The sequence below is a fragment of the Microchirus variegatus genome (genome assembly GCF_963457635.1).
Source record: "Microchirus variegatus genome assembly, chromosome: 14".
Lineage (NCBI taxonomy): Eukaryota > Metazoa > Chordata > Actinopteri > Pleuronectiformes > Soleidae > Microchirus > Microchirus variegatus.
The window spans coordinates 22,078,828-22,150,916 of NC_139815.1; the positions used below are offsets into that span (position 1 = coordinate 22,078,828).

General features: G+C 41.4%; 2 protein-coding genes across 2 annotated transcripts; one reads left to right on the forward strand and one right to left on the reverse strand.

Moving 5' to 3' along the window:
- Nucleotides 1-10,599: 10,599 nt before the first annotated feature.
- LOC310936531 (carbohydrate sulfotransferase 12-like) lies at nucleotides 10,600-15,567 on the forward strand (the record flags this gene model as incomplete). Its single annotated transcript, XM_083900604.1, has 5 exons — nucleotides 10,600-10,618; nucleotides 11,849-12,003; nucleotides 12,732-12,872; nucleotides 14,501-14,805; nucleotides 15,327-15,567. 5 exons carry the CDS (start codon nucleotides 10,600-10,602, stop codon nucleotides 15,565-15,567), a joined length of 861 nt encoding a protein of 286 aa, XP_083756730.1.
- A 4,767-nt stretch (nucleotides 15,568-20,334) lies between these two features.
- On the reverse strand, nucleotides 20,335-47,639 carry ccdc102a (coiled-coil domain containing 102A; the record flags this gene model as incomplete). Its single annotated transcript, XM_083900802.1, has 9 exons — nucleotides 20,335-20,470; nucleotides 22,354-22,457; nucleotides 23,208-23,378; nucleotides 31,341-31,550; nucleotides 32,717-32,833; nucleotides 36,603-36,711; nucleotides 38,925-39,169; nucleotides 45,080-45,469; nucleotides 47,277-47,639. The coding sequence occupies 9 exons, from the start codon at nucleotides 47,637-47,639 to the stop codon at nucleotides 20,335-20,337; spliced, it is 1,845 nt and encodes a 614-aa protein (XP_083756928.1).
- Nucleotides 47,640-72,089: the final 24,450 nt, after the last annotated feature.

Genomic DNA, 72,089 nt, shown 5'->3' on the forward strand with positions numbered 1-72,089 from the left:
AAAAGTGATCATTTGCAGGCTCTAGCAGGCACATTGCCGTCATATATAACGTGTATCCATTGGACAGATAAATCCTCTGAGGCTGGAAGTTTGTGTAGAACTCTGTGCTGCACTGTGGAGCCAAGAATATACATTTTTGCTGATTTCTCGGACAAAGTGGAGCTCCACGAGACAACAATTAGCACATTGTGACATCCCAATGAGCGTGGAAGTCAACATTGCGTGTATTATCTCCTGTACTTAGACTGAGCAGGACCACAAAAACATGTGTGAGTCGTTTTTTTCACACTTTGCCGACTGATAGGGCCTCCAGAGTCCCAAATATAAGGATTAAAAAGTTGATTTTGCATCATATGTCTCCTTTAAACAAGCTACTGTTTTACTTGAACTTGAGTATATTTTTACATGAGTACTTTTACTTGTACTTAAGTTAAAGTTTATCAAAATAGTGGTACTTGAGTAGAATATTTCAGTACTCTTTCCACCTCTGGTTTCCACAGCATTGACTTCTTGAAGTCTGAGCCATATTTGAGTGGAAATGCATCAGTTTGCATGGTTTTAATTTGGTCATAATCAGGTTTATTGTACAAAAGATTTCTAATAACTTAAGGGCAGCTAACGCTGTAACGTTAGCTATCAGGTGTTACACAGCTTTAAGATAGTGCACTTTGCAACATGATCATCTTGTTCCATGCTTCAAAACTGCGAGGGCAGTTGGTCGCCAAGCGGAAATAAGATGGTGTGGTTGCCGTTACCATAGCAACAGAGTTGCAGCTGGCACCGTTTCGATGATTTACAGCATCTAAAGGAAACGTGAAAATATTCAAATGAGAAAAAAAACCTGTTAATTACCTGTTAAGGTCATTTGTTTCGAGTCAAAATCTGGTAATTAAAAGTGTGTTTAATGGATATCTTGTCGTTGTTGGCAGCCGTTATCCCGTCATAATCCAGGATCCATCCAGGATGGAAGGACATATTTGTTGGTTGCATTTTAAATATAACTAACTTTAACTATCTAAGGATGTAATACAATATCTTACTTAAGTAAAAGTTGGATTATATGTTTACCAGTGTTGAATGTAACAAAGTATGAATATTTTGTTATTGTAATTAAAGAACAAAATTCACATATCTGTACTTTACTTTGTTATTCATATTTCTCGCAACTTTTACTTTTACTCCACAACATTTCCTCTATCTTTGTTACTCGTTACTACCAAATAAAATCAGAAGAAGAAGAGCTGGTAACGGTCTGTATTTATAGAGCTTTTCTAGTCTTGATGAGCTGCTTTACACTACATTTTTCACCCATTCACACACTTCAACATGGGGTTAAGTGACTTGTTCTAAGACACATAGACCAGCAAGGCCTGGAATTAAACCCACAACCTTCCAGTCGAAAGACAACTCACCCTACCACTGAGTACCATGGCTCAACCCTAACACTTTATCATTTAATACATTAAGGACATTTTATGTCAGAAAAGGACTTTTGATACTAAAGTACAGTAAATGTCATATAGTTTAAGACATTTACTCAAGTAATATGAAAAGTGACTTCTACCAAAGTAATTTCCTTGTAAGATACTTGTTCTTTTACTCAAGTATCCCTTTAAGGTACTTTATACAAGACTGATTTTTACTTAGGCAGAAGTAAAGGGTTATACATTATATATATATAATATATATATATATATACTTGTATACTCCACAACTCCAAACATAAAACAATGGCAGCAGAAGGTGACTCAGTGTTCATAATGGAAATAATTGCAGCTATAGAACAGACTCTTTTATCGATATATCTGCTATGTGTTTAATTTCATCATATGCGTCATTTTCATCTCATGTTGCTTTCTTCCTCGTGTTGCTCTTTTATGCCGAAGACTCTTTACAGTCTTTTGTGAGAGTGAGAACTATAGCAATAACTATAACAAAGTGCAAGCGCTACAATTTATTGAGTGTCTAACGATCTAGTAAAAGTATTCAAAAATGTACTGAATTAAAGAAAATGTTACTCAGTTACTGTTTTTTGTAACTGTTAGAATGGTAGAATGAATTGATGATTCTGTCGCCGTCTTCATGAAAGTGTTTTCCTTGTGACTTTTTTTTTATTTAAAATGTTTTATTAGTTACTTTGGGAACAAACGTTATTTGAGCTACACTTCACATAAACCCTTCTTAATAGAAGCGGCTCACAGCTGCAGCTAAGATGACATCTCAGACAATGGGACGACCGTGTTGTGGTGCCGTCATCAGCCTTGAGGAGAGAAACCCTTGCCTGTGAACTGTTTCCACTGTAAATAATGACCTTTTAACACTGAGAAACAGAGGAAAAACAGAGGGGAAAAACAGCCAACGACGATGAAAATAAGAGACCGTTCTTTAGCGTCTCTCCGCTATAGCACACAGCCAGCACCAGTGTTAATGACCTGTATGTGCTCGCGCGTGAGTCAGGATCGTTTATTGGCCTTGTTCATGTGCAGCCGAGCTGAAATTGGTTTATTGCAAAAGAGACAGACAGCAATTTAGGGCAATAAAAACGAATGGAGAGGCAGGAGGAGGAGACAGCTCCACTCGAAAGCAGGACACAATTCAATTATTCTTCAGAAAACAACACGTTTTTCCCATGGTTTATAGTTTGTAGTAACACACACGTGCACGCACACACACACACACACACGAGATGTGGTAGCTGTGGAATAATTATTGAAGGATCAATGTAATGTTCTGCCTTCCTGCTGTCAGCCATTAGTGGCCTAATGAAAGACAGTGAGAAAATTAACATAATGAACTTGGCTCCAAGCTTGTAGCGCACACACACGCACGCACACACACACACACACACACACACACACATCTGTGGAACTCAAAAGGGGGAGAAACACGCAGCAACCAGCACAGCAGCATATACATCGAACACCCCACACACACAGCCTCAGCACATTATCGTTTGCTTAGCCAACACTATTCAGAATTATCTTCTCTACTGTACTCGTGGGATCCGGCTGAACACACACACACACACAAACACAAACACAAACACACACGATTGCAGTGTGCCCTGCAGACAAAGCGAGGTGCCGTGCCGTTATCAAAGATGTGCAATCAAATTTGTCTCACTTTATTCCATCAACATAACCGCACTCTCCGAATTCAATCGTGCGAATGTGAACGATGCGACGCCGTCACGACTAAAGCTCGGCACGTTCACGTGCCCTGTGCCAGTCAGCGTTTTTTTATTTGACTGTCACCATGTTGAGGTTTTGACAGTACCAGCTGTCAAACACACTAGAGTCCACTTACGTACATTGGGCCATGCTTTATCATCCAATTGTCTCTAAATGGGAACAAACTAGTGATTGACAGACTATTTACTTCTGTGGCACTTTTCCATGATACTGTTCAGCCATCGATAGATAGACCTAATGCAAAAAAAGTGACACTGGTTTGGAGTAAATAACACAGCTATAATATAGTTAATGCAATTTATTGAGGTACATTACAGATGGTTGGAGGGCCCCCTCCAAATCAAATTCAGCCTAGGGCCCCATAAATGCTTGGGTCGGCCCTGGAACTAGTTAATAACAACAATATCGCCACATTATGTTCTGAAACACACAGTGGATTATTAAAAGACAGTGTCTAGCGTGAAAAAAACCAACTTAGAATGAACACTAACGTAACAGGTTAATGAAAACTCACCCCGTAAGAAGACTTTTATAAGAAGGTTATAAGAGGTTGCGGGAGCTGGCGTCATGTCGTCATCTCAGAAGTAACTACTGTGTCTGTTCGCCTAAAGGTGTCCACTTATTGTCATGTCCTGCTCTCTTTCAGCCACTAAATAATCCATCCGTTTGTTGTACATAAGCTCTGGAGAAAGTTTGCTAACTTTTATGCTAACGTGTTAGCATAAAGTCAGCTAGCCTAAATGCTAATCCTAACGCGTCTGTTCACATAGCAGAAGTGATATCTTCTTCATTAAGAAGTACAGCCAAAATTTTGTTCTTCTGCATTTTTCCTTGTCCATCTTCATTCAACGGTAAACACAAACAGCAGCTTCTCAAAGCACAGAGTATCACTGCACACTGACTATAAATCGATACAGTGATTTGAAGCTTGTAGTGGCTTCTTCAAAACTTCAAAACTTGCATAATTGAAAAAAATTTTTTTAAAAAATCTTTATTTACTCAGTTTGCGCTGGGCCGACTTGTTGCTACTTTTGCTGTGGCGGGTATGTGAAATATTTTATACACTACTTCATCACCAAATATTTATACAATGTTCTCATCACAATTATCCACCTGGCTTTAAACACGACCATGACAATCACCGTCCGTTGAGGAGGTTCTATAGTGACGGAAAACGACGTTTCCAAACCAAGTAGAGAGTCGAGCCAGCACTTAAACAACCGGCAGCGTCACCTCTTAGTAGATATTCAGCATACTTTTTACTTCTGTTTTGGCCAAATCCAGTAGACTGAAAGTCTGCATCCACTTTTTATTATTTTCAGCCCAGTATATTGTTAACGATTAAAGAATATTCCACTTTTACACAGCAATTCTTTACAAGAGGTCAAGTCAGTTTTGATTTGTGACTTCCAACATCACACCCATAAAAAGATGATATTTGCCTTCTGCAAACATTTGATTCTAAAACTAAATTTCTATTGATTGCAAAAAAAAAACAGGCTCAGAGAGTCGAGGCTCCTCTCAACAGTTGAGGTTTATTAGATTTTATTCGCCCCAGATGATTACACCGAAATAAATGGTTATTCTAAATGTAAAGAGAGCCAGTCAAATCATTTATAGATATACAGTTTAAGGATTACTGTCCTCTTGATGATAAAATAGAGAGCAAGCGCTTTCCACATTTCTCTGAATTGGAGCCATGATTCCCAGCACTTCTATGGAGAACTAACTTGCCCCAAGGATCCTCACAGATGTTACAGATCTCTTCTGTTCCTTCAGGGAAGGTTCTAATGTGCAAGAACATATCTGCTTCCACCTGGTGGTTCACAGAGCTTTCATTTACATTTCACGGGAGGATTTCAGACGGATACAGAGACCATGGGGAAGCTTCCGTCCTTTAAATGAGGAATTCGATAACTTCATCTGCTCTAATGAGTTAAATTTTCAGATTTGCCCTTCACTTGTTTTTTTTTAATAGTTAGACAGAGACCTGGAGAATGAGAATCAGAGGATGGATGGTTATCTGCTGGTGCTACAGCTTTGTCAGAATGTCCTCACCGCACTGAAACCCTCTGCAGTGTGATTTAGACGTGATTTGTGGTCTCAAGCCAATAAAATTAGGATGTCGGATAGGAACGTTGGTGCCAGGAGTGACATAATGTCAGTCAGCAGGATTGTGAGAGACTAATGTACACGAGCATGCCAAGAATGCATTAAAGCATGTGCTTAAACATCAGGCTTATTCCATTTTGGTGTTGTTTTAAAACGAACAAAACAAAATACAACTTTTTCTTCAAGGAATTAATTAAGAGAACGGTATCTTGTGGTTTTCACCGGTGTTTTAATTTGAATTTCTAGACCACAAACAGAGCATCCATCTATAAATGCCAGTCGTCCGTCCGTCTGTTCATCGCATCGCTGTCCAGCGAGTCGCTCGACAGGCTTCAAACATCTTTTGCAATAAAATGTTTAATTAAGACAACGGCGTTCCTGACTAAGTGGATCTCACTGGTTCTACCTTTATTTAAAAAAATGTATATTTTGGGTTGAACCCATGTTACATAAGGATTTATCTTCTCCTGCTTTATCCTCTGCGTGAAAGATGGGGTCACACCCTGTACGGGTCACACAGTCCATCAGGGCCAACATATGGCATGTTTATACATAATATATATAAATATATATATTTGCATCCTAAAAACGTGGGTTATTCTCCAAAAATTACCAGGGAAATGCCTAAAATCTCAATATTTAAGATCGGAGTCTGGTGTATTTAGCGACAGCACTGCTGATCACGGGCAGCATCACACCCTATACCGCTGTATTTTGGAGTCTGACATAGAAAAATGGTTTTAATTAACTGATTCCAATGATTCATTTACACTGAACTGCTTTACAAGTCACAAGTCACTTTGTGTGTCGCGATGGGCAGTGATGACCCAAGTTGAGTAGGTACTTTTTTTGGTAGTGGAAAACCAACCTAAACCGCGCCATGCCGTGGCGAGCCGGGACCCAGAGGCGATTCTAGAGTCTGTAGGGGCCCGAGGCAAAAATTCCCAGGGGGCCCTTCCAACCAGTGTTAATCACCATTATGTTACAAATAACTTCAAATCCTTTTTTTTTTCAAAATGAATGAAATAACATGGAAAAACCTTGTAATTAAAAAGAATGGGAAAATATAAATGTAAAGAACAATAAAATATTGTAAATAGCTTTTTAAAAACTATATAAACTTAGTAAAAAAAAAAATACATTACACTGTAAAGAACCCACATTATAAAACAATATAAATATATAGAACAATAAAATACTGTAAATAACTGAAAAAAAGATAAATGCATTACACTATAAATAATCCTCTTCATTTTCCAACTTGCAGAACGATAACTTCACAGAGGTTAACGTGAGGTGGGGCCCCTTTAGGTGGGTTTCCTACTGAGATGTCATTGGTAATTGCCCATTGCCCATGTTTTTTAAGGGGGACAGGGAGACGGCTGGTCACTGCACATTTCAGTAAAAACAGCCCTCAGGCTCCGAGAGTCGGGGGCCCCCTATCGGCTCGGGGGCCCCAAGCAGTTGCCTCCCTTGCCTGTTCACAAGCTGCGCCTCTGACGGGACCATAGTGGAAAAAGGGCCAATAGAGAGTGTCCAATTTGCCTCATCCCCAAATCTGCATGTTTTTGGACCGTGGGAGGAAACCAGAGAACCTGGAGAAATGATGATCTAGAAAGGACATATTTTTCAGTTTGACAACAAGCCCAAACACACTGCTAATAAAACCGTCCCGACCGACACAGTGCGGCAAACTATGTGTGGCTCATATCAAAGAGAGAATCGACAAAGATGGATCAAAGATTCACCACCAGAAAGTCCAGAACCGTGGAAAAGGCATTTGTCAAGATTTTTTAAACTCGTGGGAACAAAGAGCAAAAAAGTACAAATGCTTGGTACACGATGCTTGGGCTGAATAATAAGGCCACAAATGTATATCAATAATGTAGTGATAAATAATGCCGTGGCAGTGGAGTGGAGGAGGAGAGCGCGCAAAACAGAAAAAACCAACAAAACACCTACGGGGGGAACAGGAACACTAGAAGAACAACAGCAGAACAGAACTAAGTGTAAGAATATAATCAACAGAGAGACCGGGGAGTACGGAGATTAAATACACCAGGGAGGGCCGGGATAATTGAACACAAGGACTAAACGAACTAAAATAGGCTACACAATAAAACAAAAGCTGACAGAACACACACACACACACATATATATATATATATATATATATATATATATATATATATATACACATATATATATTAGGGCTGTCAAAAGATTAAAAATTTTAATCAGATTAATCACAGGGTAGCTGTGGATTAATCACGATTAATAACCATTCGTAAATATGCCGAAAAATTCTAATTTTCTCTTTATATTGTTGTAGGAACGGAGAGATAAATAAAGTATGTGAAAATATTAATGTAAAGAACAATAAAATACTGTAAATAACTTGTAAGAACCTATACAAACTTAGTAACAAATTAACCTTACATTGTAAAAAACCCACATTATAAGACAATATAAATAAATAGAAAAAATAAAATGCTGTAAATAACTTTTAAAAAAAACTATACACTGCACTGTAAATAACTCACATTATTAACAAAATATAAAGTATAGAAGTTAAATAGTTTTCTTATTAAACCCACAGCAGGAAATTCCTCATCAGCACTTTGAAGCACTGCTTCTGCTAGTTAGCGTTAGCGTTAGCGTCAGCTAGCATTCTGACGCTAATGTTAGCTGCTGTCTGTGTCCCCATTAGTTAGACAGTGACTGTTAATGTTATGATTATATCATTATCTGCGCCAGCAGTGCCACTTACAACTGTGTGTCTTTCTTTCTCTTTTCTTCATCCTCTTTTTTTCTTCCTCTTCTAACTTCCTGATTGATAAACTCCTCTTCATTTTCCTTCAGCTTCACACAGGTTAACGTGAGGAGACGTGGGGCCCCTTTAAGGGAGGTTTCCTACTGAGATGTCATTGCAAATCAACCCTTGTTGTTTAAGGGAGACGGTGATGCAGCTGCTCACTGATGCATTTAGGCTCCGACTGTCGGGAACCCCCCCCCTATCGGCTCAGGGCCCCAAGCAGTTGCCCGCCGCCTTGCCTGTTCATAAACTGCACGTCTACCCGTAGCGCGATGAAAGTGATCAAGTGCGTTAATGCGTTAAAACAATGAACGCGTTAATTCAACAAATTAACCATCCTGCGTTAACGCGTTAATTTTGACAGCCCTAATATATATATATATATATATATATATATATATACATATACAGTTTAGGGGATGATATTAGGAGAAGGATTTACCCGCTGTGAGTTCACGACGACACAACTGACTTGAGATGAGAGACACAAACTGAGTGTCAGGACTCATCGAGGAAAAAGCCTGGAGGCCAAAGTACAGCAGAGAAATGCACAGTGTGGTGTTGCAGTCGGGCCTGCAGAGATAAAGATGAGCTAAAGTGTTTCTGCGGCAGGATTGTTGGCTCTCAGCCTGCTCCTGTTTCTGCCTACAGCAGGGGTCTGCAACCTTTAGAATGAAACGAGCCCATTTCTGTCCCCTCTCCAGCCAAATAAAAAATGAAGATAATATTACACGTGAAGTTGTTTTTTTTTTTACAGATATAAAAGAATGATAGTTTGTTACATTTCTGAAATGTAAGAACACTAAGGGTTAACCTTTACCCTTCTGTTTTCAAAATGTGCTTCATTTTCAATTAAAAAAACAAGGTCAGAACACCTTTCACCATCATATTTTATTTTTAGCACGTGAACATCGTCCTGGACGCTTGTTTCGTTTTTACTTATGAAGTAAAGAACACATTTTTGTTTTCTTTCTCTTCTGCAACATTCAGCTTTTTGAGTTCCTTCTTCAGATTTTTTTCCACTCCCCTCTCTTAATTCTCTTTTTCACATTTTCACGATTCCTTCCCGTCGGCATGAGGTAAAACAGGTCGCAGTAAAACCTGTCACATACCTGTGTTGACTGCGCTGGAATTCATCGCCGCCGCGTTGTCCAATTCTTCTTCGGAGATCCAGTTATTAGCCAACTAATGAAAATAAACTAATGAAAAGACCAATATGGAACTGATACTGTAAGTCACAGATATCTGGTTAGATCACATGCTTCATTTATTTACATGGAATTGTAAATCGGTTTTGGCTTGAAAATTAAAAAGTAAACGCTGAAGTTGGAAATGTGAGCATAAGTGCGTAAATCTGTGACTGTGACAACGTCTTGTTCAACGGGTTTCACATCGGTGCCTGAGGACATGAGTGATATGGCTGGACCGGCTACACCTCACCTTCCTTTTCAGTTGCCCGTCAAGCTTTTCAAGTTTTTTTTGAAATCGTGGTTCGAGTTGGACTCACTCTTCCCCCGTCACAGCTTCGTTACAGGCAGACCTGGAATGCATCCAGAGACGACCAGGGAGACAAATAAGGGTTAAAAGCAAAAAAAAAAAAGTATGTATTTTATGATCTAAATTTTCTTTTCAGGTAATATAGGGGTGAGTCGCTCATTTATATGTTTATTTAATTGGTTTGTCTCACAAATTATTCTGGTACCAAAAGCTATATTCTGGTAGCTTTTTGGTACCAGACTGTTTGGGTTTGAACGAATGAAACCTTTGTTTCGAAACATGTCTTGTGATTATCGCGATAACCATATTATTATTATTATTATTATGGTGTTGATAAATGTGTCCGTCAATTTGGGTTTATTTGGATTAGAGCTGGAACAATTACTCGATTAATCGATGACTAAATTAATCGTCAACTATTTTGATAACCGATCGATCGGTTCAAAGCTTTTTTCATGATTAAAACAAGATTTCTGGTTGTTTTAGCTTCTTGAATGTGAATATCTCCACATAACAAAGAAATCATTAAAACTAAATCATTTTGGTTCGTGGACAAAACAAGACATTGGAGAACATCGTCATTTCCAGTTTTGACAAACACTGATCAATGTTTTTTAACATTTTATGGACCTAACGATCACTCGATGAATAATTGACAGATTAATCGATTACAAAAATAATCGTTAGTTGCAGCTCTGATTTGGATTGAGGAAGCTGATATTGAAGTGCATGCAAACGTGTCGTATACGTAATTGCCTCTGCTCTTCTTTGTCCTATGCCATTACGTTTGTTTGTGACAAGTGGGTGCTTGTCCAGGATAACCAGGTTCTTACAGTACTTTCACTTTTTTTCTTGTTCAATAGTTACGGCGGACACAGCCTAAATCCAGCCGCCATGAAAGTATCTAAACAACTCCTGGGCCTTTGGATACATGGACTATTTCTGTCCATTTCTCTCATCATGTTGTTCTCTTATGGAACAGACATGTCAGAGATGTTGGAAGGTAAAGTGTGTGTGTGTGTGTGTGTGTGTGTGTGTGTGTGTGTGTGTGTGTGTGTGTGTGTGTGTGTGTGTGTGTGTGTGTGTGTGTGTGTGTGTGTGTGTGTGTGTGTGTGTGTGTGTGTGTGTGTGTGTCCAAAGGAGGAGGAGTCTGATATTTGAGGAACAGGTGGAAAGTAGGAGGATAAAGCGGTAGATATTGGATTGGCAGTAACGAATTACATTTACTTGCATAAGTGTAATTGAGTAGGTTTTTTGTGTACTTGTACTTAAAACTTAGGTGAATGACGAGGACATGTGAATGATGAGGACAGTTGAATGACGAGGACATGTGAACGATGAGGGCGTGAATGACGAGGACAGGTGCATGACGAGGACAGGAGAATGACGAAGACATGCGAATGATGAGGACATGTGAATGACGAGGGCAGGTGAACGATGAGGACGTGAATGACCAGGACAGTTACATGACGAGGACAGGTGAATGGCGAGGACATGCGAACGATGAGGACATGTGAATGATGAGGACAGGTGAATCATGAGGACATGTGAATGATGAGGATAAGTGAATGATGAGGACAGGTGAATGACGAGGACATGCGAACGATGATGACACGTGAATGACGAGGACAGTTGAATGACGAGGACAGGTGAACGATGAGGACATGCAAATGATGAGGACGTGAACAATGAGGACAGGTGAATGACGAGGACAGGTACAAGACGAGGAAAGGTGAATGGCGAGGACATGTGAATGATGAGGACGGGTGGATGCTGAGGACAGGTGAATGATGAGGACTGATAAATGACAAGGACGGGTGAATAACGAGGACGGGTGGATGATGAGGACATGTGAATGACGAGGACAGGTGAACAACGAGGACAGGAGAATGAGGAGGACATGTCAACGATGAGGACAGGTGAATGACAAGGACATGTGAACAATGAGGAAGCGAATGACGAGGACTTTTGAACAATGAGGACAGGTGAATGACGAGGACAGGTGAACGACGAGGACATGTACATGACGAGGACAGGTGAATGATGAGGCAGGTGAATGATGAGGACAGGTGAACGACAAGGACAGGTGAAGTGGTGCTAATGAAGGTCCTTGAGTGAGTGAAAGTTAAAGCATTTGTGACCTGTGTGTGTTCCTGTGAATTCATTTGGATTATTTACTGTGTTCACTTAAAGCATAATTAATCCAACACTCACATTATTCTCTTTATCACAGTAAAGAGGATGCATCAGAGGCAGCAGGAGAGGAGGCAGCAGATTAACAAAACATGCAGCTCTAACAAGAGATTCTTTGATCAACCAAATCCTGACTTGCTGAACCACTTACTTGTGGATGACGCTCACGGTCTCATCTACTGTTACGTCCCCAAGGTGACACACACACACACACACACACACACACACATACAGTGCTTTGAATACAAATTCATTAATGAATCAATTACAATTAAAAATCTAGACTTAGACTTCCAATATCTGGCAGTTATTTACAATTTACTGCATGTTAAAATACTGATTTAACAATTGTTGAAGTGAAGAAACAGTTTCTTACAACTTTAATAAAAGTTGTACACAAACAACAGATTGAATTAGAATTTTGAACAGTATAAAACATATTAACAACAAAAAATGGTGAGCCTTTGTGTCACTATGTAAAAACATATTAAAAATGCAAACTTAACGTACAGGCGTTTTTCCAACGCTGTCCTCTATGGTGACAAAGACACTGATTCTCCAGCTTCTTGCAACAGCGTGAGTGACATTACCGTAATAACCACATGTTGGCTTTACTGTGCAGCTTCTTCTCAGCTTTCAGAAACAGTTGGAATGTTTCCGATAGCACAAACTGTTGTGCAAGTAGTGCAATGCAAATTTTGCACTTGCACAAACGTGTCAAATGTGATATGTTCAGTGATAAAGGACAGGTGAATTCATCAATGAAAGACCCCACACCCCTGTGCCCAACGCCGGAAGTGACATAATTGACATCATTTAAGGTTTTAGCTCCTTCAATAGATAAATGTCAGCATTCCTGTGCTGCACACAGGAAGTGAGTTGTTATGTCAAGACCGATGCAACAGCAAGTGCTTCTTCTACAGGTGGCGTGTTCCAACTTGAAGAAAATCATGGTTACACTGAAAAACGGTCCACCATATGGCGATCCCAGTGTATTAAATCAGAAGGTCCACGACTCCGATGATCTCACTTTCCTAAAGGACCTGCCCGAACATGAGATCAAGGTTAGTCCATTACCTCACGAGTGTCCTTATGCTTACACTACAGTCGGCTGTGTCCCCTTAAGTCAGTCCTTAAGTCAGTCATATTAGCAGTTGATTAAGTTGGAATGGTATTTGAGTATCACATAACACCATGTAGTGGTGTGGAATGCAATGAATTACATTTACTCGCTTTTCTACTTTTACTAAAATATGTTTTTATGGAACATACATTTTAAATCATGTTACCGACTAAAAAAAAATGTTGGCCTAAATTAAAAATTATAATAATAATAATTTTCGCACCGGAAACTATAGCCCTGAAGTGATGAGGACAGGTGAACGATGAGGACAGGGGAACGATAAAGACAAGTGAATGACGAGGACAGATAAATGAGGAGAACAGGCGAATGATGAGAACAGGTGAATGACGAGGACATGTTTATGATGAGGACAGAGAAATGACGAGGACAGGTGAACGACAAGGACAGGTGAATGATGAGGACAGGTGAATGACAAGGTTAATGATGAGGACAGAGAAATGACGAGGACAGGTGAACGACAAGGACAGGTGAATGATGAGGACAGGTGAATGACAAGGACAGGTGAATGATGAGGACATGTGAATAACGAGGACAGGTGAATGATGAGGACAGGTGAATAACGAGGACAGGTGAGGACAGGCGAATGGGGAGGTAAGGTGAACGATGAAGACAAGTTAATAAAGAGGACAGAGAAATGACGAGGACAGGTGAATGACAAGGACAGGGGAATGACGAGGACGGTTAATAACGAGGACAGGTGAGGACAGGCGAATGGGGAGGTAAGGTGAACGATGAAGACAAGTTAATAAAGAGGACAGAGAAATGACGGGGACAGGTGAACGATAAGGACAGGTGAACGACAAGGACAGGTGAATGACGAGGACAGGTGAACGACAAGGACAGGTGAATGACGAGGACAGGTGAGGACAGGCGAATGGGGAGGTAAGGTGAACGATGAAGACAAGTCAATAAAGAGGACAGAGAAATGACGAGGACAGGTGAAGGATAAGGACAGGTGAACGATGAGGACAGGTGAATGACGAGGACAGGTGAGGACAGGCGAATGGGGAGGTAAGGTGAACGATGAAGACAAGTCAATAAAGAGGACAGAGAAATGACGAGGACAGGTGAACGATAAGGACAGGTGAATGATGAGGACAGGTGAACGACAAGGACAGGTGAACGACAAGGACAGGTGAATGACGAGGACAGGTGAGGACAGGCGAATGGGGAGGTAAAGTGAACGATGAAGACAAGTTAATAAAGAGGACAGAGAAATGACGAGGACAGGTGAAGGATAAGGACAGGTGAACGATGAGGACAGGTGAATGATGAAGACAGGTCAACGACAAGGAAAGGTGAATGACGAGGACAGATGAAGAGGTGTCCCGACACATTAGATGTTCCCAGGCTGTTGAGCATTTTAAATCGTCTTTAAAAACCCACGATTACACCACGGCATTTAACACAGGTCGAGCTGGACTCCCACTGTTTATTTGTTTTTGCTTGTATGTTTTCTATTCTGACTGATTTTATTTCACTCTGTACAGCAGTTTGGTCAACGTCTCAAGCTGAGTCGAGTCATGTGTTCTCTTTTGTTGACGACAGGCAAAGCTAAAGCACTACACCAAGTTCCTGTTTGTCCGGGACCCGTTTGTCCGTCTCATCTCTGCCTACCGAAACAAAATTGAAACGCCTATGGGCTACTTTTATGAGAGGTATGGCCGAAATATTCTGCACCTCTATGGCAACCACCTGTATCCACCTGCGGACTTCCAGGTGGCACGTGCGTCACACCTGAAGGTCTCATTTCACAACTTTGTTCAATACATTCTGGACCCAAACATGGTGGGGAGGTCTGACGATGAACACTGGACACAGATGTACAAAGTGTGCTCCCCCTGCCACATACAGTAAGGGTTTTGTCACGTTTCTCAGCCTCTGCATTGACACTGTGGAGATGAAAAAAAAAAATAGAAAATGTAAATAGTTGTTCAGTTCACAATTATTGGTATTATATAATAATGAAAACTAAATTGAAATAAAAATTAAAACTAGAGTTTAAAACTAACTAAAAAATGTAGTGAAAATGTGTTTTGTTCTCTGTAAATATATTTTCATACATAATCCTTTCGGGTTCATATGAGTAAAGTGAAGTGTCTCATGAGGGTTATTCATTATTATTATTTATGTCATGTTGGGATGGTTGGGATTTTTTAAATGGCATCTTCTGTTGCGTTTTTACGACACAGTACTTTTTTTATTATATTGACCTATTTGCATCCTGAATATGCCACATTACAAAACACTAACACCAAAACAAAAAAGTCAAAATTAACTCAAATGAATGAAAAATCCACAACTAGAGCACTTCATTGTAATTTCCACCAATTGGTTGACTGTTTTCCTTTTTTTTTTTTTTTATACTTCTCAGGTATGATTTCATTGGACACCAGGAGGACATGAACGAGGATTCTGAAGATCTGCTGAAGATAGTAAAGCTGAGCAGTGAAATTACGTTGCCCCAGTCTCCTATAATACGGACTAGCTATGAGTCTTTGGCGCAGTGGTACACAACAGTGCCTCTGAATACCAGGAAGGAACTGTACAAGCGCTACCAGATAGACTACGAGCTCTTTGGCTACGATCGGCCAGATGAACTGTTGAAAAGTTGAAACAAGGTCGTCTCAGGAACAACTCGTGTGTGTAAGCAATACACACAGAATATTTCACTCAGCCTGATATAATTAGTATTTACCTCAATGTTTTGGTATTTAACGCTCAATTTTATCCATACAAACCTGATGTCTTTCCACACGGGTTCAACTCTAAAAATGTCTGCAAACCTCCTTGTTTTTTTGAAAAAAAAAAGCTCATTTTTTTCGTCTTATTGTGTTGTTGAATCAAAGTTATGATTCATTTTATATCGCATTTTTAGTTGCAATGTAAAGTAGCAATAACTGTGCAGAAGTCACACAATCAGACCGTTTTTCTTCTCTTTATGTTCATAAAAAACGAGTCAGGTGAACTTTGAACTGTGACGCATTTCCAGATTTCACAAATTAAATCCGATTTTACGTGACACTGTAGTTCTATAAAGATGTCATCATTGAACTGTCCGGTCTAAACCTGTAACTCGATACAACTGTTGTATATCTACTCCTGGTCTCATTCTTCTAAAATAAAACTTAAGGGACAGGAAATGACATCATCCACAGAGGCTACTGGGCGCTAACAGCAGTTAGCATTTGGAAAAGTGATCATTTGCAGGCTCTAGCCGGCACATTGCCGTCATATATAACATGTATCCACTGGACAGATAAATCCTCTGAGGCTGGATTGTTTGTGTAGGACTCTGTGCTGCACTGTGGAGCCAAGAACTAGAACTTTTTCGCGAACTTCCGGTTTTCGGATTACCGTTGCCCTCGTTAGCGCTCTTGCGTGTTTTACGGACAAAGCGGAGCTCCGCGAGGCAACGATTCCAGGAATTTAGCGCATTGCGACGTCCCAGTGAGCGATAAAGTCAACAACGCGTGTTTTATCTCCTGTACTTAGACTGAGGAGGACCACAAAAACATGAGTGGGTCATCTTTTTTTCACACTTTGCAGACTGATAGGACCTCCAGAGTCCCAAATATAAGGATTTAAATTATTTAAAAGTTGATTTTGCTAAGGTTTCTAATAAGTACTGTTTCTCTGCTCTCCATGATGTCGTCTATGTACAGTACCTTGAGATAATGTATGTTGGGATTGAATTGAAATAATAATAAAAAAAATGTTTCATCGGATTGCTTCAGTTGAGCTGAAAAAAGGATATAAGACACTGTATGTTCACGCACATTCTTATAACCTCTGTATATACTGTGCGCTTTAACATCTTCTGAGGGTTAAAAGAAGATGCAACAACACACAGCTCTGCAAATAAGAGCAGGTACATGTGTCACACACACTTGATGTAGTATTCGAGAAAGAAGACACCGAGTCATTTCTCTTTGTATGTACAGTTGACATTTATAGAGCTAATACAAAACCACTGCGGTACTAATCATTTATAAAAACTAAACAACAACAACAACAACAACAACATAAATAGTTCAGAATTCTGATCAGTAAAAATATCTCCTCCGCCGCCAAGGCAGAGAATAACAAATGACGGTGGCAGAGAGGAGGAAAATGAATGAATGAATGAATGAATATTGTGTCCATTGATCCATCAACTGAGGTTCACTCACATTATTTAAGTTTCTTTGAGGTTTGGTCGTCAGTGCCGAGGAAAAAAACTGATTTTAACCATTTACCAGAAGGATAATATGATCAAGTCAATATCTGAAGAATAGTTTGGCTGTAGGAAAATGTATATTATTATGAACAGCTCACTCTCTCATACGGGTTTGTTTCACCCATGATCTGTAGCTGTGAACCCAACCACAGGAGGGTCACATCCAGTGTAGGGATGGGAATCAGGTATCGGGGTCCGATACTGATCATTGGATATCGGACAGATAAAAACGTAAAATCCGATAAATGACGTATTATGTTTGGGCCGTCTATTACACCAATATTTGTTACACACTTGGGAGAATTGCGTCATTTGAAATGACTCGGTAGCTTCATCGTTCATAAACGGTCGAAAAATGACCGCTACGTCGGACCAATCAATATCGAGTGAGTGATATCGGCGTCGGACACACAAAAAAAAGTGGTATCATCCCATCCCTAATCCAGTGTACTCCTCACAAACGAGGAGGAAAAGGAGCTGTGACGGGTTTATACTAAATATAAAACAATGAACATATTCTTAGAGGTATTAAATGACATATCCCTAAATTACAGGATAAGGAAAACAGGAATTTGACCGGCCTGTTCTTTATTAATTAATGGCCGTTTCATTATCTCATTATGGTTTAAACGCTGCCGACTGAATTACGATCCATAGGTGAATAATGAACACAATATTCAGACTTATTTCTTTCTTCCCTCCAAGATAACTACAATATTGTAAAAAAAAAAAAAAAATACTAGATATAAACATAAAACATCATCCCTGCACACATCCAAACACGGAGGAGAACTTTGGATGAAATACTTATGTTTTCTGTCTGGAACACTGGTGTGTGCATGTTGATGCTGTGGACCCTGTGGAGCCATTTCATGGCTGGATCACGACAACGACTGACGGTTACTGACACACACACACACACAAAGACACACTAGTCATGTCAGTGGCTGCTCCGTGAGAAACAGAAAATGACTGAGAAAAGTTTTCATGCGAGTCAGTCTGTGAGCACCATGAGGAAGAGGAAGGCGAACGGGACCAAAAGAAATGGAACCAGCGTTACTGTAGCTCAGTCCGAGTCTGTGTAGTCAGATTTGTCGGCACATTCTACAAACGTCACAACACTTTCCTGTCTGCGTAAACTTAAAGGTGCATTATGTTATAAATCTAAAGTAACTGGCCATAAAATCCACCTAATATGTCACAGAATAATGTTCATATAACAAACTGAACTCACCACCAACAACAGTTTTTAATGCAAAATATTTGCATTAAAAAAAAATATTTTGCAGACTGCAAATCATGTTTATGTTTTGAAATCATGTTTTGACATGTGGCGCCACCTACCGCCGTCTACCTATCATTGCAGTCAGTAGAGTCTCAGCTGCCGAGCAACCACGGGTTGCCAGTTACGTCAGAAAACGAAACCTAAAAGACCTCGGTATTTTGAATTTGAATGTAGTAACCGTTTTTGGCCACATTCTTACATATGGCACCTTTAACTTTTCAGAATTCTTTGTAAATGTGCTGAAGAATCCTACTGAGCAGACGTGGATTAGGATGCAGTTGCACATTAAAAAAAAAAAAAAAAAAAAAAAAATAGTTGTACGACAACAATCACGACACACAAGTACGTCCAAATATGGGTGAGTCTTAAGTTGTGTATTATACTTTCTGTGAACTGTAGGAACATTTGGGTGGTTTTGGAGGTACACAGTGGTGTTGTGGCTAGCATTATTGCCTCACAGCAGGAAGGTCACTGGTTTGCCCCTGGTATGCTCGCGGTCCTTTTGTATCCTGCCGTTTCACCGTCGGGTGGCGGTGCAAGTCTGGACGCAGGGGAACGGGATGCATTTCTACCAAAGAAGATGCTACAGCTCCGTCAGACACGTCTGGTTCACAGATTACGGATTTAAGACCAAGGATCTTCTGTTGGTCAGCTGCAGGCTGTGGGGACTCCATTCACCTCTCATCCATCAAGATTATTAAGTTCTGAGTTTCAGGATTATTGGTTTCACCCAAGAGTCGAGGTGTGAAGGAGGGTCGCTCGGGTCACCTGAGAGTCTGCTATTGTACAGGTGTTATAATACCAGTTAGTCAGAACTGAGGAAGTCCAGTCCCCCTCCCCTACAGCTGACCACAGAAGAAGACCGAGAACATTCGCAGACTTCCTGTGTGTAGCGGTTTTGCCGCCTTTCGCCCCGTGTCAGCTGGGATTTGCTCCAACAACCCCTCATGTGACGGACAAAGTTGGAGAAAATGAGCGTATGAATAATCGATCGCCAGAACACCTTATACGATCTCCTTTCATCATAATTCCAGCAGTTCAGGTGTTTTTAACTGGAACTCAATTCTTTGCTGCAGTTTAAGACGTGAATCTACTTCATGTTTACTGTTCTTGTCATTTTCGTGCGTTTAACTTCATCAAGTGCCGTTTAATTTGTCCCGACACACTTAAATAACAATCATCATTTTCATCACTTTATAATAACATAAGTGGGTCTGTGTCACAGCTGTTCCTTCTCTGTCTTTACTCTCTCACCACCTCTAAAAACATTCTGAAAGGTGTTGTTTTATTTACCTCTACAGACCAACTCACATAAACTCTGTATTTATCACTTTCCCTCTGCACGGAGCTGCAACATTTTGGCCTCACTCGGTGTCAGGTGGGAATACGAGCTGTATAGTTCTTTTTTTTAACAGAACACTCACCCTAACAGCTACAGAATAATCCATAAATGAAGAACATTTCAAGTCAAATTTGTGGTAAACGATAGCGATACGGATAGCGCTTTGCATTACTGCCACCTGGTGGATTGAGGTGCAACAGCTCGCTGTGGCCCAGGGACGTTCACATGCCATCACAGAACTTCAGGTCAGTGTCCCATGATCTCTGACATGTGGTGGAAAAACAAGCAAACAACGTCCTGAAGTCCCTTCAAAGAAGTTCCTGGGACTTAAAAAGATCCTGATTTAGTGGAAATGCAGTTTTATGTATGAAAGGAATGTTGTTGATGTATGTTCTGAGTGCAAGTAAAGTGTGTGTGTGTGCGTTTATGATCCTGCTGCTGTGTGTTTTTATCAACACATTAATATTCGATCATTAACGTGGTCAGAAACGTTGCGTTGCTTCCAGAGCAACAGTGTGTGTGTGTGTGTGTGTGTGTCATGGGATCTGGAGCTGCAGTTCCTCCTCCTCCTCCTCATCCACGTCACTGGTGAGACTGTCTGGGTTTTCAGGACTGAAACGAGTCGATCGTATCTTCCCAAACAACCCTGGACTCTGCTGCTGCCGCCGCAGTCTGATGGAGAGATAGAGGGAGAAATACTCTTAAGGTCAGGGGGGGGGGGTTTCAAACTCAAATGTCCTGGGGGCGCTAATGAGCACCGAGTCTGGTCCAACAGGTTTGGAAAAACAGAACGAAAAATAAAAAAACCTGTTCTGTAGGGGTGAGAAATATGAGCTTAAAATGAACAATATTAAGATATTTCAGGTCATTTCAAAAATAAAAGTGTTCATTTTAATACTGATCAATACGTACGTATTTATGATGCAAAACTTATCCATGAATTACAAAAACAGACTGAATGAATGAATGAAAATTAAGTAAATAATGTTGACAACTGTAATAAACATAAAACAGTGCTAATGTTGAATGTAAATCCATTAAATTATTTATAAATTAAACATGACCTTTATTTTGTGAACAGCAATATGGATTTGGGAAAAACAAGACCATTTCAACAGAATTAATAGATTTTGTTGAACAAATAACTAACACCAGTGAGAGAAATTAATATACTGTACTGTAGGGAGCCTTTTGAAAATCACTTGTGGGGTCCCACAGGGTTCAGTTCTTGGGCCGTTGCTGTTCATTTTGTATATTAATGACACAACTATTTTGTTTTGTAGTGGGTAGTTCTTTTAAAACAAAGTCTGCATACAGTAAAGAGAGAATTTCAGACAATAAAACAGTAGTTTGTTGTAAAATAAATGATCTCTTAGTAAACATAATGCATAACATTTGGATATCATGCATCAAAGGACATTTTGAATTAATGAAACAGACATTTTTAGGAATAAAAGTTGACAAAAAATTTGTTTGTATAGATTAATGTGTGTCTGTGTGTAATTATTCTATGTATGTAATCAATTCACACAAAAGTGGCGAGGAACTGCTGCTCAAAAACCACTTAAAAGTCTCCCAAATGTTCTCACAATCCAAGATTTTCCATCTAGAATTTGTCCTCACAACCATAGAGAGTGTGAGAGCGAAAACACATGGGCCACATCGAGTCAAGCTGTTGCTCAAAGCCCAAAAGCTTTAAACTACATCCATAACAAGAACATCACCATATTTACGTCAGTCTCTGAAGCTGTTGCCATGCCGACGCACCTGTCACTCCTTCCACGGAGCCAAGCAACAACAGGGCTCTCTGTTACTATGGTGACCTGTGAGTCGGAGCTCAGCGATTGGTTGTTTGGGAGCAACGGCGTGTAGAGATTATGTACAGGGAGGGACAGAGACACTGTGGGAGGGACAGAGACACTGTGGGACGGACAGAGACAATGTGGGAGGGGCAGGGACACTGTGGGAGGGGCAGAGACACTGTGGGAGGGACAGAGACACTGTGGGAGGGACAGAGACACTGTGGGAGGGACAGAGACACTGTGGGAGGGGCAGAGACACTTTGGGAGGGACAGAGACACTGTGGGAGGGACAGAGACACTTTGGGAGGGACAGAGACACTGTGGGAGGGGCAGAGACACTTTGGGACGGACAGAGACAATGTGGGAGGGACAGAGACACTGTGGGAGGGACAGAGACACTTTGGGAGGGACAGGGACACTTTGGGAGGGGCTGAGACACTGTGGGAGGGACAGAGACTGTGCGTCTTCATGGTTGTCGAGGAAACTGCCATGTCCGTGAAATCACTGTACTCTTTGGAGGGTGTACATTGGTAACCATTCATTTGTTGCACAATGTTGAAATGTTTTTGTTTTTTTGGAAAATTAAAGAAATAAAAAGGAATCATCCACAGAATATGAGGTGTAATGACATGGGAATGACATACATACTTTAATGCACTTTTATTCCGCATTTATGTACCAAGAAAAAACAATAACGTTTGCAAATTCATATTGAACACAATCCGTGTGTGTGTGTGTGTGTGAGAGACTTACCTCGACTGTAAGTGTTCCAGTTGTACCTGCAGGTTCTCAGTCTGCTCCACCTGCTCATCCAGAGACCTCTGCAGCTTCCTGGTCTGGTTATGAGACTCATCCAACTAAACACACACACACAGAATGAAAGATGCTCATTTTGTAATGTACTCTTACATAAAGGTAGGGTGGAAAATCATTTTCTGGAGCTTTTCTTTAATGTGGCTTAAAATCCTCTTTAAAACCCAATTGCAACTAATGAATTAATGCATGGACACAAAAATGTCAGTCAACTGTGGAACGGCCTGGGCTTGTAAAAACACCATCCGATCGTCATATTGAATGGCGAACAAATGAATTGGATCGTGATGCATCACACAAACTAAGCCATCTACCCACCATCCCCCCCTCTCCGTGCAATAATCCCGCATGTGCAAAAGACAACGGCAGAGTTTACCCTTAGCTCGTTAAATCCAACGAGACGGTTGCAGTAACGTTATGGCAGAAAAAAGGTGCCAACGACAAGTTGCAAAGACGGTTTTTGGGGAAAGCTACTGCCAAAAAAAACCAAGACCAGAGTGAACATTGGTGCTGCGTTTGCGCAACATAACGTAACGTTTGGTACTTTTCAGAGCTAGTGAATCCGTTTTTCACTGAGCGTTCCTGTTTTTTTTTTATTTAAATTCAAAATGTAGCCTGCTCCAACTGTTTACAGGACCTCCAACCCTATCTTTAACTTGTTATTATTCCATCAAGGGTCTGATGATTGTCCACAAAGCTCACACGGTTTTGGAGCCAGGGGTTTTCAGTACCATGAACAACAACAACATGGAGGTTTGCGAGGTTCGTTCTGACGTGTGCGGCCGTGTCCTTACCTCGTCCTCGGCTTGTCCCAACTCCTTCTTAAGCTCCTCCACCCTCAGTCGTAGCTTTTTGACTTCCGCCTCGTGACTCTCCACTCTCCGGTTGGCGTGGGCGAGCTCCACCGTCTTCTCCTGGAACTGCTTCTTCACCTTGGCGTGAATGTGTCGGAGATCGGCCAGCTCCTGAGGACCCCGCAGATGGACAAGTCAGCTTTCCCTGTTCATGTTTCTCATTTAACGTATTGAATTCAGGCGTTTCAGTCATGCTTTGGGCTAGGCCCCTCATCTCCAGTGAAGCACAATCTTAATCAAAACTTTTTGATCAATGCTCTGCTTCTAACTTTGTGGCAACAGTTTGAGAAAGCCCCTTTTCTATTCCAACATGACTGTGTCCCAGTACTCAAAGCAAGGAATATAAAGACATGGTTTGGTGAGTTTGGTGTGGAGGAACTTGACTGGCTTCAACCCCATCGAGCACCTTTGGGATGAACTGGAACAGAGATTGTGAGCCAGGCTTTCTCGTCCATCATCAGTGCCTGACCCCATAAATGCTCTACAGAATTAATGAAGCACAAACTCCCAAAGAAACACTTCAAAATCACGTCTTCCAAGAAGAGTGGAAGCTGTTAAAGCTGCAAAATGACAACCAACTCCATATTAAAGGTCACATAGAGTGGTCCTGTTGCACATATATGTGAGTTATGGAGGTCTACTTACATATATTAAGTTGTTTTTATGGTCAAAATCCTCCTAGTTGATGTAAACGAGCCGATTGAAATCTGTCCTTTTCGAAGCGATTGTCAGTCGCGCTATTTTTAGCCATAAATCTCGCCCGAGAAGACAGAGTGTGTTGTGATTGGCCAGCCAGCGTAGAGCCTTCCCACCTGTGTTGTGATTGGCCAGGTATCTGGAAGTGACGTAATCTATCACGTCAGCTCTCAGAAGCGCAGCTCCCCCTCTGGAGCGGCGGATGCATTGCTACTCATTATCAAAACATTGTTTTAACAACGTTTAAAAATAGCTTCGTCACGACTCTCCGCCGCAGTCCCTTTATGACTTTAAACCGGAGTCAGACCCAGAGTCAGAAGACACTGTTGCTCGTGAAACACCTCCACAACGGACGTTATTCTTCTTCTGCGGTTCAATGTACGCAACCGGATGTGTCCGGACTACCGCCCGGAGCAGGACGATCGGTTGTTCAGGAGAACCGCTGCTTACGTAACGTTAACGGGATTTTCAGTGATCTCGTTGAGCCCCGAGATTACAATAAAACACAACGTTCTCAGCAATGGCTGAACTGTTTGTTTCGAACCGTCAGGCTTCATAAACAAGGTAATGACGCAGATACACACCAAAAAAAACAGCGATAATAGGAACTTCCGGTCTAGTTCCGCTTTAAAGTACTGTATATGTATTTGATTACGTCATTACAGTCCCTGTTGGTGTAATGTTCCCAATACTTTTGTCCATATGAGAACTCAAATCCACCCCAATCACCAAAAACAATGATTGGCTAAATATCTTCTGCTTGTTCGATATTTGTGAGCCTCTTTATTTATGGTGGATGTACAAAGCCTGCAGGTTATTGCGTCATCAATGCACGACACTGCCCTCTGACCGTGTTTTGCAGATGGTGCTGAGCACGTTAGACAGCGCGGATTTCTCTACTGGAGCCTGTCGAGGCCTGACATAACCGGACAGGACAGGTTGGTCCAGGTTAAAGCAACATTTCAAAAATTCTTTTCAGTGTCAGGTAATAAACACAACTTCACAGAGACAGAGACATAAACCGAAGTAAATAAAACATCAGACCGTTTGAGCCAAGCAGATAAATCAGTGACTGGCGACCTGTCCGAGGTATACCACAACATTTCCCACTATGTCCGCTGGGATTGGGCCACCGCAAAGCAGTGCTTTGGGATAAAGATGATCACTCACTCACTCACTCACTGAGAGCAGGTGAAGATTGAAAGTGAAATTTTGTCTACATCACAGCAGCAGCAGAGAACGGCCACATGATAAGAGACAAGGCAACATGAGCTGTAAAAACAAGGGCTGCAACTAACGATTGTTTTCATAATCCCAGTAATTATTTGGTCCATAAAATGTTGATCAGTGTTTCTCAAACCTGGAAAGGACAGTGTCTTGAAAAATGGTTTCATTTTCAAAAGATTTCTTTGTCGTGTGTAACAAAGAAATCATAAAATATTCACATTTAAGAAATTTGCTAAAATTTTCATGGATCCTTGTTCAGGGCGATGCTGACTATTATCATCGGAAATTTCAAGTTCATTTTTTATAATAAAGTCACCTCAAAATCCCTCCCAGTGTCAAAGTGCATCAGTGCAAATGGATAATTTCCTCAATTTCAAAAAGTCATTAAAATAATTCCTTAAGAGGTTTGCAATGGATCCTTGTTCAGGGTGATGCTGACCGTTATTATTGAAATGTTCAAGTCATTTCAAGATACTTATCTTATATATACTTATATATATACTTATATTTCAAGTTACTTACTTTTTTTTCTGAATAAAGTCACCTCACTGTCAAAGTGCATCAGGGCACATCAATCATTTCCTTAATTTCAAAAATGCGTTAAATTTATTCCTTAAGAGCAGGGGTTCTCAAAGTTTTGATACCTGAGGGCCAATTTAGGAACCCAACATTGGACTGAGGGCCGCCAAAGGAAAAAAAACAGAAATAAATCCCATTTGTCATCATTTTAATGACCAGATTACAGTTCTACAGTTTAGCGTTAAGTAATATAAGTGTTAATATAATGTAATTTAAATGTTAATATAATAACGCTTTATAATTTACTGGGTAATTACCCAGTATTTCGGCCATTGTTCTTACCTACTAATTACAGGTTAATACCAAGTAACACATTTCCGTTACCATATATTTACTGGGTAAATAGCTAGTAATTGGGGACTGTAGCTACCTGCTTATTACCAGATTATAACCCAATAATACACTAAAATTCACCATATACTAACCAGGTAAATACCCAGTATTTTTGTTTACACTTATTGGTCTGTATCCAGTAATGTCCAATAAACATTTAACAAGCTTAGTAGCTCCTGGATTAAAACTATCAACTGGAATTCATTGCGGGGCCGCCAGAAATGTTTCTGCGGGCCGCCATTGGCCCCCGGGCTGCACTTTGAGAACCAATGCTTAAGAGGTTTACTAATATTTTCAATGGATCATTGTTCAGGGTGATGCTGACTGCTATTATAGAAAATGTCGAGTCAATTTTTTTTTGTAAAATCACCTCAAAATCCCTCCCAGTGTCAAAGTACATCAGGACAAAAGGATCATTTCCTCAGCTTCAAAAATTAATTAAAATTATTCCTTAAGAAGCTGAGAAAGTCGCATGTTCTGCTTCCATGACCAGGAGAAGATTATCCACACCAGCATGTGTCCTCAACTTTTTCTACTCTCTACTTTAAGGCATCTGCATTTTAACGCAACTCCACTGCAGACCTCCTGTCTTTCTTCTCTGGTTGAGACGATCTTGAGGGACAGTGAGGCTTTTTAGGTTTGCTAATGTCCTCAGCTGGAAACAAGTGTTTCAGTGCTTACAGCTGTGCTATTGCTGTTCAACATTAAAAAACAACACCAAACCAAAACTCTAACAGAGTTTGCAGCATACAAATGGATATTTAAAGTGTGAATAAAGTCGGTCTTTCATTTTAACATGTTACCTTAATCTCTCTGATGGTCACTTTATGACTTCAAATAATACATTACCTACATGTAGCCCCCTCTAAAGGCCGTCAATGGAGAAGGAGGCACTGACACAGTAAAAGTAGTAAAAAGTGAATAATGACCTCTAAATGGAAAAGTCTGAATGCTACCACTTGGCCGTGTTCCAAACTGTTTGAAAAACTTTTTTTCGCCCCCCCCCTCATCGATTTATTGGGCTCTAATTCTAAGTGAATGTGGTCATGGTTGTGTTTGACCCAACAAAAAGCTCCTCTCCACAGGTTCCGCCTTCAAACAATGCACTTGGAGCTAATGGGCGTTATCAATAATGCACCATTGTCACTCACTGCACTTTCATGTACAGCACTTTGATGGCATAGACTCACCTCCCTCTCAACCGTCTCACACTTAGTTGCTCCCCAGACAGAGCAGCTTCCAAGAAGCTTTTGTGAATTTATATGGCAATAGAAAACAGATCTCCAGGAACCATAAAAGCCAAGCCAGGAACAAGGAACGGGCGATGCCCTTTACCTTTCTATTTATATCTGCATTTTCAACTTGAATATCTATTATACGTATCATTCTTTCAGGTCAACAAATTAAGTTGGTCGATATTTCTTACGCTAATGCAGGCTAACGTTTTACGATTTGAAAGGAATATATAATGTGAGGCTGCTTTGAGATATGCGATCCGGATAATGTCCAGAGAATTAGGGTCCAAACATTGACGCCGGAGAATCAATAGTTCAAACCATAATTTAACGCAGGGGGATCTCAAGCTCTTCTTCGGGTTCTACGGTTTCCTCCCACGATTCCAAAAAACATGCAGATTTGTGGATTAGGTAAACTGGACACTCTAAATTGATGTGTCCCTGTGATGGACTGGCAATCTGTCCAGGGTGAAGCCCGCCTATCGCCCTACGTCAGCTGAGATTGGCGGTGTGACCCTCATGTGGAGGACAGAGCTGTAGAAAATGGATGGATGGATTGGTCTGAATCTCAAATGACCTGGGGGCCAATGAGTGTCTGGTTTGGTCAGTGAGGGGCTGGTCAAGTGGAAAAAAAGCTTTTGAGAAAAAAGGGCACTGAAATAATATATCACACATATATATACACGTATAGATATACATATGTATATATGTATATACATATACATATATATACACGTATACATATACATATGTATATATATGTATATACATATATATATATAAAAAAAGGCTGAGATTATCAGTGGGATCCTCATGTGGAATATATATATATATATATATATATATACACATACACACACATATATACATATATATATATATATATGTATATATATATATATACACACACACACACACATATATATATATATATTTATATATATATGTATATATATATATATATATATATATGTATGTATATATATATATATATATTTATATATATATATATATACACACATACATATATACACATGTATACATCCATCTACTTTGCTGACAGGAGATCACTAAATATCCACTATTTATTTTATATAGTTGCTATATATACATATATATACATATATATATATATATATATATATATATATATATATAATTAATATAACGAGCTTCACATACACACACATTCATACACCAAAAGCAATGGAGTTTCAAGGCACTGGCCTGGAAACTAAGGCAATCGATGCATTCAGCGGACAACTCACCGTACCAACAGATCCACAGGGGACTCATGTCCAGAGTTAGTTCAATCAAAAACCATTTCCCTAACAATTTGACCGTGCACCATGGTTTTTTTTCTACCACAAGATTTTATTTTAATGCAAATGTAAATACCGACTGGTAAAGCGTAATAGGTAATATGTCATTTTGACGTGCTTTGGCGAGGAGATCATTTTGTTCACGCCAAATGCAGCCGCTTGAATTTGACACGTATGTATTTCTGGCTGCCGTCTCTTGTGTGTAATCTCTTAGACAAAAGGTGTGATAAATGAAGCAGCTCTCGCTCTCTACGCGCGCCATTCAGGCCAGCAGACCTCAGTTTCCCCCTGCACTTCCATAATCAGAAGACAACTTTGACTCCAGGTAATGAATGAAGAGGGAAGAGACGGGAGAGAAAGAGAGAGAGAGAGAAATGGGGGGGAAGAGGAGAAGAAAAATGGTAGCAGTGGGAGAGCGTACCCATGTGTGTGTGTGTGTGTGTGTGTCTCCTACTGTCAGTTCAATGTTTCTCCTTGACTAGAGAGACCCTGACGTCTGCCACTACATCTGTTCCACTAAAACAAAGACACACTCTCTCTCTCTCTCTCTCTCACACACACACACACACACACATTATTATTCTGCTAATATTTGTTTAATAAATGTTCTCCATGACTCAGTCACACAGTGTTCTCAAACACAAACACTACCAACCACAACTTCCTGAAGCCTGACTTTAATTCTTATCAGTCAGTAGTAATAAAAAAAAAATTAATATATATATATATATATATGTATATATATATATATACATATATATATATATACATATATATATACACACAGTATATATATACACACAGTATATATATACACACAGTATATACACACAGTATGTATATATATATACATATATATATATATGTATATATATATACCAAAACAATTACATGAGATATACTGTATCTCAAAGTATGTTTGCACATTTACATTTGTGTTAATTGTTGTCATTGCTATTGTGGTGGATATTTTTCATTAAATAATACAAGGCATATATATGTAATGATGTTTTCGTCTAATACGGTACAAAAACTAAGTTCCTTGGCGCTGAAATGAACATTAGAACAACAACAGCTGTTGTTAAAACTGAAAAACAGAACACTCAAAAAGGTGCAGTTCATGCCCCCTGTGTGCTGAGAAGATTCTGAGAGACTCATTCTCAGTTCAAATACGTTTGCCAGCAAAGACACAAGAAAGAAAAAAACAGACAGCATTTAGTGACTGTGTCACTCCTCCATCACCAAAGTCCAGACAGAAAACCAGTGCTTCTAGTCCACAGGGACACGGGAGCTGGTGATATTTGGGATATAAATTTAAGATTTAAATCATTTGAATTTACCGATGGAAGCAACATTGGATCGACTCCTGTGAGCGCTCATATAAAACTGCTGATTTTCTCTGTGGACTTTTGTGCAAAAGTGTAAGCAGCTGTCTCACGGCGAGATAAATGTGGACTTTTCTCCCCGAACGTGGTGAACATGACACCGTGTTCATCTCCCCCTCATCTTCAGCTCCTTTACCCTAATCATCCTCTTACCTCTGAGCTAACTCACCCTGAGAGTTTCCTGTATGTGTGTGTTGCTAATTGCAACATTAAATAAACCCTGAAAGCCTCATAAATAAGCCCATGGGGCAAATGGTAATGGAGCCATTTACATTAACAAACAATAACACACACGTGTTGTACTCGCTAGTACGTGGCCATCCTACTGGCAGAAGAGAGACCACCACACCCACACAAACACGTTTTTATATCTTAGTGAGGACACATCCTTCCCTAGCCCCTTACCCTAACCTTAACCATCACAACCCAAAACCAATTTCTAACCCTAAAAAAAGGTTTTAGTCTCAAGTACACACACAAATATGTCCAAAATCCGTCATTTCTGTCATTAGTAATTGAAGAAAATGTTGCACGATGGTTGGCGGGTAAAAGAAAGCAGAATTGTATACTTTGTGTGTGTGTGTGTGTTTGTGTGTGTGTTTGAGCCAAGACGTAGGGAAAGATTGATTGTACTCTGTGTGTAGGGTTAAAGCCGTGGTATTGATCCGGACAGAGAATGAGAAACAGGACAAGCGATTAAGACACTGGATGCACACTCGGTTGATTGATAGCAGACTCATCTTCAACTGCAGCCAGGGTTTTGGGCATCACTATGCCACTGCACAGATTGATGCTCACTGTCACGCACACACACAAACATACACAAACACAAACACACACAGCTGTTGTACTACAGTGGGGAAAAAAACAAAACAAAATCTGTCCATTTCTATTTCACTGTTTCAGGCTCCATTCACACATCTACGTCAACTGTGTCAAGACGAAGGTTTTTAATCAAACTGACACGTTCTTTCAAAATTAAAAGGTTGGACTAAAGCTTATTCTCTTTCCTCTCTTTGTAAATGTGATGTTTTGATTGTAATGTGCTGAACTTTCGAACCTTTCGGGACACCTACTGCACGGCTGAGAGGGATCCCTCCTCTGTGGAAACTCCTATTTTTCCTGTGTAAAAGGTGTTTTTGTGTGTTTTGTGGAGTTTTTTCCTCACTCGATGTGAGAGTCTAAGGACAGAGGGCGATGTTGTGGTAGAATAATAAAATTGACTTGGCTGCAACCTTTGCTAGAAACATAAAACATGGTGAAATTACTGGGATGTCTGAGAGTAGACCCGCCCACCTTGTTTCTTTCAAACAGCTCGCTCTGAATGGCCTTCAGGTCGGTGTCGAGCGCAGACGCAGCCTGCCGACGTTTCTTCGCCAGCTGCTCCTCCAGGTCTTCGACTTGAGCGCGCAGCTTCTTGTTGTCCCTCTCCAAGGCCAGTTTCTCCGTTTCCAAACGCTCTCTGCGCCCCCACTCTGCAGCATTCTCCACCTGCAACCTCTCCATCTGAAGGAGAGACAGACAGGACACTGGAGAACCAATCCATCCTTCTGGTAGTGTGGTCCCTCAGACACCCTTCAGTGTCACAACTACACAGTTAACCTCTTAAAGCAGGGGTGTCAAACTCATTTTCACTGAGGGTAACCAATACCCTCAAAGAGCCAGATGTAACTGTCATACAGAATAAATGTAACCAAATATAATGTTAAATAAAGGTAACTACTCTGTAATATATTGATAAATAACTTTCTGTATGTATTACTTATTTCACTCGTAGCATGATGCATACAATGATACACTAGTGGCGGTGCCATCACTTTGCGGGTAACGCAATCGCCAATGCATTGTGGGAAATGTAATTTGGTCAACGCACGTCTTAATGCAACATAGACCTATTTTAACAAAGATTTTTAAGCCCAATTAATCACTCGCGGGCCACATAAAATGACGTGGCGGGCCATATCAGGCCCCCGGGCCTTGAGTTTGACACGCGTCTTAAAGGCTTGGTTCAGGTTTGTTGTAGTTGTCTGAGGTATAGACACATAGTTAGTGCTAACCAAGCCTAAGACAGGGCGGCTCACTCTCCGCTGTCAGTGTGGGGACACGTGGAAAAACTGATTTTTAGCAATTTAACAAAAACTACCTCACATCAAACTGTACACCTGCTATAGTCTGCGATATTTTCATTTCACTTTGTAAACTTTGCTCACTCCTTGCAACAAAGTCCATCAAAAATGTCGCGAAATATAGAAGTTGTTGATCCACTTCTGCCTCTGCCACTGAAATTGAATGTGTGACTTGTATAATATGTAAAATATTTCATCAGCATTTACATAAAGGACACAAATTTGCCAAATGAGGCAGGAGTAAAAGCAACAACTCATTAGTCCCAGGGTGCTAAAAATGTTGATTTAACTCTTGTGGACTTTGGTACAGGAGAGCATGTGGTTTACAAATTTCAGGTTCCATTCAGAAAAAGCAATCCAATAAAGACCATGCCATGTTTTCAGTGAGAGCAAGCATATGTTTCTCAGGCAGGGTTCTTGGCAAAGGCAGCACGCTGGAATCATACTTGGCAAAATTAGTGGTGTCAATGAGTCAGAGCCTCAAAAACCTGAACCACCCCCTAAACTACTACTACACTGCTTTCTCTGCTCTTCTCGTCTCCTCACCTCAGCTCGAAGTTCAGCTAGTTTTTTGTCCATGCTGGTCCGCGCTCCCAGCTCGTCCTCCAGGTCTTCAGATATGCGGCCCAGTTCGTCCTGGTGCATTTCCTTCAGCAGATTGACCTGGACAGTGAGGAAAAGACAAAACCAGAGTTTGTTAACATGATCTTCACGGGTGCTTAGTCGAGCTGAAGTGACCCAACCCAAGAACACTCAGTAGTCAAGTAACAGTGTACTACTGCGTTAAGTGTTCATTCATTTCACATATAAAGAAGGAAAATAAAAGAGACATTATTAGTTTGATTAGAATATGAAGTAAACAAGTACTCATGGTATAACGTAGTGACGAGTCTGTGCAATTATGTAGAGATTATCTCTGGCCATGTTGGCTCCTAAGCTAGATGAGTATAAAACCTAGCTTTAAGCTAGGCGAGTATAAACCTAGCTTTAAGCTAGGCGAGTATAAAACCTAGATTTAAGCTAGGCGAGTATAAACCTAGCTTTAAACTAGGCGAGTATAAAAACCTAGCTTTAAGCTAGACGAGTATAAAACCTAGCTTTAAGCTAGGCGAGTATAAAACCTAGCTTTAAGCTAGGCGAGTATAAAACCTAGCTTTAAGCTAGATGAGAATAAAACCTTGCTCTAAGCTTGGCGAGTATAAACCTAGCTTTAAGCTAGGCGAGTATAAACCTAGCTTTAAACTAGGCGAGTATAAAACCTAGCTTTAAGCTAGGCGAGTATAAACCTAGCTTTAAGCTAGGCGAGTATAAAACCTAGCTTTAAGCTAGGCGAGTATAAAACCTAGCTTTAAGCTAGGCGAGTATAAAACCTAGCTTAAAACGAAAAGACGGCGCACGCCTACGCCTTGTTTATACTCGGCTGTTTACAGCAGCAAACAACCACTGGATTTAAGTTTCAAGGTTTACACTTTTCACTGGTAGAAATTAACATTTTATTCCGGAGATGGATAGATAAAATTATATCTTTATTACCGTTATATTTTGCATTGAAGGAACATATTTTTGGTGAACATATACATTGAAAACCAAGAAGTTTGCTGTTCTAAAATGACTGAAAAGACACAGGCTCGAAAGCATTTTCAAGTCTCTCACATCCATTCATCTTTAACCATATAATGGAAATTCACCACAACTTTTTCTACATGTTTGGGAATTTTAAGCGAATTAGATGCTGTTTTATGTTTGTTTTTGTTTTTTTGTAAACTGCCAGGTTATGCTACAGGATCGACGGGTAACTTTAATCCAGTTTGCGAAGAGGTCAATATCAAATACTGACTCATACAGATGATGCTACCGGGCCATACAGATGAACAGGACAACTATTAATTTGGCCTTAATTTGTATTTAATATGAAACACAAGTTTTTGTTTAATCTGAGACATGAGCATGTTTTCCTTCCAGCACCCAAAGTCCACACTCCACTGAGTGGCCGTTTGTGAGAATACAAACGACCGCAGGAGTTGGTATTGACATTTTCAGGACAGCCAGCTTCCGAGTCTAGTTTCCAGAACATATCCAAGGGAGCTCAAGTGTGAACGCAGCAGGCAAAACTCTGGATAATCCACAGTGAGTGTTCTGCCTCCTGCATGGTCAGGGCCAGATGCCAGCTCCTCACCTGAAGGCTCTGGAAATGTTCCTTTTCGAAATCATTTGTCCTGTGTGAACTACAAACTCCAGACAATGTCAGAACTTTTAACTTTTATGTTGCGTTTGATTATATTTATCATGCTTATGTGCAATGCTTTGCTTTTATTTCTGTTTTGCTTTTCATTTCTGAATTTTGTGTCCTTAAGTATCCTGTTTTTTTTTTGCTTTGTATGTTGGTGTTAAAAGAGCTACATCAATAAAGTATTATTATTATTCTAGACCAGATTATGTGGACATCATTAGGTGTTCATGTGCGTTTCTAGATAAGGATGGAACATTTAGAACATTGGTTCTCAAAGTGCGGCCCGGGGGCCAATGGCGGCCCGCAGAAACATTTCTGGCGGCCCCGCAATGAATTACAGTTGATAGTTTTAATCCAGGAGCTACTAAGCTTGTTAAATGTTTATTGGACATTACTGGATACAGACCAATAAGTGTTAACTGTACAACTGTATTTACTATGTCATCAAATTTTGGATGACATAGTGACACAGTATAGTATGACGTTTTTGTCCAATTTTGGTGTTGAAATTTTTTCCCAAAAAATTTTCACATTTTGGACGACACAGTATAGTATGTCATTTTTGTCAAATTTTGGACCAAGCTTTTTTATGGAAAAAAATTGTCAAATTTGGGACCAAAAACTTTTTTCCCCAAAAATTTTTTAACATTTTGAACAACATAGTATAGTATGACGTTTTTGGCAAATTTTGGAACAAATTAACTTTTTTTTTTTTTTTTTAAAGTCAAATTTTGGACAACATAGTTATTATGTTTTTTTTTTTCCTTTGGCGGCCCTCAGTCCAATGTTGGGTTCCTAAATCGGCCCTCAGGTATCAAAACTTTGAGAACCCCTGATTTAGAATATCTATATGAATAGACATGAGGCTGATGTTGAAGTATCTTGAACACACACACATCTCTGCCTGTGGTTATTGAATCTCCACGTCTATCTCCTCTGGACACACAGGACTTGACCCTACCATGTGTTAAATCTTCACCTCCTCAATGCCGCTTTTCTTCCCAACACTCATTATCACCATCTACACATCAATTCCTTTGCCGGTTTTATCAAACTGATCTTGTTATTCTGCAAGCCCTTCCATTATCACCCCATCTCTCTCTCTCTCTCTCTCTCATCTTTGCAGGACTGGACTGCCCTCAAGTGGAGAACCTCTGCCAAAACAATGTTTGTCACTCCAGAGGTCTTCAGTCTGTGTGAGGTAAAGAGAGAATCATAGCCACAGAGACAAAAGGATAAGAGGGATTACAGTGTATTTTACTATCACACTATAAAAATAATGGGCCTAAAATGAAAGAACCATTCATGCTTTTACCTCAGGGAAACTCTTTCTCTTTTACTTGTTGACAGGCAATAAGAAAATGATCCTGATTTACAATATTATTGCTATTACCAAAAAAGTGGCTGGAAAAAAACCGAGTGAAATCACTTATTTTTAATGTGATAAAGAAGAATCTTATATAAGATCATTATGACTGAATTGTGAAACTTGGTGCAAAATCACATTTCCAGGTCCCTCAAGTGAAACAATCCAACCTCATTGATGACGATCCTGATATCAGAAATTCACCAAGATCATCTTATTGTTGGTTTTGCGATATGCGACATATGACATACTGTAAGAAGGAGTGCTGTATGAAGTCATGTGGAGCAAACCTTCCTTTGAATAAATGTGGATGTGGTTGAGCACAGGATCATTTATTACCTTTTAACAAAGACAATGTTCCCTTTGAGCTATAACCAGTATCAGATTTGTTTAAGTGATGCATGCCAAAACTACAAGAGCAATAAAACACAACGAAAAGCAGCACGAGTGCTCCAGATCCCAAACAACTGTGTGTTAAAGTAAAAAAAAGAATCTAGTCGCAGGTGCGGAGGAAGTACAGCCATTACTCCAACACATCTGTTATTATAAACTAGGTCCTAAAAATAAACCAAAGGACAAAACCATTTCTAGTCATTTTGACTTATTTCAGCAATCCCTGTAATCTACAGTGTGGAGGTTTCATGGTATCAAAATGTGGACAGGCCTACATTAGCATAGGGAACAAAACCATGCATCGGTCGTCTTATTTGCTCACACAAATGTCCCGGTGGGTGACTCTTCTACCAGGAGAGAAAGCTTAGACTGTCTGAATGTCAGTGTTGTGTATTTTCAGTGATACAAACATACCGTTTGAGAGTGGCAAACTCATATCTCACCTGCTTGAGGGCTTCCTGCCTGCTCTTGCTGAGCTCCTCATATTTAAGTTTCCACTGACTGAGTTCACCCTCCAGCCTCTCGATGCTCTTACTCAGAGCGAGTTTGTCTCTGGGGAAAGACACAGCAGCAGCAGCAGCAGCACACATTAGTACGTTCTGAAACTCAGTCAAACCTCTCTGGTGCCTGAGTGGTTATTATACTAAGTCAGCAACTGTCTCTGTAAAGTGGATTTTCATAAGACCTTACAGAATCATTGTGCAGTTCCTTAGAAAAACACATTTTCTCTTGACAACTGCCATTATATCCTGGGACTGGTATTAAAAAGAGTGTTATTCAGGTGCAGCCGTGAAAAGAGTCACCAAATGAAACACATGTTTTCTTAATTCTGCAATGTCTATCATCATGTTTACCACTTTTTAAGTGTTATACTGAAGTTTGTTTTACTTACTAAACCACTCACTACCCACCTACGTGTCAGTACATCATTCAATGACATAAAAAACCTCAACTATCCCTTTAATAATATGCATATCAACATAAATCAGTGTCTGTTGTGAAACACTGAAATAGTATAAGGGAGATCATCGACAGACTATGAGTTCATGTTGTCTAAATGACTGGATCTTAAATGTGTCCAAAATAGGGATGGAAAATTTCCCAGATTTGGAATATTTCCTAAATTCCTTGACTAAAATTTCCCAAACCCATGAAAAGTTTCTGGAAATTGACAGGAAAATTTCCAACCCTTTGCTTTCCTAAGTTAGGTAGTTTCTAAATTGGTCCAAACTTTCCATGTGAATTTTTGCAACCCTACTTATCTCATCTCTAGGGTGGTAAAGTATGGGTAAATATCCCAGTAAATTTCCAAAAACCTCCCCTGGGATTGGAAAATTTTGTCCAGGAGTTTGGGACTTGTTCCAAATGGGAAACTTTGGTTTTACTTTGGTACGATTCTTCTGGTGGGAAAGCAAGCAAGCCAAATGGGACGAAATGGTCTAGTTAAATGCATTATGGGTATGAGATACGGGATAACCCCAGATTTCCACCAGGCGCGTCAGCACCTCCGAACCTCAGCGGCGCGGTTTTGCGCCGCTCTCAGCCCAGCTTCAAATTGGGGGTTAGTCCAGTTGCCGGTGGTCTTCGTGGTCTATTTTGGTTCGTTAAGAACTATGCATATGCTGTAGCAAACCGTACCCACGTCTGTTTGCTACATTGGCTGGTGCAGACCGAAGCAATCGAACTATAGGTGTGAAAGCGCCCTGAGATGCTTTATTTTCACATCTATGAGCTGTATATCTATTTATTATCATAGCACCCAGTATGAATGTTTAAACTACAATGCTTCAATTTTAAGCATAAACAAATGTCTGTTAAGGCCACATTATACTTCTCCGACTGCGTAATGCGTTATCCGTCTGCGTCACCACGGAGACGCCTCGAGCCTTTATACTTCTGCGTCGTGGTGACGCTGCAATTTCCCGCCCGATCAGTAGGGGTCGCTGCGCAAGGTTGTTGTGCTTCTGGCTACAGTGAGCAATGGTGTCCGAGAGAGAAAGACTGTTGTTGTTGAAACAGTGGCCGTTTCTCACTTTTCTGTGTGACGGAACGCAGTTTTAAGATAATTTGAGGCGAGAAATTGGCCATTAAGAGTCTAAACGTGCTGTGTGTGTTAAGATATGACGTATTTATAGTTTGGCGGCGGCGTTATCGGCGGGGATCAGCCCCACGTCTGTGGACGCCCGGTGCTCACTGTGAGCCGGCACAGAGCAGCTTCGCTCGGCCTGTACTGAGGACAAATCGCAGCTCTTGCCGTCTCCGTTGTCCCTTGACGGAGTGACGGACACTTAAAAAATATTTCGTGCAGTCGGGGACGACGCAGAGGCTCTTCGACAGGCTTGGCGTCGACGCAGAGGACTCTGCGTAACCTACGGGGAGCACTTTACGCAGAAGTATAAATTGGGCTTTACATTCAAACCAGTGTCAAATGACTTTTCAAAATGCTGAGTTTTATGTGAATAGACCATAGCAACATCAACATTCTTGCCCCCACCCTCCCCAGCACCGTCGTTGCATACACACAGTTGTATTGCAATTAATCTAGGATAAACTTTTCCAGTATCTTACAACACCTCTCTGCTTGTGAGGATAAATGACTCCCACTCATGAAACAGGTTAATTGGGTGAGGTAGTAACTCCAATGACAGCAACAGGCACGACGTTAACAAGACAATAAGACAGAATCGCTGACATTAACTTCAAGTTGAACGGACTATATTCTCATCTTCACATTTGATAGAGTTAAACATAGTTCTCTCCCTTACTCTCTCTCTTTCAGCAAGACTTTCTGGGACTCGTCCAGGCGAAGCTGCAGGACGTTGAGTTTGCCAGAGTCTTCTTCCACGGTGCTGACGTCCTCCCACAGTTGCCTGTTGCGCTCCTGTCGGCTCAGACTGCAGGACGAGCGTGAGCCGGACACATTAACACCTCCACCGCGACCGTCCCAGGCCTCCTGGCTGTCGGCAGCCGGGGGCCTGGTACGTAGGACAGACTCCAGCAGCTCCATGTGCTGTCAGAGACGGACAGAGTGCGGGACAAATGAGACCAGAATAAAAACAATAAAACATCCTTTGAATATCTTACAAAACCTTCCCTTTCATCCGTCTCAATCAAAACCACTTCACGAGAAGCTTTAAATGATTTGAAGACTTTGTCTCTTGTGAATCGATACTTCTTTCTTTCCTTTGTTCGTCACCGTTTTCTGTTCCTTGCACCAAGGCTGCAAATCAAAGCGTTTCATCGAGTGGACCATTGAAGGTTTCTGCCAGACAGCGGTCATGGCCGCCCAGCCTCAAACTCTTGGGTGGGTTCTCGAGTCATGACCAAAACATTCTCATGCCCCATTTTATTTAATGGCCTTAATAGATATTAAATTGGAAATGGAGAACGTTTTACTCCTGTCCACACAGTAAATCAGTCTGCTTTGGCAACAGCACAAATCCAAATGTTTTTCCCACCCTGTATCTTTCATTACATTTTGCCAGATGTGAGATGTGAGGTCCGATTCCCACGGACTCCAAATCGTTCTTTAAGATAATCATCGTGCCGCCATTAAGACTCCTACATGTGTATTAAGTTCTGTCAGCGAGAGCTGGACAGATATCTGCGGTTGAAAAGAAGACGTGATGGAGCTTAAAGAGAGATTCGAAATAAAGCAACACAGTGTTGTTTTGTGCTGCCTTTGTGTTAACATCAGTCATTTCTTCAGGTATTAAAAGAAAAATAGTTGTTAATCTTTGTGTTTAGGGTGATAAAAATAAATCTGTTTATATCCCATTTCCAAAATCTCTGCCATTGTTGACACATATTTTTTTCCCCCATTAAAACATGTGTCAATTTCCCGAGGCTGTAAACAGCCCCTGAAGAGTTACGGAGGTGTTAATCTCTCTCCGATTACTCAATTTATATTACGGTGAAACATAATTAAGGAATTATTGATTATTGGCGTCCCTTTAGGAGAACGTCAAAGCCAGTAGAGGGTGCTGTGTGGTGTGAATTGACTGGTTCACTGTGGCATCTCTCAGCTGTATAAGTCAGCATGGCAAACACAATATAGTACATAGATTTTGAAAAAGAAGCAAACGCTTTGAGCAGTAATTGTGGACAAAATAAACCAGCCACTCGCCTATTGCAATAATCCACTGAGACAAGTTCACATTGACTGATTTTTCATCGGATTTCACCTGAGCTACACAACATGTGAACCACTCGCTTTCTGCAGAACTTTCCTTCATGCGCCATTTCTTCTAGGAAATGTTCGACATGTTGCTCGACAGACCCAGCAACAGGTATCAAGACCGACATGATGAGAATCAGATGATCCGTGGCTGGGAAGCTTTGGTTTAGATTATTATGCAGCCTGTGCTTCCAGAATGTTCTGCGTGCCTCGGGATGAAAACAACCTTTCAGGAATTTTTAAAAGGTGCATCAAGGTCAATCTACAAAGCAGGCATACAAATGTTTTCCAACATAGACAACGATGAAAAATCATGCGAAAAAACCATCAGAACAGCTCAACATGCACTTCCATCAGCGTAACGGACGCGTCAACTTAATGCATTCCATATGTAAAGCTGGGAAGTGATGGTGCTGCTGCTGTCATTTCACGGATCCCCCAACAGAGGGACCCAGCGTGTAACTGATGCCGGCGACAACAACAGAACCAGTGAGAACCACATGTGGAAGCACTCAATGTGTGTGAGAACCAGAACAATGGAGCGAGACAGGAAATGAGACTGAGTCGTGTGTGAGCAACAGTTTGCTCGTCCCCTCCAACAAGACCACCTCTGCTGCCACTGACACACACACACACGGTTTACTGAGAACACCACATGCAGTCGTGTGTGTGTGTATTCACACGTCTTTCTTACACTGTGAGGACATCATTTTGGCTCAAACCCTAAGTTGTGAGGACATTTTGACTTTGGAAGGACCTTCCAGCAGGTCCTCAAAAACCTTAAGGGCTTTTTGAGGGTTAGAATTTGGTCTTAGGGTTAGAGTTAAGGTTAGACTAAGAATACATTATGTCTATGAATGAGCTAAGCTAACCAGTGTAGCGAGTGAACACATACTGCATGTACAGTATATATACGGCACCATGGTAACCATGCCAGTGCTAGCTGAAGGTCAAGTTTGACAGTCAAAGATGCCATTTTAATTAAGGGCACTTTCATTATGAGGTTATGCGCCAGAGCTCATATACATGGGTGTGTGTGTGTGTGTGTGTGTGTTTGTACTTGCAGCATACTGAGGACCAGTGAGGGTTTTTAACCAACAAAGTGAGGTCATTTTTACGGAGTGAGGACATTTTGGCCGGTCCTCACTTTGTTTTCATTGAAATCACTTCCTTAGGTTGCTATAACATGCTATACTCAATTTGTCAGAAACTTTTAATTTCGGACGACTTTTTTTCAAATTTTGGACCAAATTTTTTATTTCAAATTTTGGACCAAATTTTTTATTTCAAATTTTGGACCAAATTTTTTATTTCAAATTTTGGACCAAATTTTTTTCTTCAAATTTTGAACTAATTATTTTTTTTCGAATTTTGGACCATTTTTTTTTTTTCAAATTTTGGACCATTTTTTTTTTTTCAAATTTTGGACCAACAATTTTGAGTAAAGTTTTTTTTTTTTTTTTTGGACGACATAGTATAGAATGACGTTTTTGTCCAACTTTGGACCAAAAATTTTGGGTCAATTTTTTTTTTCAAATTTGGGTCATTTTTTTTCAAATTTTGGGTCAATTTTTTTTCTTCAAATTTTGGGTCAATTTTTTTCACATTTTGGGTCAACATTTTTGTTCAAATTTTGGCTCAATTTTTTTTTTTTAATTTTGGGTCAAATTTTTTTCTCTAATTTTGGAAGACATAGTATAGTATGACGTTTTTGTCAAATTTTGGACCAAATTTTTTTTGTCAAATTCTTTTTTAAATTTTGGTCTACATAGTATAGTATGACGTTTTTGTAAAGTGTTGGACGAAAAATTTAAAAAATAAAATAAAATCGAAAAAGTTTTCCAGCCCTTTTTGCTCTGGGGCTCCACCTGCAGACATTTTATGGTACTGCAACCAGTAGTTCTTTGTAGATGTCATTCATGAAGTAGATATTTGTAATTGTGTTGATTTATAAAGTGGAAATGCTGGTCCTCAGTATGCAGCAAGTACAAGCATGTGTATGTGTGTGTGTGTGTGTGTTGCAACTGCCAACAAACAGAAGCAGCGTTGGACCCAAATTAGTTTCTAATGGCACTTTTCCACAATACAGTTCCACCCACGCACGACTCTATACTCTGGTTTTGGAGTCATCATAGCACAGTTGCATTAAACTGCCGTGACATCGTTTTATACACGACACACAAACTAGCGACTTGCAAAGCAGTTCTTTTCAGTGTAACTGAATCATTAGACTTAGCACAGTACTTCCTGCATGACCGGAAACACAGACTCCATCTAACACGGGGGAAAAAGGTTGTGATGCGGCTCGCGATTGCTGGCAATATTTGTAAAATATTGAGATTTTAGAAATGTTCTTGCTAAATGTTAGAGGTTAACGCGTGTCTTCAGGATTTTTAAGTCTCTTTAACTGATCTACAGTTCGGCATTGTTCGGTTCAATTCCTGTGTTGGACGCCGTGCTCTTCCAGAGACGACACTGTCAATCGGGGCTGGCAGTCAGTCGACGTCACATTTAGTATCAGCTCAGCTCACATGAAACCTTCGCCAGAGCAGGTTCTAAAAGAGTACCGCTAGTGGGAAAACAAGAAAAACTGAGGAGAGTCGAGCCGTGCTGGAACCGTGTCGTGGAAAAGCTTCATTAAACACAGCAAATATTTATTTATTGAAATCCAATTCATGCCCTGGTACTGATCACCATCAATAGTCCTCACAATTTTATAATAAACATGGGCCGAACAGATGGGATTACCTGGTGCACCTGGCACCTGTGTGGATATTTTCTGCTAATGTTTTATGCTTTCTTACAAGTGATTCAGACATGGTGCACTCAGTATCAGAGAAGCTCTCCTATTGGCACCGCTCTGCTTCGTGCAGTTGTCAGGTAGAGCTTTGACAAGAGAGCACAGGGGGAGAAGGGTGGATGTAGACTCCTATTTCACTGTAGTTGTTGTTTGTCTCCTTTCCCCTTCATTCATTAAAGGATGTGCAGACATCAAGAATATGACCGCAATATAACACAGCAAAGTGTCACAGAAACAAATTATGAACTCAAGCTTTAAAGCTCCGGTGTGTGTTACTCCTGTCAGCCCGATGCTTATTTCTGAGTAATTACCAAAAACAAAGCCAGCATCTCTGCATGAAGTATATCTAGGTGATCATGCACCACCCCCACCCATCTGCTACGCAGTTGCAAGAGAGGCATTTATCATGTCAAACTGCTGAATGTCCCTGTTTATTTTTAGCAGTAAAATCCACCTCTGAAACTTTTTTCGCGGGTGCTTCTTGATTTTTTCACCCAAAGTACGTACAGCTGTCGAGATTTACTAGCACAATGGACTGTAGCTGTTGCGCTTCCTCCGTGAGTCGTGAAGTAAAACACACTTCCTGTGTGCTGTGCAGGAATGTCGCCGGCTGACAAAGACCTCTATATTGAGAATTGTGAAGAGAGTCGTGTGGAGCCGATATACTCCTCATCGACATTGTGTGAATCCATTTGACACAAATTCATATTTAAAAGTTACACAGCTTTAATATTTATGCTGCATTAACAAGTTTCAATACATGGGTGTGAGCTGTGTCCGTATGAATGACACTGAGAAAAAAGCCGGAGCTCAGGCCTGGTTAGATAGTGAAGAACCAGATTATATGCTTCATGTTTAGCAGACAGAGAAGAAGCACTGCAGTAATAACACTGAACCCTCAGGGACATGCCAACATGATAAGTGTGTGTACCTGGGAAGCGATGGTGCTAGTGTCTCTTAAATAGGACACCCCCCCCCCCCCCCCACACACACTTCCCATCTCACACCTACTCTTCATGCCTTTATCAGCTTGGTGGAGACGCAGCAACACAGATGTCCTAGATTCACCGAGCCTCAGTGTAAGGGTCAAGGTTTCTTGTTCGCTGTGTGCAAAAATGTTTTAATCTACAACCTGAAGTGATCGACCTGAACCTGAAGATCAGACCTGATCTCTTCTGTTTTGAACGTTACTCATGTTAAGCCCACCATGCTTATAAAGACATAAGGAAGGAAATCAGGAAGACTTATTGTCATTGTGCTTCTCAACGAAATTTAGTTGGAAATCTTGAATACCTAACTTTCCTAACAACAAAGATTAAACAAATAGTGAAAACACCTTTTCTTTTAGCAGAAATGGCTGAGTTGTGTTAGAGTGAAGGCCGTGGGATGTCGTGTTCTTACTGTATATCGCTCAGTCATCTATAGACTGATAAATATCATTTCATCTAAAGATTAGTGCTGTGACGTAAACGCGTCAACAGCGTTTAAAGGCGTCAACGGCGTTTAAAGGCGTCCACGTTAACGCACGGCGCGTTTCCATGACGACTGACCGGAAAAAGACGCGCGTGGCGTCATGTTTACGTGACTCCGGATTGTTAAAATGAGTCCGTAAAGTAACGCTAAACTTTAAAAACAGAAGCACACATACGCAGTACACAGACCGAGCCAGTGCAGGTGCGCTAACAGCGGTAAAAGGAGCTAATGCAGCTAACGGAGCTAACTGGTAAACAGTGCCTGGACACCGGTGTTGCGACACGTAAACATGACGTCATGCGCGTCTTTTTCCGGTCAGTCGTCATGGAAACGTGTCGTGCGTCGACACGCGTTAACCTTTTGCACAGCACAACTAAAGATGTTTCTGTTCTCCAGTCTGTGCAGACTGACTCATTTCCTCACAGTTACACAGTCGTTAATTCTAATATAAATGTACACAGCAGACTCACCTGTTGCTGACCCAGCCTTTCTCTCTCCAAGTCCACATCCCTTACTGGTTCTGGTTCTGGAGACCCCGGCGGCGCCTCCCCCACCCTGTCCGGCTTGCCCTCACTGAGAACCTGAGAGGACGAGGAGGAGGACGCCGGAGAGGAGAGAGGAATAGACGGAGAGGAGGAAGCACCACATTGATGTGCGGGCGAGAAAGAGGGAGAAGTGGTGGATGGTGGTGGAGCCGCGTGGTCGCCATGGAGACACGGCGTCTGCTGCTTTAGAGTTTCGTTCTCAGAGGCCAGGTCCTGCCGCTCCCGCCGCACGTTGGTCAGCTCTTTGGTGAGGGTGTCCAGCCGCTGTCTCAGCTGACGAACCTCGTCTCGTGCTCGGTTACGCTCGGCACGAACCTGTTGATTAGACAATCACACCAATTAATACAAGAGACACAATCAGTCCAATCAGGCCCAATGGTTTCCCTAAAGACAGGCGTCTTCAACATGTTCTCTTTTATACCTCGAGTGTAGAGTGTCAACTATTTTGATAATCGATAATCTGTTTGAAGTTTTATCATGATTAAAACAAGATTTATGATTGTTTTAGCTTCTGAAGTGTGAATATATATTTAATTCATTTATTTGCTCCACATAACAAAGAAATCATTCAAACTGAATCATTTTGGTTTGTGGACAATTGTGTCATTTCCAGGTTTTGACAAACACTGATCAACATTGTTTAACATTTTATGGACCAAACGATTCATGAGAACAGAATCGTTAGTTGCAGCTCTACTTGAGTGTTGTTGACTTTATCAATAGTAAACCAAAACCAGCATATTTTTCCAGAGTTAAACTAAATGTAACTGCTATAATTTCATTAAAACGAAACCATATAAATGTCCACTACCCTTGATTTTCCAGAAATGAAAACTGTTGACACTAAATTGTGTGTAGTTACTAAGGAACGAGTGAGTAATGATTCAGAAACGACATACGATATTTAATTAACAGTTCCCTAATGGTAGAAATACGATAATTCAATATCAGACTGGGAGATACTAAGGCAATGAATCATGGGATAAGTCACTCTCACACAGATTATCTCACGTATTATGTTTACTTGAAGTAGTTGTTTGGACGGCTGTTGTTGAGGAACACACAAGAGCATGTCATGAAGAAGGATTATTCTCTCTGCTGTAAGACATACAGACAAGGGGGGGCAGCTGTATGTGTGAATTCAAATGTTCACAGAAGTCACTCCAGACATTCTCAAGTCAAATCTTCAGATAATGTCTAAGTTACGAGAACGCAACAGGATAAACTCGACAAGCAATCCGCAGCAAGTGAATAAGTGAGAGTCATGCAAACTCAAGCCAGGCTCCACTCCCTCCTCCAGGGAGATTCTCCTACTGCGCCCCTCATATACAGTATGAACTGTGGACAATGTCCAGACTCAATTCTCCAAACACCGTCTCATTGACCAGAACTGACTCATGAAGACACAAGTCTGTGTGTCAACCCATTGATATTTAACTAGTAATTATCTCCACCAAGGATGTTATGCGTTTTGCAGCATTTATCTGTTGCATAATTAAAAAAAAAAAAGAAGAAAAGAACGGATCTGGATGAAATGTCCTGGGTTCGGATATTATGATAAAGCCATTAAACATATTATGTTTATGTTTATTATTATGTAGAAATTATTAGATTTTGATGGTGATCAGGGGGGTGTAGTGTAGAGCTGCAACTAATGATTGTTTTCATAAACGACTAATCTGTCTATTATTTTCACGATTAATCGATTGGTCCAGAAAATGCTAAAAAAAACATTGATCAGTGTTTGTCAAACCTGAAATTGATGATATTCTCGAATGTCTTGTTTTGTCCACAAACCAAAATAATTCAGTTTTTAATGATTTCTGTTATATGGAGCAAAGAAACCATAAAATATTCACATTTAGGAAAAACAATCAGAAATCTTGTTTTAATCATGAAAAAGGCTTTAAACCAATTAATCCATTATGAAAATAGTTGACGATTAATTTATAATCAATTCATCGATGAATTGTTTCAGCTCTAGTGTATCGACTCCAGAGTTTTGTGCTCTCCGATTACCGTCTCTGGTTTTCTATGCTGTATTATCCGAATGTGACACCGCTGTAGTAAAACACAGCTGTTCAACATTTCCTCTCCGTGCCGTAATAACCGGCAGCCTTACCTTGCTCCACTTCTCTCTCCAGTTTGCAGTACAGTCTGACCACCATCTCATAGTCTTCTCCATCTGGGCCGCTCGGGCCCGAGCCTCCTCCAGCTCCCTGAGCCTTAGCTCCTCCCTGCTCTCCCAGTCGCCTCCAGCGCCGTCACCCAAGGCCCCGAGGGACCCCATCCCGAAGCCTCCGAGCCCGGGCGACAGCAGCAGAGGGGGGCTGGAGCTGGGGGTTCCTCCTGTGGGGCTCGGGGTGTGGGCGAGGCTGTCCGGGGAGCGGATCCCTCTGTCGGACCCCAGACCCATGCTGCACAGCAGCCCGCCTCCAGTCGACTTCCCGCCGTCGGACAGGTGGGGGCTCGGAGTGTGGTTCATGATGAAGGCAGCGGTCAAATGAGATGAAGAAGAACGGCAGTAAGTGGGGGGAAGACTCAGGAGAGCATCCTCATCCTCATCACGCGCAGATCGGCCTGGAGAAAAGGAGCAAACAAGAAGAAATGCCTTCAATCAGCCATACTGGAGAAGAAAACAAATCAACTGGGGCTGCAATAAATGTATTTTTATTTTCAATTAATCTGGTGATAATGAACCTTTTACGTACACTTGGTACATAAAAAGCAAATATATTCAGTTATACTCAGTTAAGGTTGAAATAATGAACGAGAGATCAGAACAGAAACAGTCCAAGGAAACCAGTGACAGACACGCTCTGCTTTTTTGGAGGCGAACAATCCTGCTCAGTGTGTAAACTAGGGCTAATTCATAAATAATTAATCTGCCAATTTATCCGTTTTGTTTTATCCACAAACCAACAATATTAAACTTGTAGAGGAGCAAAGAAACAAGTAAACATTTTCACATAAGGGCTAGTTATAATTCAAACATGAAACAAACCTTCAAATGAATGTTAAGCAATCAATTGATTAAGCGATTATCAATTGCAGCCCAAATACTAGAGAACGCACAAAAGGCCACTCGGGTCCCACAGTGACGATGCACACCTCCATGTCACAAGGCTAACAAACAACAAACACCAAATTTTGATCATTTCTTCCTTTGGCCCTAAACTACATCCCCAGAGAATGTCATCCAAATCCAGCCTTTGGAGAACTGCTGCTCACAAACAGACAGACACATGCAGCCAAAAACATAACTGTCTTAGTGGAGTTAATAAAGATTTGAAAGCTGGAGCTGATGAGCAAGACTCACAACTATTTCTATTGCTTAACGGCGTCTTAAGTAATAGAACTGGCGATCACTTGTGTTTCATACATTTGATTTTAACATGTTTTACACATTTCTTTCATAATACTCTCTACAGTGTTAGAATAATCACCGGTGACTTACAGTATCTACTTTCCGTTTATGTTTTTTTTTAAGCGTGTCTTAATAAAACACATGTGTGTTTTAACGACTGAATTCCCCCTCTGGGATGTGTGGGCAAACATTGATCTTATGCCCCTGGTCAGAGCCAGGTTTGGGTTGAGACTTTCAAGGGAAATAAAAAAAAAAATCCCATTTCTGGTTGTGGTGCATCTGGCCTCAAACTCTCTGGGCCAAGAAAAGCTCAGGTCCTTCCTGTTCCCCTCTCCCTGCTGCCGCCGCCGCCGCCGCCACCTTCTCCTCCCTCCCCTCCAGAAGAGGCAGGGGGAGCTTTTCAAGTGTGGGAACCACTTTGCAGGGAACCAGAAGAAAATAGAGGAAATGAAGCAGGTTTAACATGAGCAGCTGATGGCAGGAGGAGGACATGCTCACCTCTTTCTATGTATGGTAAACAATATGGAGTGTGTCCAAAACAAAGGAACTTGTAAGGCTTATTACACGGCCAGTGTCATTAAGGAATATAAAGTTGAACAAGTACCTGGACAGCGTTTTTAACATGCATCTCAAATTATGAGTCAATGAGTCAGCTGTAAAAAAAAAAGGGGTCCAACATAAAATCAGTTTGTTAGTAAAGATTGGTTACTTTGGTATTTCTAAATCAATTCTGTGGACAGTCTTCTCGTCATACGTCAGAATCAGAAATACTTTATTTATCCCTGGGGGAGAAATTGCTTCAAAACATCGAGAGCTCGCTCGCTTGTTAATGTATTTGTTGAATCGTTTGGCCATGAAGGACAGACACTGTGTGACTAAATTCCCAAATTCAGTCCAACAGAAAAACTTGAACTCTCTCCGGGGAAAGGCAAAATGAATCATTAATCACGATGCCGTCTCAGTATGGCGTTACCTGCAGACTCCCAGGAAGACAAACAATTATTGTAAGTCATTCGTTCCTTCTGTCAATAAAGCTGCCGAACACAGAGGAGTGAATACCTTTTGCACCGTTACGTCAGCCACGTTGGAATGTAACCGACTTCAGCTTTATTTATTTTTGTATTTATTATGGCTTTTATTTTTGTTCCGTGTCTTTTTTTTCTCTCGTTTTTCCTTCATTCTTATAAAATGTCCTCTGTCACTCGATATTTATCTTGGTGGGCTGTTAATACTTAACTGCCATTTGGGATTAATAAAGATTTCTGTATCTGTATTATTTTAGTAAAAGCAGTTTAATCGTCTTAATCATAAAAAAAAAAAAAAATAGAATGGCATATAGTCCACTTATAGTTTTACATCTCCTCAAACTCCTGAATCCACACTCTTATCCAGATTCTTCCTCCCAATACGTTATCCCTCGACTTAGCAGTTTGTCTGTAATAATGATGCTAATAAAAATAAACGAACAGGTGAACACATGGAGGTAATAAGTATAACAATATAAAACCTCATAAAAATCCTATAAAAACAAACCAAAACAACTCTACTCGTCTTAAAGATTGTGGAGACTTCAGGGAGATAACATGTCTCCTCTTGGCCTCGGTCATTCAGTCATCTGATTGAAACTCTGATACCATGTGATGAAATTTCTGGAAATTAAATAAAACCGACAAAGATCTGAGCTCCACTGAGTCACGTAGTTGCAGCAGCCACAGCGTGACCTCATTAACGGACTGATCTGGGGAAGTCCAACGCCATCGTCATATTTGTGTTGATGGACCCACTGATTCCACGCAGAGCAACTCTATACTTCCTATGTGCATCATTGAAAGCATGAAATATCACAAATGAATCCCAAAGCAAAAAAATAACTGAAGAAAACACTATTTACTACAATGTCTTACTCTCGGTTAGGTTTCTTTACAAAAACAGGACCCAGACACAGACTGGGCTTTAGTGACACAAATATCCAGCAGAGAAGGGGGAAAATCCATCCAGGAAAAAAGCTGTTTCCTTTCCAGATTTGTATCGAGGTTGTTTTTTGGAAAGTCTGGAAAGCAAAAAAAGAAAAGAAAAAACAAAATACAACAAAACAAGAAACATAGAATCTGAGTTTGACTCGATACCACATTTGGAGGCGGTTTGAAACGTGATTCAAATTAGATTTGGACAGATGTGTCTATGCTCGGCTGCTCTAACTGGATTTTGCTTTCAAACGGTCTATTGCGTCACTCTTAACAAAACACACGACTACAACATTAAAACCACTGAAAGAAGCTGGCAGTGAGTGACTATAGCATGGGTCACTGCAATATATACCAGTCTCCTATTATACCAGTCAGCCTCATGGAGTTGGAGTTCTGCACCAAGACTTAAAAGGTGCGATTAATTGGCGAGCGGGATGATGCACATGCATCTTTAACAAGATTAAACACACAAGGGAGGGAGAGCCTAACAGTGCAAAGGTGATGCAGGGGGATCACATAAGGGCAGGAAGCCAAGTTACGGGAAAGACCCTCAACGTGAAAACTACAAAAAGCAAACAAAGAATATACACAAGAGGAAAACACAAAGTACCTCTAGTACTCTAAAATGTGACATCAACAGATTGATTGGTTAGAGCAGCCATTCTCAACCTTGGGGTCCCGACCCCAATTGAGGTCGCGAGATGATTTCTGGGGGTCGCCAAATCATTTTGGAAAAATATATATATAAAAAAAAAAAAAATCAAAATGAATGTAGCGTCCGATCAGACGTTAGAATGACGACGAGCGGTTGGGCCGAAAAAGTACACTGGATACACCAACTTTTCACCACTTGACCGCCATCTTGAGATACATCCGTGACATCGGAGAGTTTTTCTTTTTTTTGCCCCTCATTTTTATTAGCGCTGCTTTGATGGTCAATATTGGACAGTACAGCCATGTTTTTGAGCTTAAAATTAATTAATTAGTACAGTGAAGAATAGTTTCCACCCCCGCAAAAAAAAACTAGACAAAATTTGACACTAAACCTCGACAGTCAACTCTCAAAATGCCGTGTAATTCCCATCCCTAGTTATCGTTTAATTTCATTAAACGTTCGCGGACAGCCGTGCATGTTAAATTTGGGGTCGCGACTCAAAAAGGTTGAGAACCACTGGGCTAGAGAGTGTCAACCCTGGAAGAGTCATGAGCGTGACGTCAGACAATTAGCAAAGGAAATTTAAAACATCTCAATATTTAACAGAGGACTCAGTTAAATAGGCAGTTTAGCGACTGTATCAGAAGGAGTCTGCACTCAGGAAGTACTGAAAGCGTCGGTGACCAAATCTTTTTCATTAACGGATTCTAATGATTCAAGTAGAGCTGAGTAGTGCTCTACTAGAAGAATCATTATAAATGACCATCTCAAGGGTCGTCACAAAGGTCACCACACACGCAATCTTTTAACAATACAATATATTTACCAATGTATCCACCTTTTCCAACTAAGACTGACAATATAAAAAGCCACACTGTGGTAAGTACAGGTCTGAGGCCTCTAAATGAATCCTCAGAGATGGTTTGAGGACACATGTGGCTTCATTCCTGAGCTGCATGAGCGCAATCTGTCCTCAGCATGAATTCTAAACCTCCCTCTCACCAGCAGTAGTTTCACACTCTTCTTTTTTTTTTTTTACACTAATCAGCACACGTATATGTTGATTTACTTTCAGCCGTACCACACCAAATAATTAAACCTGATGTTACACCAGCGTGAGCTGGGCTTTGATTCATTCAAGCTCAAACACAAGCACAAGCACACTGTCAGCAGAGACACATCTGTACAGCCAGATTTGTTAAAAAACACAATTTTATCTTTGTAAACAGTCATGATGTCAGTGTGTATTTGGGGAAACCAGATCTGCTCACATGTGGTCACAGGAGATGCCTTCAGGACATACACTATATGGAAAAAAGTATTGGGACGCCTGACCCTTGTGCAGCTATAACAGCTTCCACTCTTCTTGGAAGACTTTGAGGCGTTTCTATGGGAAAACGAAATTTTGATTTTATTTAACTTTCTGTAACTTCAGATAACACATTAGAGTGTAAATAAATGGATAAATCACAAAACAACTAGTTTCCCTCTCAGTCCGTATCCCTTTTCTGTAAACTACTACTTTTACTTTCATTGTTCCTCCGTCTCTCAGTGAGTTCTCGCCTTTATTTGCCCAACCTCCACATGAACCCCACCCTCTGTCATCATCACAGAGCCCATTAACTGCTCAGCCAACCCGTGGATCAGGCTGTGGGGGGGGGGCAATAAACCCTTTGACAGAACATCTGCCCTCACTGACCATATGTTATACAGCCCTAAACAATGTCTAATGTTCAACTTCAACTCGTAGATTCAACATTTGTAGTTGTAGCTCATCAGTCAGCCCCACCACACACACACACTTATATACTTATACGTATTTCACTAGTCAATGCAAACACCTTATCTTTTTGGACTGATCATCAGTCACTGGGTCTGAACAGAATGGTCACAGTCAACAACACCAATACACCGCAGGGGGCTTGTTGTGTGTACATGTCACAGACTTATGTGACTGTGAGCCTTAAGAGCTATAGCACCCTGATACTAAAGGATTTCCCCACTGCTCACCAAAGAATGTGTGTGTGTTCTTGTATGGATAGCTTTGTGAGCGCAATCTGTATACCTAAGGAAGTGAGGACATTTTGGCTGGTCCTCATGTCTTTTTCGGGGTTAAGACCTGGTTTTAGGGTTAGAATTCGGTTTAGATTGGGGTTGGGGTTGGGGTTGGGGTTGGGGTTAGGCACTTAACCATCAGAGTTGTGATGCTTAAAGGGACACCGTGTAGTATTTATGGGTTTATATAACCCAAAATCCACTTTTGTATACATATTATGTGCTCCTGCATTGTCTAGTCGCTGTATAATATTCTTTGTTTCATTTTCGTAGTGTTTCAAAAAGTCATGTAAAATAACATGGTCGCGGGCCGCTACTGCATTGCCACAACGCCATGTTTCTACCGGAGCCTGTATAGACAAACGCGAGAGAACAAATCAAGCGTCTCTTTACTTGTAGCTGAAGTCCCGCCTCCTCTCTCTCCGCTTTGTCTGCTACGGCCGCGGTAGCTCGCCCTCTCCCTCACCTCACGAACCTCATCTGCTGACACGGAGAAAGACGACGAGGACGACATTTGACCGGCTGAGGACACCGTAGCGCTCGGGGAAGGGAGGGGGTGAGCAGAGGAGCAGTTCTTTGTTGTAAATATCAGCCTCTCCTCTAGATGGCACTATAAACTACTTACTTCACCTTTAAGGTTAGGGTAAGGGGCTAGGAATGCATTATGTCGTTCTCTCAAGCGCTATTTTAAAATTTTGACTTTGCTCCTTTGCTGTAGTTCACCCTATGTCCTTTTAAATCCCCCCCCCCCCCCAAAACAGAGTTTAAAAATGGAGTTACCTTATTGTCTTAAATGGTAGAGAAACCGTTCCCGTTACCCGATTGTTTCCCATCATCTGTGAGTCAACTATCAGCTATGAGCCAAATGCACTGTAAATGGCTGGTTAACAGCTGGTAAATAGCTGACTGCTGAGTTTCATCCACAGATTGTTAAAACACCGGTAGGTACTAGAGAAGTGATCCCCCCCCCCTCTCTCTCTCGTGATTTAAATCAGATGATTTTCATTTGACTGGGCATACAAGGGTCCACCTCAGTTAAATCTGACTCGCCGTTGCAGGCGGCATTCACTTGTCAAAAATCGCATGATGTTCTGCATTTGTTCTATGAAACGCAAGTCCCATTGTGGTTTCACTTATTTCTCTGTTCACCCCTCGACGCTTGTGCTCGCCCTGCTGTGATTGCAACTCTAAACGGCTGTTACAAGGTAAATGTGACTCCCTTTGTCAGCTCACATCGTGGAGATGAAAGCTTTTTATCCAACGGCAGCTCTTTGTATCCCGTGGGGAGTCTGTGTGAAACATGAATCAAGTCTTTTTCGCTCCTCTGGCTTTTCCCCCCCCCTCGAGTGACGGGGGGTTTGAAGGCTGCTGAGTGAATTACATCAGTGCAGATGATACAAGGAGCGGGGAATGTATGTCTCAAGTCAGGGAGCAGTAAAGGGACAGGGGGATGAGAAGAGGAGTGGTAGTGATGTAGTGCGTTAGGGAAGAGAAGGCCTCTACTGAGGTTTGTTGTTGTTTCACTCCATCTAAAGCCAGAGGCAGGAATATCTCAACAGCTCCTGGAGAGAGAAAGAGTTTTCACAGCTCAGACTGCTCTCACCTCAGTTTGTGGGAATTCTACATTACTTCTTTTACACCATTTGTTGGTTTACATTCTTAAAAACTCACCAGAAATGCAATCTATGCCACCAACCAGTGAGTCGTGATCAATATGATGTTGATGGAAAAAAGTTACATACTGAAGCTTTAAAGGGGAAATAAGTAGTTTATAGTGCCATCTAGAGGAGAGGCTGACATTTACAACAAAGACCTGCTGCTCTGCTCACCCCCTCCCTTCCCTGAGCGCTACGGTATCCTCAGCCGGTCAAATGTCGTCCTCGTCGTCTTTCTCCGTGTCAGCAGATGAGGTTCGTGAGGCGAGGGAGAGGGCGAGCTACCGCGGCCATAGAAGACGAAGCGGAGAGAGAGGAGGCGGGACTTCCGCTACAAGTAAAGAGACGCTTGTTTTGTTCTCTCGCGTTTGTCCTTACAGGCTCCGGTAGAAACATGGCGTCTTGCTGCTAACAGTGGCTATGCAACCGCGGTCCACGATCATGTTATTATACATGACTTTTTGAAACACTACGAAAATGAAACAAAAACTATTATACAGCGACTAGACAATGCAGGAGCACATAATATGTATAAAAAAGGGGATTTTGGGTTATATAAACCCATAAATACTACACATTGTACCTTTAAGCAGGCATAGATAAACATGATAAACAACATGCTGGAGATCTTTTGCCAGTCTGTGGTTGCGAGTGCCATCTTCTGCGCTGTCATGTGCTGGGGGAACAGCATCAGAGCGGGACGAAACCAAAAGACTTGATAAGATTATCAAGGCTGGCTCTGTAATCCGTCTCAGGCTGGACACAGTTTGAGGACACTGTGGAGAGGACGACCGCTCTCCATCATGAACAATCCAAAGAACCCCCTTCACCACACACTGGACAGACAGCCGAGCTCCTTCTTCAACAGGCTGTTGAACGAATGGATACAGGAAGGCGTTCCTTTTTTTCCATTCTATTCTATGTATATTGTGTGTCTTGCTGCTGCTACACTACACATTCCTGGTTTGGGATCAATAAAGTACATCTATGCTATTCTAGATATTAGGCTTTTTTTTTTAAGTTAAAGCTAAAATCTGTTTTCCCTTGTGTAACCAACTCGCAGCCAAGTTGTCATCAAGAGCGAGCCCCCATGTCAGTACTGAATACGTGTACGGGTACGACTCTGGGTCAAAGGCAGGACAGCGGCGGGGAGTCGCGACGAAGCCATTTTTAAACATTGTTAAAACAATGTTTTGATAATGAGTAGCAGCGCATCCACCGTTGCAGAGGAGGGAGCTGTGATACTGAGAGCTGGTGTGCTAATCGCATCACTTCCAGGTATTGACCAATCGCAACAGAGTTGGTAAAGCTCTCGTTGGCTGGCCAATCACAACACAGTTCTGTCTTCTGGGGGGTGAGATTTCAGTCTGAAACCGCACGGCTGACGAGAGCTTCGGCGAGGAGAGATTTCTATCGGCTCATTTACAGCAACTAGGAGGTTTTTGATCAAAAAAAAAGTTAATGTATGTAAGTAGACCGCTATAACACATATTTGTGCGATAGGACCACTCTATGGGAGCTTTGAGTGTAATACCGATGAGAAATGCCACATTAGGAATGTGATAACTCAGCGTTACACTGGTCTGACAGATACATTGTTCGCAAATGCTTCACAGTTACAGTTTGGCCTTTCATCAAATGTCCAGTCTAACACAAACACATTTCCTTTCCAGCAGATTCTGGACCAAGATCGAGTTAGTCCCTTGAATTAATTTGTAGCCGTCTACACTAACATCACACACCACGGAAATATGAAACATATGTCAGATGATCTGCATCAAAGCCCGACTTCAAAAAGTTCATGAACTGCGCCTGTGATTCCACACTCTCTTACATGCTGGGCACTCTGCCCCGCTCAGACTTGGAACCCTAGAGAACTAGGTCACAATCAGAAAATCTGTCTGCCAATTAACTAAAACCAAATTGTGAAAAACAATCCAATTGCCTTCTGTTCACTGTATGGCTTTTTTTTTTTTGGCAAATATTGCAGAGCTCCCCCTCCAAGTTATTTTTCATTTGGTCTAAAACAGCATGTTCCCACAGCAGTGACGTAGTGTTGGACGACTAACTCATCCATGATGCTCAAAACAAAGTGGCCTAAGTGGAGAGAGGGGGCAGAATGCAGACATCATGTGGTTCATGGAGCAACTGATAGTTTTTACATATTATGTTACCTCTCATTAATGTAGCCACCGTCACACGTCTTCAGCTTTGTAAACTCTAAACGCTAAGATAATAGCGAGATTCTGATGTGCAGGATTAATTGACTGATACTTCTTTTGATATACAAAACCTCTACATTAAAACTTCTTTCCTTTCCAAGTTACAAAGTTCTTGAAACAGAACAAGTCAAAGATTTTCAAACTTATAATCCCTTTAATCCCCTCAACTAAAACGAGAGATATTTTCCACATTTAAATCTAGATATGAAGAATTGTGAACAGGTGGCTCATTGAGTTGAATTGCATAGTTAAAGGGACAATATGTAGTATTTATGGGTTTATATTACCCATAATCCACTTTTGTATACATATTATGTGCTCCTGCATTGTCTAGTCGCTGTATAATATTCTTTGTTTCATTTTCGTAGTGTTTCAAAAAGTCATGTAAAATAACATGGTCGCGGGCCGCAGTCGCATAGCCACTGTTAGCAGCGAGACGCCATGTTTCTGCCGGAGCCTGTAAGGACAAACGCGAGAGAACAAAACAAGCGTCTCTTTACTTGTAGCGGAAGTCCCGCCTCCTCTCTCTCCGCTTCGTCTGCTACGGCCGCGGTAGCTCGCCCTCTCCCTCACCTCACGAACCTCATCTGCTGACACGGAGAAAGACGACGAGGACGACATTTGACCAGCTGCGGATACCGTAGCGCTCAGGGAAGGGAGGGGGTGAGCAGAGCAGCAGGTCTTTGTTGTAAATTTCAGCCTCTCCTCTAGATGGCACTATAAACTACTTACTTCCCCTTTAAACTATGAAATTGAAAGATCATAGATATTTGAACTGCAACAATGAGATGACATGTAACAGATTTGTTATCATTGTAAATTAAAGAACATTTAGATGTAAAAGATGTAATCGGATAGACATAAACACAGTGGGATGAGTATGGCACCAGGCATGTGATGGTAACATGCTAAGTTGAAGGAAAAATATCACGGTATCAGAAATCTGAAATGTCGCTCCTTCAGGCATCATATCTTCAAACACCAGACTGACTGCTACCATCAACCAAGAATGGGAGGGGATCGAGTAACTCAATGTCTTATTTACACAGTCCAAGTGATGCATGGACACCTTTTGAGGCGTTATTCGAAACAGTTAAAGCACTTGGCTCAATAGAACATTTTACTTTGACGTTCTATAACTGGGTTATAACTTTAAAATGTTTATAAACCCATGTCTATATAGTCTAGTATTACAGTTCCAAGACTAGCTCAATGACCAAATTCACAACTGCTCCCTGAGCTAAAGCAGCGCAAACTGTGTCCTACTGTCCATCTTCAAACTCACAACTGCTGTGAGCCAGAAGAGTTTCAGTCCTCAGTTCTCCTCCTGCATACGTCTTGTTTCAGTCCCAATCCAAATTACTGGTTTGAGGCGGGTTAAGAAAAAAAATTAAACCTCCCACGATCTCTTTATGCATTTGATTTCAGTGTCTGTTTCTACCTGGTGTAACTAGTATTTCAGTGTGTTTTCCTGTATTTTAAAATCCTGACTATACACAATTTTTGAAGTACAAGTGCAGAGTAAAAATATGAGACGTATTTAAACATGAGGTGGAAGTGGAGTCCAATTTTTTTAGTGCTCGATTCTGCAGAGACCGTTTGGAGAGAGCTCAGTGAGTTATGTAGTTTATGCAGTCAGTCCAATAACGACTCGTTTTTGTCTTCGATTTAGATTTTAGTAAGACTTTACTAGCACTATTCTCTTTAGCTCACGGCAAACAGCTGCCAAGCAATGAAAAGCAAACAAAGCAGCAACACAATTGGAAGGCATGCAAAAAAAAAACTGTGTCATCTGCCAAGACGAGCGAGTTTTATTGCAGCCATCAATCACATGATCACATGAGCCACATTCACCCAGACCATATGCACAACCACAATAAAGAGCGCAGTCTGGTGAGCAGGTTAATAAAAATTTCAGAGGAGTTTTAAAGTAAAAAAAAGTTTATCTTTACCGCCATATAATTGTATATTAACAATTAAGCCACCTCCATGGGCTTGATATTGACCATTTAGATAAGGGGAGGATTGATTGACAGATTCTAAAGTGCATCAAATTGGCAGTGACAGAGCTACAGTTCAACATGCACACACAGCTGCAGCAGAGAGCATGGGTGTGGATGCACAGTGTGCAGCTCTGCAACCAAACAAGGGTGGAAACAACAACAACAGAGAGAGCTTTGATGTTACAAAATCACAGTTAATATGAAACAACGGCAGGACAAACTCATCTACAAAAATAAAAAAGGGACCTGCAGCGCTCTGCACTAAATTTAACACTCATACTAACAGTGTGCAGTGCACACACTGAATATATGGGGCCCCAGGTGTTGTTGAAGCAGAGGACTCCACTATGGCAAATTATACACTACATTCCTGACGGATGACTCTTCCTCTCTTTCTGGCTCTCCCTCTTTTTTCCTCTCTCACACAAACACACACAGGTTAGCGCAGCTTTTCCTCTTAGAACACTGCATTCATTCCCACTCACTTGGACAGCCTAGAAACAAAAGTAGTATCCCTAACCTGACTCTAACCTTTACCCGAACCACAACTCAAATATGAGCCCTAAACTCAACCAGAATTAGGTTCTGCCTCGTTACGACCTGCTTTTGGTCTACATGAGGACTACCGGTCCTGACAAGGTCAGTGTTTATACCAGGGATGGTCCTATAGAGGTTACAAATACAAGTACACACACAAAAACACACATGGTCAACTTAATTTGCTGCTACAAAGGATCAAGCGGCATAGCTCTGGCACAGTTCCAATTCCCAAACCAAATGTTGAACCGGCTGGTGCTTCCTCACCAAAAACAAATTGGTTTGGAGCCTTGAAAGACGTCTCTAAATAGGGACCAAAAAGTACTTTGTTTTTCCTTGCAAACCTTCATGTCATTAGTGGGTGTGTGTCGATGTAAGCTGTCGATGTGAGGAAAGCATCATATAAAGAAAAGGCAGAGAAAATGAAGACCATGCAGCGGCGGTTTCCACAGAGGCAAAATGTTTCGGTGGCGATTTGGGCACCCCTGAATTTCAGCACACAGAAGCTTAATGCGACGTTGACACCGTCTTGTGCATAGAGCAAATACGTTGATAACGTAGAGCAGTGGAACTTTTGCTCTACTTAACTGGCGCGAACATGGTCCGTTTAGTTTGGGAGCACCAACGTTCCTAACTGGACGAGAGCACAAACAGAAACCATGCCAGTGCTGGCTGGTGTAAAAAAAAAAGCACCATCAGTGTTCCAGGCATCAGAGCAAGGAACTTCAAGGACCCATTTGAAATGCTTCCGGTTGCCAAGGCTGACGCTGCAGGGTAACATTTCCATGATTTATTTACCAAAAAGTGAGAAGGGACCGAGCAGTGAAGAGAGGATGAATATCTGTGGAGTCGAGTGACAAAGGAGGAGGAGGAGGAGAAGTGACGGGAACAAAAAAGGACAGTTTCACTACACTTGCTGGACACTTGGGTATGTGAGGCTTCAGGAACAGGTGGCACAAATAGCATCTTTGGGAAGATTGAGAACAGGTTGAGGTGACAAAAAGTCAATTTATTTTAATCATTTGGAATCAATGCAGAAAAACCATTAAGTGCAAAGCTAAACAGAAAACATTTCAGCGATCCGTGTTTGCTTCTGCTTACTTGTGTTGATGCAATGAAATCGTTTAATGCACATTATTTAGACACCACAGAACTACAGCAGTAAATATTGTTTGAATCGATGAATGATTTTCCATCTAAACCAGAAGGAGGTCTAACGGAGAAAAGCTGAATAAGGGATTTATCTCTCGCTCCCGCCGTCCGTCTGTCTGCAAATAATACATTAAAAGGAGCCTTACAGCTTTAAGTTTTTATTCTGGGGTTCCTCTAGAGCAGATGATTTTATGTGATGCTGCTCTGCACTTGTGTGTCCGACTGAAACAGGCAATATAAGGTCAAGCCTCCCAAAAACAACCTCCTTAAAAGTGTGATTTCTTCAGTTTAGCCACAAACACCCAGAAGCATGTGATGAGATGACATCATGTATTAAACAGCACCATGGGTGGAAGATGATCTTGATCAACAACACAAACATGGGACTGAGGCACAACAGTTTAAGGCGTCTGTGCATAAAACAAACGACCAAAGTCAGCCACGGCAAACAGCCAAACATTGCATCAGCATAGGTTTTATTGACTAAAGAGTCTGCGATGACCAGGAATTTGTCTGCTTCTAATCTTTTCTTCTCCCTGGGGAAGCAGGAGTTCACAGTCTGTGATATAAAGCTTAGGGGCAACTGGACACGTCAAGGTGGAGGGGCTTAGCGTCCTCTAATGGGGATCAAAGAACTTAGTAATGCAATCAAATCAGACAAAAAAGCTTATACTGCAACACATGGACACATGGGAGCTTATGCAGTCAGTTTAAAAACTTCAAACCAAATTTTGCTCCGGTGCTATGTGACAGATCCGTGCAGTGGCTTGTGTTTTGTTGCATGTGTGCCATTATGCTGTTGTGTACCTGTGCCATTGTTAATTAAAGTGGACATATTGTAGCCTATTTCTCCAATTGAACCTTTTTAATATTTCCACTCTGGAGGGTGGGTTAATTTTTTTGCGTTTTTAAGCCCCAAAAACGCTGTCGCCGTCTAAACGAAAGGCGCATCTGATAATATTTTGTCGTATTCACCCGGGAGCGTTGCCGTGTAAAGCCAGAGTCACGATGAGTGAACCCTCATAATAATAATAATAATAATAATAATGCATTATATTTAAGGCGCCTTTCAAGACACTCAAGGTCGCCGGTGACTGACACTCATGTCAGTCACTTGTCAGTCGCATGGTGTGTGGGGAGGCGGGACTCCTGGCGTAGCCTACCACAGCACAGTGCAGCTAACACATTTTATTTATTGCTTTTGCTTGTTTGTTAATTTATTGTTTTCTAGTGTTAAATATTCTTTAAAAATTAAAAGTTTATTTTCTCTTTGAAAAGGTGTACCTGCATTATAATACCATTATCATTGTATTAGATGACAATTATCTCAGAACAGCAATATTATCGATTATCGCAGCAATTTATCGTCCAGCAAAATTTGTTATCGTGACAGGCCTATTGATAAGTATTTGTATCGAGTGCTGGTATCGATAAAACCCCAACAACCCACCCCTACTTGTTATCGCCACTTTTCAGAATCTAAAAAAATCCCACGGAGCACAACATTGATGTAGCCCATTCCCACCTTGAACCGGCTGCATAAAAAGGCACCACAAGCAGAGGAGTTTCCACTAGAGTGAGTTTAATAGTCTTAAGTAGTGTCGAGCTGTAAACACAGATGTCAAGCGGAGCATGCAGATGAGTGTGCGAGGGCCCTCTGAGGAGCAATCAATTACCCACTGCTTTCAGATTAATGAAGCATTTGGGCAGGTGACGGCACAAAGGTCAGACCTGAGCCATACATCACTGCCTCTGCCTTTCACCTGCTGCCAAACGTTCACATCACATCAGACCGCCATTGCAATATGATTAGATTTCAAATCAGGTCTTTGACACAGGCACGCTCTTTCGAAAACGACAGCACGTGCCATCTTGCTTGTTCTGCACGCAGCAGGGTTTTTCAATTACCAGTCAATCTCACTGCCCTGGATCCTCACGGCTGGATAAACATATTAATCACTCTTTGTTTTAAAAAGGGCTCTTAATTATATCTAGAGTCTGGGACACGCCAGGCCAACTTCCAAATAACTAACAGCAATTAAAGCTGACCACTGCATTGGCAGATTTCAGCTGCTAGAGTTGCATGGAAACACATCACAAAAAGAACTAGGACCAGATAACAAGAGTCTGTATTCAGATGTATTTGATTTCCACAAGAGCAACCAGGGGCTGGAAATCCCGGGTAAATTCTTCAGCTCCAGAAAGTGTTCTGCTTGGGGGTTTGTGCTCTGTGAAAGTACAGGAACCTTCCCAGTTGGGCTTGCTGTGCTCAACATACCTGGCTGTGCTCCAGCATTTTTATTTCAGCCGACCGGTCTCCACAACATAGCATAAAATCTCATTGCATTAAATCCAACGGTTCAGATATTTTTAATTTGCTTTAGTCCACAGCAAAATACCAGGACATTTTAGTACTAGAAAATTACTATAAGTTGAAAGCTGAAGTGCCCCTGAGCAAGGCACCTAACCCCCTCACTGCTCCCCGAGCGCCGCTGAATGCAGGCAGCTCACTGCTCCGGGTTAGTTTGTACTTCACCTCACTGTGTGCTGTGTGTGTTCACTAATTCACGGTTGCAGTAATTGGAATTTCCCCATTGCGGGACTAATAAGGGAATCTTAATCTTAATCTTAATCATGGTTATGCTACTCATTATATTAAAAAAAAAAAAACACACACACACAAAGTAAGAGTCTCATCACTGCACAATATGCCAAACCCATGCCACACAAACGTTGATGGCTTTATGTACATATAATGTGTACTACATTCACATATTTAAATGTGAAGCTATACCACAGCAACAGCAACAGCAGCAACAGAAAACAGACAAATCGGCCGTTCTGTTGCAGAGTAAACTGGTTCAAAAAGGGTGAAAACTTCACTTAACGCCACGATGAATGAGATACTATGGGAGCAGAGTAAGATTAGAGAAGCTGACATAACGCTGATCTCTGAGACAGATAGTTAATGCACGTGGGCTTGGAGCTGAGAAGTAACAAAGGAGGCAATTGAGCATTAAAGCCACGAGTCAATCTGTGACCACACAGGGTGAGTGCTGTGACGGTCACACCCTTTACCACTGTGTACTCACACTAGATAAGGAGAGCACGGAGGCTGTATACTGTATATAAAATATGGACACAGCATTCCAGGTTCTGCCTGAATCCAACTAGGAAGTAAAATATATGAATGTGGAAAAACAGCCTACTTTTTATTTGATTTATAAAATCAGTGGCCATATTAGGGACAGTTTAGGACAACATTCGGACCTAGTTTACAACTATCTACATCCTGAAGTGATTCTAGCACCCAATGAGTCCAGAATGCATCTTCAGCTCTCAATCACCAAAGCCACATTCAGAGGTTTGAGGACACATGCGGCTACGTTCACATGCGTCAATTTATCCACAGGCACACAAATCAAAGACCATGTCAGCTGAGAGTGAAAAGTCCACACGGGATTCACCACGACGCAACATTATCGTTATATTTATGAACACTGCAAAAAATACAGAGTATTTGCAAAATCATACCCACACAAGAGCTCTATTGAGGGCAAAATATTGCAATATTTTACTGTATTGATCTTTCTTTTCTGCCTCCCTTCCTGTCACTTATGCCACAAGACAAGACGCCGATATAACACACATAAACATACCGACAGACGCCGTAGTGCGACACAGACTGTATATTTATTCACCAACAAACAGCGTAACCTCACAGGGCCCCCCCGATTGATTCAAGTGTTGTGGGATACTGTGTTATTTTCTCCCACATTTACTGTAAGAGCCCCCCTGACACGGCACAGACCCATGTCCCAGAGCAAACACTTTACATCAGCAACAGCTGTCAAGACTACAGAGACATTTAACATGGATTTGACCAAAAGAAAAATCTCCACAGAGCAGATCCACTTTGACATTATATGGGTTCTTCCATGGATCATGCCCCGCCCCTAAGAAGGTTTTTGCAGCACTTAGAAATGTCCTTATTTTTGAAAGAAAAGCACTTTTTTTCAATTAATATAACATTAAATGAATCAGAAATACGCTCTATACATTGTTAATGTGGTAAACGACTATTCTAGCTGCAAACATCTGGTTTTTAATGGAATATGTACATAGGTGTATAGAGGCCCATTTCCAGCAACCATCTCTCCAGTCTTCTAATGGTACATTGTGTTTGCTAATCACGTTAGAAGGCTATTGGATGATTAGAAAACCCTTGAAAACCCTTGTACAATGACGTTAGCACAGCTGAAAACAGCTCTGCTGGTTCTTTGACCAAAGCAAAGTTTCAAGGGCAAAATGATTATTTTGAATAAAAATCATTATTTCTAATCTTGTCAATGTCTTGACTATATTTTCTATTCATTTTGCAACTCTTTTGATGAATAAAAGTGTGACTTTTAATGGAAAACACACAAAAAAAATGTATGGGTGACACCAGACTTTTGAACGGTAGTGTATACATGTTAAGGACGGTGTTATAAAAATGCTTCAAACATTTCAGAATATTATTGGCCCAAGATTGAATATAAAAAATAAATAAATGAGACTGAGCTCTCAAGAATTAGAGATATACTAGATATTTTTCCTTTCTGATCAAACCTAGGCCTCAGAAGAGGACGGCTGTGACCCCCAACTGTCAGCGAGAGGATTCAAAATAAGTCCCCTTACTCCACCCACCACGGCCATCTGCTGCTCCTATTCACCACATCTGGAAGACGCATCACCTTGAGGCCACCAGACGCAGCCAATGACGCAGCCAAACAAGATGGCTGTGAGCGCGTGTCTGTTGTACGGGTTAGTGTCTTTGTAAACGAAGCTTCCGAGTTCACGATCTCAGTGCTTCCTTCTCGCACACGCACATAAGCGATCGATCAAAAAAAAAAAACGTGCACCAAAATACGCACGTCACCAAACAAACACCCACACGCTGGTCCGAGCTTTTGAGAAGCCCATCGTTAAATCTCAGTGACAGGAGCAGACCAAAGGCATTCCTCTGCTTGCTCTAACTCTAACTCTGCTTCCAGCCATAATTACCACGTACTAAACAAACACAGCTAAACATAGACACACACACACACACAGATGGAAACATACTATCTCCAAGAATAAAAGACTGCCCACACTCACAGTGCAGATCTCTTCACGACTACAACCACCACAGCAAACGTGTGTGTGAAGGTTAAGGGGATAGTTTGGTTGTATTAGACACTAATGGCGCTTTTTTCACTAGTTCCAGCACGGCTCGACTCTACTCGTTTTCCTTTACTTTTCCATTAGGGATAGTACCTGGTACTTGGTACCTGCTCTGTCAAGGTTCCAAGCAAGAGCTGGAACTAATCCCAGATGACATTGTGGCAAGAGGCATGTCACACCATGACATGATGACAGTGATGATGAGAATTGTTATTAATGTTACTGATTCTTCTTGAAATACACACGTCCCTGGTCGCCATAAAGCCCAATTTATACTTCTGCGTAAAGTGCTCTGCGTAGGCTACGCAGAGACTCTGCGTCGACGCAGAGACTGTCGAAGAGCCTCTGCGTCGTCTCCGGGTGCACGGAATATTTTTTAAGTGTCCGTCACTCCGTCAAGGGACAACGGAGACGGCAAGAGCTGCGATTGGTCCTCAGGACAGGCTGAGCGAAGCTGCTCTGTGCCGGCTCTCAGTGAGCTCCGGGCGTCCTGACAGAGGCGGAGCTGATCCCCGCCGATAACGCCGCTGCCGAACTATAAATACGTCATATCTATACACACACAGCACATGTTTAGACCCTTAATGGCCAATTTCTCGCCTCAAATTATCTTAAAACTGCGTTCCGTCACACAGAAAAGTGAGAAACGGCCACTGTTTCAACAACAACAGTCTTTCTCTCTCTTTCTTTCTCGGACGCCATTGCTCACTGTAGCCAGAAGCACAACAACCTTGCGCAGCGACCCCTACTGATCGGGTGGGAAATTGCAGCGAGTGTCCGTCACCACGACGCAGAAGTATAAATGCTCGAGGCGTCTCCGTGGTGACGCAGACGGATAACGCATACGCAGTCGGAGAAGTATAATGTGGCCGTAACTCCTATAACTTCTTGACTCCTTTCCATTCTTCTTTTCACCCCCCCCCCCCCCCCCCCCCCGTTCTCTCCTCTCTCCCCCGCCCCCCTCCAACCAGTAGAGGCAGATGACCATAGACAAATAAAAGTTGATTGAAATGGTCCTTCACATGCCAGAAAATGGTGAAATGATCTCAAAACTTGAAATACTGTTGAAAATCGAGTGTTCTGGTGCTAAACTCTTCTTCACTCCAGCTCAAGAAAAACAAAAAAACTAATTACAGATTATCCTTAACTTGTGTACGTGTGTGCACATCATCTTCTGGGGAGATTAATGAAATGCGGACAGCTGTGAGGAAACAGCAGTCCGTTTAGCTACCTCTCCGTAAAATAAATAACATCAGCTTCAAAGCCACACTTTAATGACGAGTTGGGCGAAGCCATTCATGTTCCCTGGTGAGCCGGTCAGGATCAGAGTGGACTAAACTCGTGCTGTCAGCATTGGAAAAGGCAGTAAAATAGTGTTGTTGGTCCACTGCAAAATGCTGCAGTTACTTCTCCTGAAACGTATCGATACATTTCTAAAAAGCTGTGAGGCGACAGGTTTCCGGGAAAAAGTAAAATATGAGTTTACGTCATGTAAAATGCTGCTTCACTGGCTTCTGTTCGGATTCTCACAACACAGTTCTATGAGGACCTTCTAAGTGAAATTGTGTTTCTTTTTCCTAAAATGCCTCAGGCTGCTGAAATGTAACAGTTTTCAGGAAAACAGCAAACATTTGGAAGCGTTATTGGGTTAATATGCAGTGGATTTACTGCTCTGTACTACTTAAGATCAATGAAATAAACAAGTTACACAGATATGGTTGAGTGCATTGTAGGCAATCTGCAATGCTCAATCTGTGCAAGCGCTGAGCTTTTATTGTGGCGGCCAGGTGCACGTAGATGTAGGACATTTTGTAGAAAAAGCAGTGTGATGTTTGGAAGTGCACCGTTTTTCTCACAAGTTACTGTAATTACTTTAACCCCATTCCTTTAACGGCTAACGGAGCACTCAGCTGAGACTAAACAGACGCTTTCTGTACACTAAACTCCCGAAACCAAAACAGAAGTGTTAGGAATAATTTATATTATTGCAACACAGCACTCAAACAACACATCCGTCAGATATAAACTGTTAAGGTCGTAGCCTGGTCTAATGAATCATAAAGCAGCCAGATGTTTGATGCAGATTATTGACACAAGGACGAGACATCCTGCACCCTATAGGGAAGAGAGAGAAGGTGGAAGTTGGACAGTGATCAAGATATTTTATGAGGGATGAGCCGATATGATACGAAATAGAGAAGATATGAAAGAGAAAAAAGTATGATTCCTTACAAAACCAGCATTTTCATTCCAGATATACAGTAAATTGCAGTACAGAAAAAAATGAGGATCAGAAACAATTTAAATGCAACTAAACACGTGTATTGCACATACTATGGCTTTTCTAAACTAAAAGTCTGGAAAACTTTGAATAAATGTAATTAGTGAATAAATACATTGATTTTAGTCAACTAAATATCCATTAAGGTGCAACATTTAGAAAAACGCAGTAAATTTGAAGCCTTTTCTACGACAATATTCTCCAAAAAGAAACATAAATAAGCATGTAGAGAAATGCCTGTACTTGTATGAACTCGTGCTTGTGTCTGTTTATAAAAAGGGCCAGTGTGTAGATGAGAGGGGGCTCATTTTCTTACAGCCGTGTGTTTAAAACCTGTGTTGTCAACAAGTCACATATCTGTTGCTATAAAAAAACACCTGTGGCGCTCGTAGCTTTGACATATCAGAATGACAGGCAAGCAGCTGTTTAAATGTCACGGGCAGCTGGTTCGTACGCGACTGTCGGCTGCAGTCGATGTGGTGCGTGTAGCCTTTTTTATCCGACACGTGCAAAAGCGAGGCATCGCCGTGGTTGGTGGCTAACTGTCAGTGTGGCGGCGGCGGCGGCGGCAGTGGTGGTGTGTCCCGATGCCTTAGGGAGTGTTAAGAAAAGCAAGAAGAGGAAGAGCGTTGCAGAGACGGGAGATGCTGGGAGCAATCCAAACAATGTGAGGGAATTGGAATGTGTTTAACCAGGCACAATGTGACTGAAGGCACACTGTCAGCCTGGCAAACCTGCTGTCAGTTACATACTAAATGCTTCGGAGTGCAGCAGAGCAAACAGGACTGCATTCTTACCCACAGCAACAGGAGTTCAGTTTCTCGGGAGTCGAATGTGGTTCTGGAGTCAGAGTTTTGTCTTCTTCCACAGATGTAGAAGAGACAGTCGTCTGAGCAGACCGAAATTAACGACGGGCCAGAGAGACGCGGACAGACGTGAGAAGAAAGACTTGACCTCTTCTGGTCTGGCCTGAGTTTGGTTGGGTGGAGTGACACATAAGAGGATGTTGATATTCCACACAGGAAGACTGACAAAACAAAGGGTCTGTGCTGGACACATTTTTTTAATGGGGGGAGAAAAGCCCTCTCGGTCAGAATCGACGCTGTATTCCACAGCAAAAATGACTGAGGCCGGTGCTCTTACTATTTTGTGTTGGGGGCTCGCTTCGAGGAGGAACCTAAACGTGGTGTCAGAAATTAAAGTCATGCTGGAACAGGAAGTGGAGGCAATTTCTCCCCCTCACGTATTTTCCATGGAATAATTTGACCAATTTCAAATTGCAAACTGAGATTGCAGTGTTGTGTAAAAGGTACTATCTGGAAACCTTTCAGACTCACTGGCAAATGTGCAACAGGGTCTTCCAACATCCAACATTGCCTGGTTTGCTTCTTTCGGGTTCTCCCTCTCTAGGGTTCACCAGAACGATCCACCTCATATTTGATTTGGCAGCGATTTTAGGCCCCGGATTCCCTGCCTGACGCAACCCTCCCATTTATCCATGCTTGGCACAAAGAGCATACTGGATGTGGGCTGGAGCTAACTACAGACACGAGTGCATGTCAAGCTGCCTTTGATTTGGCCGTTCTGGCATTTCTTATTATATGGTATTATAATTTTTAAAAAAGGCAGAGGAGAATCATAGCCAAGCTATTATCTCTGATGTCCCACCCCCTGCAGGACACCATCACAGCACTGGGCAGCTCCTTCAGTGACAGACTGAAACATCCTGAATGTCTGCTGGAGCAGCGTCACAGGTCGTTCCTCCCCGCTGCCGTTAGACTATAACAAGCAGACTGTGCAGTAGACCACATGTGATGTATAATCTGTTCTAATTTCTATACTTTATATTCATAGAAGTGAAAAATGCATGCTAATGTATTACCTTTAGTGTCTTTGTTGCCGTTTGTTGCATTGTGGCACTAATAAAGGACTATCTTATCTATTTTAGCTTAAACTACTAGAGCGTTTGGGGAATTACTTCAAGTCTCTTCTTCCCAAGTGTTCAGAGGCCTTGCTCACAAAAACAAAAACATCTGTGTAAAGTTGTTTTTTTTCCCCTTTCAGACTGCACATAGTTATTGAAAAAAAAAAAAAAGAATCTGCTCGTATCATAACACTGGTGACAGGAGGAGCCCCGAGTTGCATTGTGAACAAACAGTGTCACCCAGCAGAACAGACTGTGACGCGACACAGACAGAAAGAGATCAGACGTGGTGTCTGAACAAGGAGCACATGGCTCTCGTTCTCTCTTCTTTTGCCTCAGAAACTCATTTGTTTCCATGACAACCACACACACACACACCACAGTCCCACAGCCGTCTGAAGCCTGTGCGCATGTGCGTGTGCGTTAATTGAAAAAAAAAAAAAAAAAGAAAGAAAGAAAGAAAGAAACATAAATAATGGAGACTCAACTGAATAAAATGGAGAAAGGAGTGATGAAGAGGGAACAGAGTGCGGACTGGCCCGGGTCGTCACACCGACAAAGCACGAAGCCACAAGAAGCAAAACAGATGGCGTCGTCTGCTGCGGGGGGGAAATCTCAGGACAGTGGGACCAAGTGACTGGAGAGAGGGAAGTCTGGGCTTCTCAGCTGAAGCTGCTGCCCCAACGACCTGACCTCCCATAAGCGGTAGAAGATGGATGGGTGGACGGATGCCTCCGTAGAAATCTGATATGAACCGAACCACTTACAAATGTGGATCGAATCAGATTTAAAATAATAATAACAACAATTTCAGACTAAAAAAACAATGTGGATATAATATGTCTGGCCTTATGAACAAAGTCTAAGTGACACAAACTTACCAAACAAGGTAGAAGTAGATCAGCAGACCCATGTCTTATTTTATCTATAGACTGTAGTTCTAAGTTAGAAAAGGCTGTCTAGTTATAAAGATAAAGCGATATCTTAAGGAGGCATAGGCACCCAACAATTACAAAAACCAAATCCCTTTAAATCCCTTTAACCACTTCCATAGTGTGTGCAGAGTGGATGAGCGGCACGTTAAGAGCTGTAGTCTTCCACAAGCCATCCGATCACCCAGGAAGTGACCGTCCAGCTGAAAGGTCAAGTGTTTCTTTCCGTGAGTGCAAATATGTACATAAGCTCTGCAGCGGAGAGACTGATGGAGACCGTGTCGGGTTGAAGGAATCTGCATTTCATTCAAATTAGTGGCAGCTTCAGTGACGACAACAAAAAGGACAGCATCCATCTAAACCTGTGGTACCTCACCAGGATACAGCCACCCAGAATAACCCACCACATAAATCAAAACCAAATGCTGACAAATGCTCCTCTGCTGCTGCTGCTGGAATGCACTGCACAAACATCTCAAGTCTTTTCAGATGGGATTCTTTTGCCATTCTATGAAGTGGGAGGTTAATTAACACATGTATTTAGGAGAAGTGCAGGACTTCCTGTGGTGCATTTTTTTTTTTTACACAGGACTGTGCAAAATGAGGTCAACTACAAAATGAAAGATAAGTCCAGAATGCAAAGATTTTCAATTTCCACTGAACGATATGAAGGAAACTAGCAGAAGAGTTGTTGTACTGTAAGTCAAAACCCCGTCTTATATCTCATGAAGCCGATCCAGGACCACCTCACCCACGAAGTCAGCACCTCAGCACATTTCCAATCATTATAAGGTGGTTTACTCAGTTTATTGTTGGGCTGTCTTCCACAGGGAGGGAGCATTTCCTCCAGGTTACACATCACATTCCACATATTAAGACATTTTATCTCCTGCGTTTTTGTAATGGCTTCAATCCACCGTTAAACACACTGCTGACAATATGCTTCTGTTGGGACATGAGAATTCATGATGTCAATGACA